Source organism: Lathyrus oleraceus, chromosome 2, assembly GCF_024323335.1.
Source record: "Lathyrus oleraceus cultivar Zhongwan6 chromosome 2, CAAS_Psat_ZW6_1.0, whole genome shotgun sequence".
Classification (NCBI taxonomy): Eukaryota; Viridiplantae; Streptophyta; class Magnoliopsida; order Fabales; family Fabaceae; genus Lathyrus; species Lathyrus oleraceus.
The window spans coordinates 441,577,497-441,649,585 of NC_066580.1; the positions used below are offsets into that span (position 1 = coordinate 441,577,497).

The 72,089-nt window shown below is 39.8% G+C and overlaps 1 protein-coding gene across 1 annotated transcript; it reads right to left on the reverse strand.

The window, feature by feature from the left end:
* Positions 1-22,568: 22,568 nt before the first annotated feature.
* On the reverse strand, positions 22,569-23,898 carry LOC127123621 (uncharacterized). Its single transcript, XM_051053822.1, has 3 exons — positions 23,420-23,898; positions 22,985-23,301; positions 22,569-22,900 (listed from the first exon to the last, which is right to left on the reverse strand). Exons 1-3 carry the CDS (start codon positions 23,896-23,898, stop codon positions 22,569-22,571), a joined length of 1,128 nt encoding a protein of 375 aa, XP_050909779.1.
* Between the last annotated feature and the right edge of the window lie 48,191 nt (positions 23,899-72,089).

A 72,089-nucleotide genomic window follows, 5' to 3' on the forward strand; every position in this document is an offset into this window, starting at 1 on the left:
CTGGCAACGTCGGAAATAACACCAAACCACTCTGAGGGCGACATGTCAGAGGGTATACCTTCACTAAGGAAGGTAACATGTGTATCTCTTCCTCAGAAGACACCTATAACGACATCCATTGGCCTCAGCCAGAGTCTAAGGTGACACATGAACAGAAGATAATCCTGAGGACCTCATCCCGGATAAAATCTTCAACTCCTATCTCTATTTGAACCCCAGAAAAAATGCCTCAGCATTTCCTTTTCTCCGATTGAACCCCGTCTCCAGAAAATGTCGCAACATCTCCTTTTCTCCGTTTGAACCCCGGAATCGCGCTGATCGCGTAACGTCTTCTGATATTATTTCCATCTCTGTCCGACGGAAACATTTCCTCCAATATCGCACTACTGGGGATTATTGCTGATCTGACGTCCTGATGCTAAACTCCTCGGAGTAACATCTGCACCTTCTGGCGAACCCAAACTTCAAGCTGTAACCATGGCTCGAATCGCGCTGATCGCGTAACCTTTCCATCTCTGCCCGACGGAAAAACTCCTCCAGTATCGCACTACTGGGAAATACCTTTGATCAAATCATGAGGCTAAACTCCTCGGAGTAACACCTCTACTTCTGGTAAAACCACCTCTCAAACGGTAACCACGGCTTGAGACTAACTGATGCTTGCAATGATGCATGATTGATTTTTTCTGCGTAATGCTCCATAATTATGGAAATGCTACGCGCTTTATTATTTTTCTATGCAACATGCTATGCTATTTTTTATGATGAATGTATAAAAGGGTATCCCCCTCAAGGGACTCTGCTGAGGAGCACGAGACACTCTGCCGAGGAACTCGTCAATACTCCGATTCCACCCTGCTGGGGAATAATACTGCTGCTGGGAAAAGGTAACCCTTGCTGGGGAAACACCTCCTTTGCACCCAATCCGCTCGGGAAACTGCTGGGGACAAGCACCACCAACGCTCTGTGGGGATACAACAGTCTTTGACTTGCTGAGGATATAAATCTCAACTCTGCTTCGAGAACCCTCACAGATACCTGACGACTTCACTGGGGAAATGCTCACAGATACTCCGCTGGGGAAATAGCAATCTCCAGGCCCATCGACTGGGGAAAGTATCAATTTGACGCCTGCTGGGGATAACCATCATGACCCTGCTAGGGAAGCGAATGCTACTCCACTGGGGATTACCCATGCAATCCACACGTAGGATACACTCAGTTGGGGATGCAAAAGTCCGTCTGCTACGGAAACTTGTCCAATCCACTGGTAGGATGAACACTGCTGGAGATATATTTCATTGAAACCCGCTCCACTCGGGGAATAGCAACCTTCGGGTCTGGCTGCTGAGGAAACACCGTTGTAAACCTGCCGGGGATAACCATCCTGACTCGGCTGGGGAAGCGAATGCTACTCCACAGACCTTGAATCTGCTGGGGAGCTAGTCCCATGACTCTGCTTGGGGACTTAGCTGGGAAATGAGAAAAGTTGGTACAAAACACCCGTCGACTCGTCGAACCCTAGTATCCACCTCCCAATCTCGCATCAGTTTTCCACTTTTGAGAATTCCCAGACTCGTCTGGACCTTTTCTGCTCCATCATCTTATATTCCCAATCGCCCCGCGCTCGACGAAAACGTACTACTGGGATTTATACATACTTTTCAATTTTCCGACTTTGAAGAGTCTTCTTGATTAAAATCAAGGATCGTCGTACGTCCCTCGTCGTCTTCGTCATCCCTTCATACATTCATTCGTCCCTGATTGGACTCTCTGGGGATTTGTTTTCCACCAGCTTCTACATCACAACCTGCAAGTGAGTGAAAAATATCTAACAATTCCTGCAAAACAGATCGTTAGATAAAATCGTGCCCCAGGCGTGTCAAGATTTCAACACTTGGGTCACTCAACCTTCCAAGTAAGATTTCAAGCTTTCAATCTTATAAACATGCATTGGAAGGGACCTGTATGTCTTAAAATGCAAGATTCTTTATCAAAAATATCTGGATGTTTTTGCAATCAAAGCGGTAATGAAAACAAAAAACAAAATTATTTGACTGAATATGCATTTTATTGATTGAAAAAGTGTGTGGCTCAAATGAGCAATACAAAAGGAAGCAATTCCTGAAAAGAGGTAATTGCGCACAAAAGGAAAAATCTATCCTAATGGCAATGTGAAACCCGCAATCTCATCGAGTTCCAACTCGGTTACACCCCATATGTCCTCAGACTCTCCGTGCTTTCTGCCTTCTGAACAAGACGATTCCGACTGATCCCTACCGGGTATTATCCATGTGCCTTAACCAAAGCGCAAACGATCATGCCAGACGCAGTTGTTCGTTTCAATCCCTCTTTTGCCTGGACCGCCCTTTCGGGTTTTCAGTCCACCGGGATACCCATTTTTGCCCAAGTCGCCTTTTCAGGTTTTCGACTTGCCGGGTGTACATTTTTTCATTTTATCCCTAATTTTTGCCCGATCCTTTCTTTCTGTTTTTTGGTTCGCCGGGATGCCCATTTTTGCCTGGACTATTTTATTCTTTTCGTCCAGCGGGTCAATTCATACGAAGTATTTTTTAACTGCGTCCGCATTCACAGGGGATGGAAAATCCACGCCATCCATGGTCGTTAGCAACAAGGCTCCACCAGAGAAAACCTTCTTGACCACGAATGGACCTTCATAATTCGGTGTCCATTTTCCCCTACGATCGTTTTGAGGAGGAAGGATCCTTTTCAGCACCATATCACCTACGTGATATACCCGAGGTCGCACCTTTCTTGTCAAAAACACGCTTCATCCTTTGCTGGTACAACTGCCCATGACAGATGGCTGCTAGCCTCTTTTCCTCTATCAGGCTCAACTCTTCGCACCGGGTCCTTACCCATTCAGCCTCTTGCAATTTCACGTCCATCAGGACTCTCAAAGAGGGAATCTGAACCTCAATCGGTAACATCGCTTCCATTCCATATACCAATGAGAAAGGAGTTGCCCCAGTAGATGTGCGCACCGACATTCAGTACTCAGGATACCAACTTCGTACTCAGTCACCATCGGTAGTGCACTCAAACGTTAGCCGGGAAACAAAAGCTCATTCACCTTAACCTCCCCATCAGACATCAGAATCCGTTCGGATTCAGGGTCAGGCCCCTCCCCCGGGATCGGTTACTCTCAATCTTTCGATTAGAGCACCTCGAGATGTCCTCATCAGGGAACTTAAACTTCATCGGTTGATAATCCTCAATGGGTTGCAGAGAGATGTAATCAGGCAATACACCCCTTGATTGCTTTTTGAGGGTATCACAAATCAGTCAACATTCTTTTGCTCTTCTCGCAACCTGTCCGGTCGATGCTGGATCCTCAAATCCATACTTGATCGGATCCTTTTTGGAAATCCGCAAAGTGGCATGAATCAGCATATACTGTCTCAGTCGGCGAGCAACCTATGCCAAAGTACATCAAGTTCTCCGAGCAGTGAATGTATTGTTTCACAGTCGGTAAACTTTTTGCTTAGGTAAATTGCATGCTCTTTTCGACAAGACTCGTCATGCTGACCCAATACACCTCATAGACCCCTCGAAGACCGTCAAGTACAGAATTGACAGTGGTTCCTTCCATGGGAGGCAACAGAATCGGAGGTTCCTGCAACTTTTTTCTTTTATTCTTCAATGCCCCTTGGCAATCATTATTTCACCTGACCGTTTGATCTTTTTTTTTCAACATCTTGAATATAGGTTCGCACGTGGCTGTTAGATGAGATGTGAACCATGACAGGTAGTTCAATCTATCTATGAAACCACGAACCTCTCCATTTCTTTCTCGGTTCAGGCGTTTCTCTTATTGTTCTTTTTTTTTTTTTTTTTTTTTTTTTTTTTTTTTGCAGGATGAACCTCGATTCCTCCCTTACAATGAACCCCAACAGCTTACCGGACCGCACTCTGATAGTGCACTTATCTGGATTCAACCTCAGTTTGAATTGTCTCAACCTGTCAAATAGCTTGGCCAGATCTGCCAGATGCCCCTCTTCTGTTTGGGACTTTGCTATCATGTCATAGCATAGCATTCAACTTCATGATGAATCATATCATGAAACAAAGTCACCATGGATCTCTGATAAGTGGCAGCGGCATTCTGCTTCTTTAGAGGACAGTCTTCTCTCCATGGTAGCTTGTGCGCAACGACATTGGTATCCGACCCTCGCATATCCTGACATGACCAGGTGAAAGTATTCACATGTTCCTTTAACAAGGCTACCATTCTGCTCTCGATTCGCCTCTGAAGCGGCCCTAATTTTCATTCCCTTCCTGACCTCGGCGGTGCTTGGAATAACAACCTCAATCCGCTCCTCATGCGGCTGAATCACCTTCTCCTCTTGTTTAACATCCTGGCTAATTCCAGCAAATCACAATCTTCTTCGCCTTTTTCTTCGGCATGACAGATTGGATTGTCGAAGTCATATGAGGTGTAACCAAATCGTTATCAAAGAGATCTGGAGAATTATTTTCGAATTCGGACGAAACAAATCAAAAAAGGAAAATGAAAACAAACATTGCCATTTTTATTTGTTTTAAACTGCAAAAATAAATGAAAAACAGGGAGCACTGCTTTTTGACTGAAAAACATCCTTTTATTAATGATGCAGAAATGTTGCAAAATGAAACATGAGGTGGCCCTTACAATGAACCAATACGTGTCGGGCAACACATATGGCTTTCATGCAGATAAAATCAAAACAAAAATCATTACTCTTCCGAATGAGTAACAGTGATGATCTTTTTAAGCCTTCCAGCTTCCTGGTACGCACGGTGTTATCCAACCATCAAACTTGCAGTCACTGTCAGTTTCTTTACCCACTGTATAGGCGTGATCTGAATCTTCAGCAATTGCACTCACCACCGCCTGACCATGTGCCGGCATGGGATTGGCATTAACATTCGGAGATGGTGCGAAATTAATAGCCTTGGAATCCACCAGGTCTTGGACTACGTGCTTAAAAGCTTTGCAGTCCTCTACACTGTGCCCGGGAGCACCCGAATGGAATTCACATTTGACATTTTCATCAAAATTGGCTGGCCTTTGATCAGGTCCCATAGGTGCCAAAGTCCTCAACTGTACCAGCCCCATATCTTTCAACTTTTTCAATAGGAAAGAATATGTCACAGGCGGCCTGTCAAAATGCCGATCACTCATCCTCCTCCTGACTGGATATCCTACCCTCTGAGACCTCTGCTGAAATGGCTGACGCTGCTGTTGCTGTTGTGCAGGCTGATTGTCAGCAGGAATAGTTACCGCAGCGGTGTGCTGGAAGTAACGATCCCTACTGGGTCCTCTCTGAGCGTAGACCGCACTGGTATTACCCTCATTTTTCCTTTGGCCATTTCCGAAGGGCTTCTTCGATCCTGATGACGAAGCATTACCTCCCTGGATCTTCCCCATTCTTAGCCAACTTTCAATTCTCTCCCCGGCCACCACAATGTCAGCAAAGTTGGTAACCGGGCATCCAACCATTCTTTCAGCAAAAACCCCTTGCAGGGTACCCATGAATAGATCCGACATCTCCCAATCCACCAACGGAGGTTGAACTCTGGCAGCCAACTCCCTCCATCTCTGAGCATACTCTTTAAACCCTTCGCTCGACTTCTAAGACATACCCTGCAGCTGGGTACGACTAGGAGCCATATCAGCATTGAATTGGTACTGTTTAAAGAAGGCATCGCCAAGATCTTGCCAACTCTTGATGTCGGAAGACTTAAGCTTGGTGTACCACTCCAAGGATCCTCCGGACAGACTGTCTTGAAAGAAGTACATCCAAAGCTTTTGATCTCTAGTGTATGCAGAGATCTTGCGGACGAAAGCTTGAAGGTGAGTCTCCGGGCAGGAACTCCCATTGTATTTGTCAAATGCGGGCGCCTTGAACTTTTGTGGGATCACAATCCCCTCGACTAGCCCCATGTTGGACATGTTAACAAACCCCGGAGTAGCGTGGCTTTCCAGAGCCCTTACCTTCTCTGCCAGCAACTGAATCTCTTTGCTTTGTGGTTGAGCACCATATTGACCCAAAGGCTCATTATGCATTGAAAACTGGTCTGCTTCCCTGTCTTCCTCTCTGTCGTCATCAAACCCATAGAACGGAGGCAACAAACCATCTTTCATATTCTGACTCGGCCCAGGCTGACTAGCAGCACCACCGAAACCACCGGCGTTGCTCACCATACCTACAGTTGCTCTTTTTTCACCGTCTTTGGATCCCAGCCCCTGGTTGGAGACTCCATCCAGGTTAACCCCGCTGTTAGCAGCTGAAGCTCGCTCGAGCTTCTCGACCTTATCTGCCAGAGCTTTCTGACCAACTGCAAAGCCTTGCATGATGTTGATCAGCTCAGTCATCTTGTCCTTCAACTCAAGAATGTCAGTGTTCGGAAGATCCATCAGTCGAGGAGTATTGCGTCTTGTGAAGTATCTGTGAGGACGATTTGAGTGCAAATGTACAGTTCTACGAGCACGAGCAATGATTCCTGCAAAACAGCAAACAGGTTAATATGCATGAATGCACGTCTATCCATACGAGGAAGATTTTGTCCTTTGATTCTGGTTTCATCGAGACAGATAATATTTCACCAATAATATTTTGACATCCAGATGTATCTCAACCAGATTCTCAATCAATAATACTCCCCATATGGCTAGACGTAGTTTAGGTGCAGATGAATGCAAAATGAGAATGATGCAGATGTATGCAATGCACTGGGCCATCCTCCAAGTCATCTGATCATTTGTTGCTCTGAACTACAGCCCGGATCTCTGGACTGATCACAACCATCTGAAGGAAAAAGTAACCACCAATCCGTCTCAAGGGTTCCGAAATAAACGAAAGACAGATACATCATCATCATCATCTGACAATCTCTGAACAGATACCCACAGTCATCTGAATCGGCCCGGGGAATCCTGAAATAAACGGATCCCCACTGATAAATACCACGGACAGCACTCCGGCGTCACGACAATAAATGGCCATAAATCCGACTTATAAATATGCCTCTGATCCACGAAACAAAAAGTCACCATCTGAGTCACCAACAGAACATGCATCTGTAAGAATCACCCTCCCCTCACAGGTAAATTCTAAACAGGTCATCCTAAGGCGGATAATAGTCTCGACAATCGGGCAGAGATACTCAATGGGTTTGCCCTTTCGGGTGTGCCATTGTAGCTCTCCTGAGATCGTCTAAACCAAAGATCCGAGAAATGATCGGTCACCGAAGTCAACAGCTCAAAAGAGATAAAACTCAACCATAGTGGAAACTCCACAAGGAAGAGCCCTCTCAGAAGAACCTCGTCCGGCTTGTGGTATGTCACGTCACAACAATCATGTCAACCCAACATGTGAAGAACGTGAGACCACACTAATCCTAGGTGTATACTCGGGCCTGGGTTTTAGCCCCACTCAGAACACCCACCCCATAACAGAGGAACCACCTGCACAGAGGACGGCAATAATGATAGTATGATGCATGCAAATATTTATGCAAATATATACACAGGTTAGAATAATAAATGCAATAAATCAAGCAAAACAAGCAACCTAAACTATCCTAAAACGCTAGGAAGGACTCGCTTAGGGAAGATGGACCAGCATAGGTCTACATCCGTGAGTCCCCAGTGGAGTCGCCAGCTGTCGCATCCGCGAAAAAACAACCGGCGGGACTCAAATAAAAATACAACACAGAGCCGCCACTGCGCGTTATTTATCCCAAGATAGGGAAAGGAAACGCTCAGAGAAACCTGGAAAGGAAATGGTCTTGCGACCAAAGAGAAAGGGTAAGGGAGTCGGTTACGCAAGGGGAAGGTATTAGCACCCCTCACGTCCGTCGTACTCGACGGGATCCACGTTCTAAAATAAAGAAAAGGTTGCTAAACATCACACACACACACAGGGAACACAGGTGAGGTTAACAGAAGGGAGCTCGATAGGACGTCGCATCCTATGCCTACATATCTCGTCTGGAACGAGAATCAGAGCCACTGTAGTTCGGCTCACGCACGCCAAACAACACAAAACACACAAACAGATGGCAAACATGGAGCCCAACAGCCAATCATTGGACTTACGTCAGCATCCGAACCAAAACACACGCAAAAGGGCAAACGTGGAGCCCGACCGCCAATCACTGGACTTACGTCGGCATCCGAACCAAACATACACAAGAAGATAACAAGCAAACACACGCAAAAAAGAAAAAAAAGTGCCCGGAGAGGTCTCGCACGACCTCCTGCCTACATACCTCGTCTGGCACGAGGATCAGGGCGATGTAGCTCCCCCTCAAGGGAAAGAAAATCTATCCAGAAACCACGGGAAGACGCACTACCAGGGAGCTGGACTCGAGCCTAGTGTTGTCATGCATCGTTACCCTACGTTGAGGTTTCTACCTACTTGCGCAACTGCAAGCTAATCCTATCCAGGAAGCAAGCATACAAGCATACAAGCAATTCAAGCATTTCAAGCAAATATTCACATAGCACACACTATAACCAATCAAGTGAGGCTCAAACAATGGGTTTGACTGCCGAAGCAAGTCATCTGTACATGTGTAGTATTCACTCTTAACCTTGCCATTACGAGGCTAAGGTGAAGCAGATGAAAGGTGAAGTGAGGATGAGACCTCACAGCTCTTATCCCTGACCAGGGAGAGCTTCAGACAAGGGAGCGTGGGTCCAGAATGGAGGGACCCTTCTACACTCAAAGACTCTGACACAACTGTACAAAGTACAAGATCTTGGGTTTGTGTCCCAATGCATCAACACACAGCCGTGTGAGCAGAGGGACGACTCACAGAATAGTGGGGATAGATTGCATATCCCTTGGCTTCCACCAATTGCCTCATAGAGGACTTCACCTGCTTAGGCACAATATTAAACAATCACAAACATCGCCTCTTAAGGAGGACTTCAGACAGTTTGCCCGGCCAAATAACAGACCGGGTCTCCAGACTACATGAAGAATAGAAGTCCTACCTCAAGTGGTTTAAAAACCAAGCAGCAGCAAGCAAGTTCTTAAAGAACTGTAAGCAACTAAATGTACCTGAAATCAATCAAGCATCATCAGTACTTAGACAGACAAACAGTAAACAGCAAATGTTAATCAGTCAGACTATACAAATTAATGCACACAAAGGCAAGCTATAAGCTCAAGCTCAAGCTTCACAACCTACAAAACAAAGTTATGTTAGTTCAAAATATTCAACAATCTCAATTTTATTGACTTGGATCATTCTCCTTAAGCTTTGTGCATTTTATCCTGAAAAATCAATCCAAATGTGAGAAACTAGACCACTAGGCCAAGCCTAGGGTCCAAAAGGGAGAAAAAATTCTAAACAGCAAGGGATCTCAACCAAAATCAAATTAATGCAAATAGAAAGCAAATGCAATTGATCCCATATCCATATCATTCATCATTTTCATTTCATGCACAATTTGGTACAAACTAAGTCAAATGCAACACCAAATGTCCAAACAGAATAACTTCAATCAAAATCATATCAAAACAATTCCAAAAATCCACAAATAAATCACACCTAAACAGGACATATTCAAGGTATAGCATGTCAATTTTCAGCTCAATTGGACAAAAGGAACTAGGTCAATAAAAATCAAGAAATCCAGACACAATTATTCAAGCCAAACCATAACATCAACACATGCATTCACTTCAAAAATTCATAAATCAGTGAAATCAATTAAGAAATGAATGGGACCAAAACAGGGATGTCCTACAATGTGTCTACAACCAGCATACCAAATTCCACATTCATCCAAAACCACATGAGAATTTCACACAAGATATACAAACATGTGTCATATAAACTTGCATAATTGACCAACAGAGATGAAAAATATCAATCAAATTGAAAATGCCATATAAAAATCCAGAAAAATTCACATAGCAACTCAACATATCCATGAACATCCATGCAAAATTTCAACTCATTCCAACATCTCTAGGTCATGCAAATAAATCCAGAAAGTTGACCTAGTTAGGTGTGACACAAATTGTCACACCTAAGTTCAAAAAATCATATCTCACTCCACAGGTATCCAAAATTCACAAACTTCATATGTAAATCACCAGCAACATGTCTAGAATCACCACAAAAAATTTCAAACATTTCTTTTAAGGCCTGAGAATTTCACATCAAAAATGGCAAAATGTGCACAAATATACCACAAGTCAAACAACCCTAGGCCAAACCAATTTTTCACCAAGCACAATTTCTAAAATTATGTCCATAAAATTCTAGAGAGAAAATGGGAACTATAGAAAAAATCCTCACATTTTTTGACTTTCCAATAATTTCCTATGAATTTTTTAAGATCAAAATGATTTAGATAATATTATTTGAATGTTTTAATTAATTAATTAGAAATAATGGCATTTTTGTAATTATCTCGTCCAGGTCCAAAACACAGTCGTTTAAATAATGCGGTGGAAGCGTGTGAATGGCTGGAAACGGAGGGAAACACCAATTTGAAATGGCAATGCGCGCGCAGGGATCAAACACCAGAAATTTCCAGAAATTCATCCTCAGGTTCATCGTTTTTCCAGAATTGGGGAAGAACATGAAGAACATCAAATCTCCATCAAAATCTACAAATGGATACTCGTTGGAACGGTCTAAGCACGTAGATCCCAAATATGTCCTTCATTTCCACTAATTCTTCCTAAGTTCTTCGAATCGAACGTTTTAGGTTTTGCTCTCAAAACTTCAAATCAAAATATCTCAACCTATGTTTCATCATAATCAAAACTAAACCTAGCATTGGATTCTACATTGAACGAGCTTTCAAATGCATATACCAATTCATCATATCATGAGATTCGATTTTGAAGTACCTTGAGATGGCAGTGATGATTCGTGATGAATTTGGATGAGAAAGTCCAAAACAGATGAAGCTTAGGCTCGTGGAAATTGACTGGAATGCTCAGGTTCGGTTGGATTAGCTTCTAATGCACAAAAATTCCAAATGGCATGAATGACGCTCACATGAACAGCTGCGAATTGGAGCTTGTTTGAGGTTGAATCACCAAAACAGTCCAAGCATGAGAGGAATGGAGATCGAATCCAAAAGAACTTTGCAAAATGATCAAGAATTGGAAGAGTTCTCTTGATTTTGGCTTGATGTGTTCTTGAGAGAATTTGATGAATTTGGAGGGAAAAGAGATTGTGATTTTGGGAATTGTGAAATCTGTTACAAGTTAGTTATGATTAGCAATATATATCTCAGCTTAATCCACACTTAATCACTCTAATTAACCAAATGGAATGTGTTTAACAAAAATGTCATTTTCACACCAAGGGCAAAATAGTACTTTCATATGCCAGCCAATGACAGCTCATTGACAGCTCACACACTCTCAAAATGACATGTGTGAGCTGTTGCAACTTGTCTCATGTTGATTGGATGTGTATTTTGGAATTTCACTATGTGATGGCACTTTGTTCATTTTTCAAGTTCATTTCAAAAGTGAAATCTCAAACCATGAGGCCTTGGCATGTTATGATGATTCCAACCATTTTCAAATGTCATTTGTGAGGTGTTGCAAAAATCCCCATTCAAAAATTCCCATTATTTCTCAAGTTGGACAATTTTGCCCCTGGATCTTTAACTGTACACTTGAAATTTGACTTTTTGCATTGACCATTTTTGATGAAATCCAATTATGCACCATGAAAGTACATGTCAAATGGAGTTTGTGCATAAAAAGATCATCCAATTTGGACACTCCATGTGGAAGTTATGCCCCTCTGATTATGGGTCATTTTTGAAATTGAATGGACCATAACTTGCCAACCATACATGGGATTTTCAAGTTCTTGGACTTTTTGGAAAGGTTAGACCAAGATCTACAACTTTCATGTTGAACAAATTTTCATTTGAAGCTTCCTTGGACATGTAATTTTGAGGTCAAAAACTTTCCATTTTTGGAAACTTCTATTACAAGTCACTTTCTATTTTTGGCAATTTCTTGTCTGACTTGATTTTCTCCATTCTTAAGCTTTGCAATGTCAAATAGCACTTGTTCCAACATGAATGAAGTGTATCCAACTCATTTCCACCTCCAAATCCATAAAATCAAGCACAGTTGACCACAGTTGACTTTTCAGCTGATAGATGAATTTGGCAATGCATTGATCAATCTGAGTCCCAATTCTCTGATGAAATGGCCCAAGGATGAAACCCTAGCCTCAATAAGCTCCATAAAACCATAAGATGATCCTCATAGCCACCATAGACCCCCTCTCCTGATCATGCCCTGATTGGCCCAATGCAACTGATTAGGGTTGACCAGTGGTCAAAACCCTAATCTCAAGGAATCAGCTTCAATACTTGATGATGACAAGCCAGGATGATGATGATGAATCATTTCAAACAAGATGAGACCAATCTCCTTGAGAACCACAAAACCCTAATTTGGACCTCCACATCCTCAGATGATTAATGACCAGTCCAATGAAACCCTAGCTTGCACATGACCTCCCATCTTCTGATCAAGACTTGTGAGGATGACTTGCACAATGTAACCACATGATATGCAATATGCAATGCCTAATGACCTAAAAATGATATGTAATATGTTAAGTTAGTCCCAAGAGAGGAGGGCAAATTTTGAGGTGTTACAGCTGCCCCTATTCAATCCACTGTGAACCTGTCGATATGAATAGCCTCGGCTTTCAGATGATCAGGATGAAGAGTGATTGAATACCAAGAACAAACGAACAATTTGCACTCTGATGGGATATAATTAACAACGCCTGTCAGAATCGGCGAAGAACACAATCTTGAACAAGAAATCCGTCTGGAACGGAAAAAACTCAGCTTGAACCCCAAAACAGAAACGTCGACCTGGATACCAAAATAAATGGTAACGCAGGGATAACTATGGCATGAACGCCACATCCGCTCGGGATTATTATTATTTCTTCTTTTTTTTCTGTTTCTTTTCTTGAACCCCGAAATTTTCTTTTGCGCCAATGATCCTCAGATCACCGCATTTGAACCCCGTTCTCCTGTTTGCCAAATAATGAACCCCATTCTCCAGTTTGAACCCCAGTCGCCTGACGATAACTCACGATCGCCATTGTGAACCCCGTTCTCCAGAAAATGCCTCAACATTTCCCTTTCTCCATTTGATCCCAATCTCCAGAAAATGCCTCAACATTTCCCTTTCTCCGATTGAACCCCGTTCTCCAACTTCTTGTGATAATTCCGCTGGCAACGTCGGAAATAACACCAAACCACTCTGAGGGCGACATGTCAGAGGGTATACCTTCACTAAGGAAGGTAACATGTGTATCTCTTCCTCAGAAGACACCTATAACGACATCCATTGGCCTCAGCCAGAGTCTAAGGTGACACATGAACAGAAGATAATCCTGAGGACCTCATCCCGGATAAAATCTTCAACTCCTATCTCTATTTGAACCCCAGAAAAAATGCCTCAGCATTTCCTTTTCTCCGATTGAACCCCGTCTCCAGAAAATGTCGCAACATCTCCTTTTCTCCGTTTGAACCCCGGAATCGCGCTGATCGCGTAACGTCTTCTGATATTATTTCCATCTCTGTCCGACGGAAACATTTCCTCCAATATCGCACTACTGGGGATTATTGCTGATCTGACGTCCTGATGCTAAACTCCTCGGAGTAACATCTGCACCTTCTGGCGAACCCAAACTTCAAGCTGTAACCACGGCTCGAATCGCGCTGATCGCGTAACCTTTCCATCTCTGCCCGACGGAAAAACTCCTCCAGTATCGCACTACTGGGAAATACCTTTGATCAAATCATGAGGCTAAACTCCTCGGAGTAACACCTCTACTTCTGGTAAAACCACCTCTCAAACGGTAGCCACGGCTTGAGACTAACTGATGCTTGCAATGATGCATGATTGATTTTTTCTGCGTAATGCTCCATAATTATGGAAATGCTACGCGCTTTATTATTTTTCTATGCAACATGCTATGCTATTTTTTATGATGAATGTATAAAAGGGTATCCCCCTCAAGGGACTCTGCTGAGGAGCACGAGACACTCTGCCGAGGAACTCGTCAATACTCCGATTCCACCCTGCTGGGGAATAATACTGCTGCTGGGAAAAGGTAACCCTTGCTGGGGAAACACCTCCTTTGCATCCAATCCGCTCGGGAAACTGCTGGGGACAAGCACCACCAACGCTCTGTGGGGATACAACAGTCTTTGACTTGCTGAGGATATAAATCTCAACTCTGCTTCGAGAACCCTCACAGATACCTGACGACTTCACTGGGGAAATGCTCACAGATACTCCGCTGGGGAAATAGCAATCTCCAGGCCCATCGACTGGGGAAAGTATCAATTTGACGCCTGCTGGGGATAACCATCATGACCCTGCTAGGGAAGCGAATGCTACTCCACTGGGGATTACCCATGCAATCCACACGTAGGATACACTCAGCTGGGGATGCAAAAGTCCGTCTGCTACGGAAACTTGTCCAATCCACTGGTAGGATGAACACTGCTGGAGATATATTTCATTGAAACCCGCTCCACTCGGGGAATAGCAACCTTCGGGCCTGGCTGCTGAGGAAACACCGTTGTAAACCTGCCGGGGATAACCATCCTGACTCGGCTGGGGAAGCGAATGCTACTCCACAGACCTTGAATCTGCTGGGGAGCTAGTCCCATGACTCTGCTTGGGGACTTAGCTGGGAAATGAGAAAAGTTGGTACAAAACACCCGTCGACTCGTCGAACCCTGGTATCCACCTCCCAATCTCGCATCAGTTTTCCACTTTTGAGAATTCCCAGACTCGTCTGGACCTTTTCTGCTCCATCATCTTATATTCCCAATCGCCCCGCGCTCGACGAAAACGTACTACTGGGATTTATACATACTTTTCAATTTTCCGACTTTGAAGAGTCTTCTTGATTAAAATCAAGGATCGTCGTACGTCCCTCGTCGTCTTCGTCATCCCTTCATACATTCATTCGTCCCTGATTGGACTCTCTGGGGATTTGTTTTCCACCAGCTTCTACATCACAACCTGCAAGTGAGTGAAAAATATCTAACAATTCCTGCAAAACAGATCGTTAGATAAAATCGTGCCCCAGGCGTGTCAAGATTTCAACACTTGGGTCACTCAACCTTCCAAGTAAGATTTCAAGCTTTCAATCTTATAAACATGCATTGGAAGGGACCTGTATGTCTTAAAATGCAAGATTCTTTATCAAAAATATCTGGATGTTTTTGCAATCAAAGCGGTAATGAAAACAAAAAACAAAATTATTTGACTGAATATGCATTTTATTGATTGAAAAAGTGTGTGGCTCAAATGAGCAATACAAAAGGAAGCAATTCCTGAAAAGAGGTAATTGCGCACAAAAGGAAAAATCTATCCTAATGGCAATGTGAAACCCGCAATCTCATCGAGTTCCAACTCGGTTACACCCCATATGTCCTCAGACTCTCCGTGCTTTCTGCCTTCTGAACAAGACGATTCCGACTGATCCCTACCGGGTATTATCCATGTGCCTTAACCAAAGCGCAAACGATCATGCCAGACGCAGTTGTTCGTTTCAATCCCTCTTTTGCCTGGACCGCCCTTTCGGGTTTTCAGTCCACCGGGATACCCATTTTTGCCCAAGTCGCCTTTTCAGGTTTTCGACTTGCCGGGTGTACATTTTTTCATTTTATCCCTAATTTTTGCCCGATCCTTTCTTTCTGTTTTTTGGTTCGCCGGGATGCCCATTTTTGCCTGGACTATTTTATTCTTTTCGTCCAGCGGGTCAATTCATACGAAGTATTTTTTAACTGCGTTCGCATTCACAGGGGATGGAAAATCCACGCCATCCATGGTCGTTAGCAACAAGGCTCCACCAGAGAAAACCTTCTTGACCACGAATGGACCTTCATAATTCGGTGTCCATTTTCCCCTACGATCGTTTTGAGGAGGAAGGATCCTTTTCAGCACCATATCACCTACGTGATATACCCGAGGTCGCACCTTTCTTGTCAAAAGCACGCTTCATCCTTTGCTGGTACAACTGCCCATGACAGATGGCTGCTAGCCTCTTTTCCTCTATCAGGCTCAACTCTTCGCACCGGGTCCTTACCCATTCAGCCTCTTGCAATTTCACGTCCATCAGGACTCTCAAAGAGGGAATCTGAACCTCAATCGGTAACATCGCTTCCATTCCATATACCAATGAGAAAGGAGTTGCCCCAGTAGATGTGCGCACCGACATTCAGTACTCAGGATACCAACTTCGTACTCAATCACCATCGGTAGTGCACTCAAACGTTAGCCGGGAAACAAAAGCTCATTCACCTTAACCTCCCCATCAGACATCAGAATCCGTTCGGATTCAGGGTCAGGCCCCTCCCCCGGGATCGGTTACTCTCAATCTTTCGATTAGAGCACCTCGAGATGTCCTCATCAGGGAACTTAAACTTCATCGGTTGATAATCCTCAATGGGTTGCAGAGAGATGTAATCAGGCAATACACCCCTTGATTGCTTTTTGAGGGTATCACAAATCAGTCAACATTCTTTTGCTCTTCTCGCAACCTGTCCGGTCGATGCTGGATCCTCAAACCCATACTTGATCGGATCCTTTTTGGAAATCCGCAAAGTGGCATGAATCAGCATATACTGTCTCAGTCGGCGAGCAACCTATGCCAAAGTACATCAAGTTCTCCGAGCAGTGAATGTATTGTTTCACAGTCGGTAAACTTTTTGCTTAGGTAAATTGCATGCTCTTTTCGACAAGACTCGTCATGCTGACCCAATACACCTCATAGACCCCTCGAAGACCGTCAAGTACAGAATTGACAGTGGTTCCTTCCATGGGAGGCAACAGAATCGGAGGTTCCTGCAACTTTTTTCTTTTATTCTTCAATGCCCCTTGGCAATCATTATTTCACCTGACCGTTTGATCTTTTTTTTTCAACATCTTGAATATAGGTTCGCACGTGGCTGTTAGATGAGATGTGAACCATGACAGGTAGTTCAATCTATCTATGAAACCACGAACCTCTCCATTTCTTTCTCGGTTCAGGCGTTTCTCTTATTGTTCTTTTTTTTTTTTTTTTTTTTTTTTTTTTGCAGGATGAACCTCGATTCCTCCCTTACAATGAACCCCAACAGCTTACCGGACCGCACTCTGATAGTGCACTTATCTGGATTCAACCTCAGTTTGAATTGTCTCAACCTGTCAAATAGCTTGGCCAGATCTGCCAGATGCCCCTCTTCTGTTTGGGACTTTGCTATCATGTCATAGCATAGCATTCAACTTCATGATGAATCATATCATGAAACAAAGTCACCATGGATCTCTGATAAGTGGCAGCGGCATTCTGCTTCTTTAGAGGACAGTCTTCTCTCCATGGTAGCTTGTGCGCAACGACATTGGTATCCGACCCTCGCATATCCTGACATGACCAGGTGAAAGTATTCACATGTTCCTTTAACAAGGCTACCATTCTGCTCTCGATTCGCCTCTGAAGCGGCCCTAATTTTCATTCCCTTCCTGACCTCGGCGGTGCTTGGAATAACAACCTCAATCCGCTCCTCATGCGGCTGAATCACCTTCTCCTCTTGTTTAACATCCTGGCTAATTCCAGCAAATCACAATCTTCTTCGCCTTTTTCTTCGGCATGACAGATTGGATTGTCGAAGTCATATGAGGTGTAACCAAATCGTTATCAAAGAGATCTGGAGAATTATTTTCGAATTCGGACGAAACAAATCAAATAAGGAAAATGAAAACAAACATTGCCATTTTTATTTGTTTTAAACTGCAAAAATAAATGAAAAACAGGGAGCACCGCTTTTTGACTGAAAAACATCCTTTTATTAATGATGCAGAAATGTTGCAAAATGAAACATGAGGTGGCCCTTACAATGAACCAATACGTGTCGGGCAACACATATGGCTTTCATGCAGATAAAATCAAAACAAAAATCATTACTCTTCCGAATGAGTAACAGTGATGATCTTTTTAAGCCTTCCAGCTTCCTGGTACGCACGACGTTATCCAACCATCAAACTTGCAGTCACTGTCAGTTTCTTTACCCACTGTATAGGCGATACCGACTAAAACATACCTTTGTTGTTTCGACGAGGCTGGTTTTATTTCTCCTATAACATCCAGAGCCCATCCTCGAAATGGCTAGGGCTTCACAATTGTATGCAACTCGCTTGCAGGCATGTGCTGTATGCCCCCATGTAATTGGCATTCTTGACAGCTTTTAGCAAATTCAATGCAATCTTTCAACATTGAAGGCCAATAAACTCCTGAGCGCATCAAGAGCCATTTCATCTTCAAACTTGCTTGATGCGCCCCACACGCCCCACTATGTATGCTTGACACAGCCACGTATGCCTCGCTTTCTCCCAGGCATTTTAGTAACACTCCTTCGACCGTCTTTTTGAATAATTCATCATTTACCAAGACGTAGCTAAGGGCCCTATATTTTATATTTCGATCTGTCGACCCTATGGGATTGCGTAAGTAATCGACTAGCAGTTTACGCCAATCACTTTCCCCCCGTCATCGACGGTCAAAATTTCAAAATGATTTCTATCTACAGCTCCCAACTTCACAATCGCCAAATCTGACGGTGACAACAATGCCGCTCATACTTTCTCTCTTACTTGGACCTCTTCATCATGGTCTTTAGATGCTTTGTACCCTGAAGCCTCCTGTGCCAAATCATTTGCTCTTTGGTTCTCTTTTCGTGGTATGTGTTGGAGGTCGACTTGCTCAAACCTCTTGAGTAATATGATGGTGACCATAAAATACATGATTAGATTTTCTTTAACATAACTGTACTCTTTTGATGCTTGTTTAATCACTAACTCCGAGTCTCCCATGATTTCGACATTCCTTGGCCCCAATTCTAGCAGTAGTTCAAGTCCTGTGATCAGTGACTCATATTCTGCTTCATTAATAGTGCATACCCCTTCAATTCTATATTTGAACTCTGCTGGAATTCCATCTGGAGAAATTATGACTCCTCATATCCCAAATTCGTGCTTATGTCTTGAACCGTCGAAGTATAACCTCCATGGCGCTAAGTCTACGTAATTTTGCGCCATTTCGACCATTGAGTGGTCGACAAGGAAATCCGCTACTACTTGCCCTTTCATTGCTTTCAAGGGTACGTACGTCAGTGAGTACTCCGTTAACGCTAAAGCCTATTTCCCAATTCTACTATGCAAAATTGGTTTAGATAACATGTGTTTAATAATATCAAAGTGGGAAGATACATACACATCAACAAGCTTGATATATTGCTTTAGTTTCATACAAGAGAAATACAGGCATAAACATAGTTTTTCTTTATCACTATACCTAGTTTCAGGGTCATTAAGCATTCGACTAAGGTAATACACAGGTCTCTCGACACATTTTTCATCCTCTTGGACTAACATACTTCCTATAATCGATTCTGAGGCTGCAATATACAGTCTTATTGGCCTATTCCTAACATGAGGGGCCAGTACTGGAGGCCTAGTCAAATACTCTTTGATTTTATCAAAAGCCTCTTGGTGCTCATCCTGCCACTTGAAATCCTCGTTCTTTAGTCGAAGTAGTAGGGAGAAAGTTTTGTTTTACCACTTAAATTTGATATAAATCTTCTAAGAAAATTTATTTTTCCCAGAAAAGATTGTAGCTCCTTTTTGGTCGACGGAGGCTTGACGCCCATAATGGCTTTTATTTTGCTTTGGTTTACTTCAATACCCTTTTTATGCACCACAAAGCCAAGGAAGTCACCCGCTTGCACGCAAAAAGCACACTTTAATGGATTCATTTTTAATCCAAATTTCCTCATCCTTAGAAAGGCCTTTCGAAGATGTTCGACGTGAGCATGTCGACCATTTAATTTTATCACAATATCATCAATGTATACTTGCATGAAATCTTCAATAAAATCATGGAACATTGAGTTCATTACCCTCTGGTATGTTGCTCCGACATTTTTCAAGCCAAATGGCATGACAACCCACTCATATGTCCCCAAGGCTCCTGGGCATCGAAACGCCGTCTTCGGCACGTCTTCTTCTGCAATAAAAATTTGGTTATATCCATCATAACCATCTAACATACTTAAATATTCAAAACCAGCAGCCGAATCGACCAACATTTCCGCCACGGGCATGGCATACTCATCTTTTGGGGTGGCAGCATTTAGATCTCTAAAATCAATACATACTCTTAAAGACCCATTTTTCTTGATGACTGGCACAATATTGGCCAACCATTCAACATACCTTGCAGTTTGAATAAACTTGCTTTTCAGGAGTCTTTCTACTTCTGCTTTTATCTTTGCCATGATCTCTGGGGTGAAACGCCTGGGCGTCTGCTTTACTATCTTTCTTCCAGCTTTTATTGGCAGCTTTAACTCGACCGAATCCCTACTTAAACCAGGCATTTCGTTATAATCCCAAGCAAAACAGTCCCTAAATTCTTTAAGTATGGATATTACCTCAGACTTTAGTTCTTTGTCGATGTTGGCGCTTATATATGTTGGCCTTTTCTCGCCATTCTCGCCAAGGTCGACTTCTTCCAAGGGGTCTTTTGGTCGGATTTTCTCTGGTGCCTTTGGGTCTTTTTCAAACCCTAAAGGTTCATTGTCATAAATATAGTCCAAACGCTGCATGTCGATGTTCCTTTTAGCCAAAGTTGGCTTGTCTGGGGGTTCTGACCCAATAGCCATATAACCCTCTCTATTTAACGCATAGGCTTCGACAACCATGTTTTCTTCAGCCTCTAGAGTCGACTTTATTTTGTTCTCGGCAACGTATGCCGAAATATTTCTTAGAGCTTCTAGCTCAGTCATCATCAATGACGTCTCCCCAGCCTGTCGGTCGGATACCTGTATAGGGTGGATCATCCAGGCGTTCCACATCCCAAATGAAGCCATGAGTCTCGTGCAGAGTTAGAGAGACAAAAGCTTCACTCAGATTAGCCTATACATCCTCAGCTGGGAAGCAAGGAGAAATATTGGCCAACTTCCTCTTGAATTCCTTCTTGCCGACATTATTTACGTCGGCCATGAAGTACCCTTGGTCTGCTTCAATATTTTCAACCACTCCATCTTCTCTCCAAATCACCAACCTTTGGTGCGCTGAAGATGGTACAACTCCGACACCATGTAGCCACTCTCTGCCAAATAGCAAGTTGTAAATTGGCTTAGCGTCTATCACCATAAATAATGTCGGTCTGGTTATTGAACCCACCGTGACATTCACTATAATCACTCCCATGGTGCTTTTCGTCTTTCCTCCGTAGTCAGACAAAACCACGTTGTTAGATCTGGTGTCGGTCTCATACTTGCCAATCTTCCTCAGAATATGGTGCAGCATGATGTTGACCGTGGCACCACAATCGACTAAGACTTTGTTGACAGTTACGCCTTCCACTTTTGCCCTTATCAGCAGTGGTTTCAAATGATTCTTCATGGTCATCGTTGGTCTTTCGAACACTGCCTCTTGGCTTTCAGCAGAGCCGTCGTTCAACATAAAATAGCATCTTGGCTGGTGCAAAGCCATTTCTTCAGCGTCAGCATTGTCTACCGACTCCTCCACTTCAGTCACACATTTGTATTCTTGTGGTAGGATTGACACCACGTTGACCAAGATATTCAGACTTGCTTCAGACTCTGAATTGAAGTCATCAGTCACTTCATCAGAACATTTCTCAGTCGGTCGACGGACATACTCTCTGATCCGTTCCTTCGCTGCTGTGTCAACCTTCACAATAATTTTCTTCCCAGTATTCGCCTCGCTGGTCATGCCTCTTGCAGCCTCTCTTTCAGCATGTTTACGCCTCTGAAAGCGTCTCCATTGAGTTCTCGACATGGGGTTCTTCCCCAAATAATTTTCAGAGACATGAGTCCTTTTTTCAGACTTAAACTCACGCCTGTAGTTAATTGCTAGACCTCCTCTAGCAGCAGTAGCAACACCTTGTGGGGTGTCTTGTTTTTCCTAAGGCTTGATCCAAGTACCTCTAGGGGCACTTGCCGATGGTATAAAGCTCTTAGGCCTTACTTGGGTATTTCCCATAGCCTTTTTTGAGCCTCTTTCATTTTGATAACCCCTGGCCGGCCCATTTCTTTTGCTTTTACCCAACTGCAGTTTTTGGAAATTTTCCGCCGCTATTTTGTCGGTGACAGCACCACACCTAGGGCACAGGCACAATTGTGAACCCTTGTTCTTGCAGCGATACAGAAAATCCACCAAGTCTTCATCAGCCCTTGGGTAAACTTCAGCTATATCGACATCTGGGCTTTCACCAGTTTGCTCCAGCACGTTGGCCTCATCGTATTCGGTGATCTCGACCATGTTGATCTCGACTGGCGCCACGAATAGGGCTTCCTCCTGGTGAAGAGGATCAACGTCGATCTTCATTCTACGACCAACAAATTTCAGCCTGCCTTCTTGAATCGCTTTCTGAACCAAATCCTTGAAAAGGTAACAATTAGAGGTATTATGACTAAGATAGTTATGATACTTACAAAACCCTCTTTTCTGTCTCTATTCTAACGGTGGTATTTTAGTACCAAGAGGTACCGCCATTTTACCATCTTTGACCAACAAGTCAAAAATTTCCTCACATTTCGACACATCAAAAGTATAAGTTTTCGAAGGGAATTTTTGGTTGTGTTCGACAGGGTTTTTTCCTTGCGCAGAAAGCAATGATCGACACTCATAGACGGATCCTGGCTTTAGTTCAGCCACGTCGATTTCTAATTCGGTCGATAAAGCATAATTAGCCTCACATATTGGGTCTATTGCATCGTATTCGACAAACGCTACCTTTTCTTTCTTAGACTTATTGTGCCTAACTTTTTCTAACCTTAATCGTTCTAAATGTCGAACTCTATTAGCCAATTGTGACATACTTTTCACAAAAGTTGGATCTATTTTCTTCCTAATGGAATAATCTAAACCTCCCGCGGCCATTTGAACCAGTTCATGTTCTGGCACTTGCGTAAAACACCTAGCCTTTAAGGACCTAAAACGATTCAGATAATCGTCGATGCTCTCAGCAAACCTTCTCTTGATACTAGACAATTCTTCCAAACTAATTTTAGAGTGTCCTTCGTAAAACTGTTCATGGAACTTCTTTTCTAATTTGGCCCACGAATCGATTGAACTTGGGGCCAATGAAGTAAACCATGTGAAGGCAACCTTAGTCAGAGAGGAGGGAAAGTTTTTTACTCTCAAACATTCATTATGAGCTAGATCTTCTGACTCTGTTAAGTATCTGGTAACATGTTCTATTGTCGATTCACCAGACTCCCCTAAATTTAGTGTACTTAGGCACTTTCATCCCCCTGGGCGCCTCGGCTTGGAGAATAAACTCAGCTAACGGGGAGGCGTACAATGGCCTTTGCAATGTAGCACCCATGCCATTTCTAGCCATAATCCTTTCGACAATAGTTGTCAAATTATTTTCCACTACTAAGTCTTCTTGTCGCTGTTGGTCGATAATTTGATCAGCATGCTGTTGTCGATTAACCAGTACCATCTGGTTACGTCTTGCGACTCCTGATTCGACGCCTTGGTTTTGAAGGGGTCTAATGATTTGTCCTTCATGGACTGTCTCATCTTCCGCTGCCCCTATCTCCATTTGCACAGGAACAACTTGCCTAAACACTTGTACCATCTGTCGAGCCAGTGCCCCCAGAAAATTGCACAAGCGTGTCAATTGATTCGCCACATGCCTATTTGTTTCAGCAGATTCTTGTATTACTGGATTAAATATTATGCCCATCTGGTTGGTCAACATGTTAACCAATTCATGGTTACTATCGTCCATTTGTTGTCTCAACACCGCTATTGAAGTGTTCGACAGCGGCATGGTTCTGTTCTGAGTATTATTCCTAATGTTGCCCCCTTGCGTTGATCCTTGCAAGGGTGGATTTATATCTGAAAACAGTGATGCACTTGATGTCGACTGATATCCTGGCATTAAGGAATACGACATTCCATAAAGAGGATCTGTGGTGCCAAAGCGAGGCACATAAGGTCAGAACGTCGTTATCGCTGATCCTGAACCCCCCGGTGGAGGCTGAGGAATTGATGTTCCAACCGCACCCATGGTCGACATGGTTGAGGTTGCACTTGTCATCGGTGGCAAAGTGGCAACCTGTGAGATTATTGTTTCCGTAGTGGATAAAGTTCCTCGTGGTACTTCATCCGTGTTAGTATCTGACATTTTCAAAGTTTCTCGTGGCTTACTATACAGTTTGCCACTTCTAAGTTTCATGCAATTTCGCAACTGCGCTAGCACCGTCCCACTAGGCGTGCCATTTTGTTTACTATGGAAATTGGTAAACAACCGCTGGTCCTCCCTAGGCCTTAAAACAAAGGGTTACTTGCAAGATCGACCAGTTTATCCTAGGACATGTGCTAGTGCAAGTGAGGCTTGTCCAACTCGACGAAATAACTTTGTGAGGAACAACTCCTAACAAAGTGTCAAACAAGCATAGGATTTTCCACACGAACGGTTTAGACGATGCTACAGCCTATAGGTGACTCGTGACCGACAACGCTTATAGCATTCAAAAGATGTACACGACGAACACACTTTTGGTAAACTCTATTATCGTAATAGAATCAGTGTCGACAGTATAAACGACAACGTAAAATGATAACTCAAAAGTAAATGAAATTAAGATAAAATGTTCAACGGGAACAATTAAAAAGTAAGGAAGTTGCATTGAAATAAATGTGGTGATTCACGTACATAGCACTCTCAAAAAACTCTTGCTTCCTCGCGCTAGGAATGGGAAGTTTTCTTACAAGTGATTTTCAGTACAAAGTGAACACCCGGAGCCCCTCGTGGGACATTCTATTTATAATAAACTAAAGGAACTGCTCATAAGCTAAAAATCCTAGAAACTAGCAGATGTTATATCACACGATCTACAAACCGTTACACCCACGTCTTGACAACTGTTCCAGATTCTGGCGGTCTTATTCTTCTTGTAACTGCTGGTTATTTTTGAATTTCACATTTTCTCCCGCCCAGACGTTTAGGGCGACGCTGTCTTCTACGCACTTGGCATAAAAGAAAATTCTTTAAGTCTCAGACTTCACTTCAGTCGACGGAATGACCTGTTGACCAAGCACACTTCTCCTGTCGGCTTCATCCCTTACGTTTTTTCCACCCTTGCTTGCCTCAAACACCTCTTCATCCTTTGATGGGGTATAACCCCCAAATTCACAGGACTCTATCACTAACTATGCTTTCAGCATGCCTTAGAGATTTTTCGTGGTAACATAATCATATTTCTCCTTGGACACATTGTCTATCCTTTTGGGACGATCTAGCGACAATCCACATCATCAATCGAGAGTTGTTTGGGACTATGCCCAAACACTTAATTCAGTCTTTATTTTTTTGCTTTACCCTATAGTGGAGATCTTTCTAGCTCATGTATTGGTAAATGCCTACCTTGCTCTTTGATTCAGAGTCTATATCCTTCTTGGATCCAAAATATTATTCTTATTTGATCTCTAGCTGTTTGTTCCCCATCCAGTGATACATTATTCCTTGTACTATACAATACTGCAATCATTCCTTAAATTGGTGTTTGTCTTGTGAGTCCTCGTCGCTTAGATAAATATCTCTCTCTCCTTGTTTCATGGCAGTTAACCTCTGAAATTGGGTTTGTCTTGTGAGTCCCTGTCGCTTAGACAAATACCTTTTGATACCATTCTGTTGGTACGAGTCATACTCTTCATCAATGTATGTCCCTCTTTCTATTCTCGTGGTTCCGAACTACGATTGCTCTGACTTTCTCATTGCACAGTGAGAATACGTAGGCACGGGGAGGCGAATCCTTGGCGAGCATACTTCTAATTATTCCTCCTTCCGCCTTAGGACATCATCTATATCTTTCATTATTCATTACCTACCTTCGATCATAAAACTTTCACCCGGTGACATATTACTCCTTTGACATCGAAATACACTTTCTTTGGAATTCTATACATACCCTTTTAGGACGCCTAATGAAAAGTCTGCATTTCTACCTAGAGTTATTTGGGCTACACTCTCAAACACTTAATTCCTTATTTTTTGGTTAATCACCCTATAGTTGCGGTCCTACTGTAAGACCCCAATTTTTGCCCTAAGATCCCTCATCATATCATATCATATCATTCATTTGCCTCAAGGATCATTGTGCACCTTTGCTTCCCTCCTAGTGGGTGAGATATCATTGTGAGTGTGGTTCTTGATCACCAAGCATGTATTGCATTTGTATATCATTGCTTTTCATTTGTTTACTAACCCAAAAGTACAAAAATGTTGTCATCTAACCTTGTTACTTGCAGATGAAGCAAACTAGGTCAAAACAGTCAAGTCATTCATTGAGCAATGGATGGTGGCCATTCCTGAATAATTTGGGCACCATGATCATTCATCAAGAGTTCATATGAGTTGTGACATCATTTGGAACCAAGATCTCAAAAGAAAGAGGCTGGAAATTCATTAAAGCATGGCTCAGTCAACCAAAACCCTAGCAAAGTCAACTGTGGTTAACTGTGCATTTAATTAGGGATTGGAAGGTGTGAGATGGTTGGAAAGGTCTCATTCATGTCCATACAAGCCTCATATAACATGTCAAACATCAACATTGAGGAATTGGAGGTCAGACAAAAAGTTTCCCAAAATAGTAATGACCTCTAATTTTCACCTGCCAAAAATGGAAAGTCCTTCTCCTCAAGATTACATGTCCAAGAAAGCTTCAAATCAAACTTTGTCCAACATGAAAGTTGAAGATCTTGCTCTTGCCTTTCCAAAAAGTCCAAGAAGACTCATTTCTCATTTATGGTTGGTAAGTTATGATCAAATCATTTTCGAGAATTTTGGGATTTCAAAGTGGCATAACTTTCAAACCATTTGGCCAATTTGGGTGATTCTTTTTTGAGCAAATCCCATTTGACATGAACTATCATAATGCATCATCACATTTCATCAAAAATCATCACATTAAAAGGTCATTTTTCAAGTGAACCAATTGAATTTTGGTGGGAAAAATAGTGATTTTCAAAAGTACATGGAATTTTCATGCCAAGCCAATTCAAATTGCTTCTAAACATGATTTGTGACTTGCTTAAACTGGTTGTGCACTGTTCCATTGGTTCAAATTGAGAAAGGGCAATTTTGCCAAATTACATAACAAGCTTCATTCACTAATCCATTCCAATTGTGCTAATCATGATTAAGAAGGTGGATTAACAGGACTATAAGAGCTTAATTGTAACAGAAATTCCAAATCCACAATTCATTTTCTCAGATCCAAAGCAAAATTCTCCAAATTCTCTCAATTTTTCTCACACTTTTTTTTACTTGTTCATCAAGAATTCATCATTCTTTTTGCTTTCTCTCGTGTTGATCTTTACTTGTAGGTGTTATTGAACAACTGTTGAAGGAGAATTGTGGAGGAACTTGGCAAAATCGTGGCTGTTGCACATTGAAGGTTCCCATGGCATTTTGAAATTCCTCCATCATCAAGCATTTCTGAGCTGAGTTACCACTTCTATTCATCTTCCTAAGCATCATAGGCCATCTGTTTTGGCAATTGGAGGCTCGAAAAGCGCAAGAACACGAACTGCATCTTCAAGAGGTATGAATCCAAATCCTTCGATTCTTGAAATTAACATGTGGCTTAGGTAGATCTTGCAACATAGAATATACTGCAACTCGAATCATGAATTTTCGTTGAGTATCGAATGAGATATCTTGATTTGAACATTTGAATGTGAAACTTAATTCGATCGATCCCGTTGATATGGTTAGAATTAGAACAAATGCTTGCTGGATTGTTGATATGCATGATGAGATCTTTCCAATGATGTATAGTTTGCCATGTTTCGTGAACAATTGTTCTTGAGTGATTTCTGGCGATGGATATGATGAACATGCTCAAGAACACGTCCAGAAGGTGTTTTGATCCGAATTGCCTGGCCTTGATTTCAAATTGGTGTTTCCCGCACCCTTGGTCCAATCAGGAGTGGCCACGCGCGTTAATGAAACGCGGCGTTTCACTTAGTGAACGCCATATTTACGCTTTTGCCACTGCGTTCAATAATTCCATTTAATTTCATTTTGATTTCTTTTTTTTATTTCATTTTGTATGTCAATCTTAGAAAATTCATAAGTTCTTCAATATTTGTCCAAATTGGCTGGGATTTTCTGTGAAATGCTTTTCATGATCTCTAGTTTTTTATGGTGATTTTTCCAGAATTTATGCACGAGTGGATTTTTAGATTGCCTAGGGTTTGTTCATGTGTATCCAATTTGTACCTTTCATGCCATTTTACTTGTGAAATATTGATGATTAATTGGATGAGGCTTACATTTTTTGTGCTTGTTCTAGACATCTTAAGGAGCATTTTGGTATGTGGTTTGTGATTTTTGAGTTTCTGGAATGAGAGATATGATTTTTTGAATAGAGGTGTGACAATTTGTGTCACACCATTCATGTCCAAATTGATGATTTTTGTTACCATGCCATATGAACATGAAATGCTCTGGATTTTTGCATGAGATTACATCTAGATGTTAATTTTGAATGTGAATTTTTGTGGATTTGTTGAGTGCATTTTCAATTTGATTGAGATTTTCTCCCCTGCTTGACCAATTGTTGACTTCTTGTGAGACATGTTTTTATTTGATTTGTGAAATTCTGGTTATTAATTGGATGGACTTGAAATTTGGCATGTGTATCGTAGACATATTGAAGTTTGCCATGGCTTTGATCTCATTCATTTCTCATGTTTGATCACTGTTTTATGATTGCTTGAACTTGATACATGATTTGTGGTCTTGTATGAGCTTACTTTTGCATACCATGATTTGTTGATTTTAATTGACTGACTTCCCTTTATCCAAATGACATGAAATTTGGTGTTCTGCTCATTCAATGTGTTCTGTTTAAGCATGATTTTTCCTAGAATTTATTGAGCCATTTTGGTATTTGATATGCTTGTGTTCATTCTGTTTACACCATTGAGTTCTCAAAATGCATAGTTTGACATGTTTAGCTTATGAAATGGATTTGGTGCATAGTTTTGATGTGAGACCAATTGGATTCTACTCTTGTTTGATAAATCTTGATTTTGATCAATTTTCACTTGCTGTTTTGAATTTTTCACCTCCTTTTGACCCTAGGCTTGTCCTAGTGGTCTTAATTCTCATGTTTGAGTTTGACTTTTCAGGTTAAGAAGCAAATGCTTTGAAGAGATTAATTCAAGTTGATTGAGTTTGGTTTATTTGATTATCATGAACTAACTTGGTTTGTTTTGTAGGATGCTAACTCATTTGCTTTGAGTTTGTGCTTTGCACGTATGATTGATTGTGTCGACTGTTGGTTCATAACTTGTCTGTTTTGACTTTGTGATTGGGATACTGATTATATTTGATTGATTTCAGGTACCATAGTCGCTTTAGTTCCTTTGAGAACTTGCTATTGCTTTGCTTTGCTTAAGCATTAAGGTAGACTCTCTTGTCTCCATGTAGTCTGGAAGACCTGGCTTGTTATTTAGCCAGACAACTGTCTGAAGTCCTCCTTAAGAGGCGATGTTTGTGATTGTTTAACTTTGTCCCCAAGCAGGTAAAGACCTCATGTGAGGCAATTGATAGACAAAAGAGATATGTAGCCTATCTCCTACTATTCTGTGAGTCTCTCACCTTGCTCACACTACATGTGTTGATGCATAGTGAGTAAAAACCCAAGATCTATCGAGTCTAACTTGTGGAGAGAGTTCCATCTTTCTGAACTCCCACACCTTCTGATATTCAATGCTCTCCCTGACCAGGGATAAGAGTGATGAGGCACACCCCTCATATCCTTTCATCTGCTTCACCTTGGCTCTCAATGTCAAGGTTAAGAGCGCCATTTACCCTATTCCAGTTGACTTTTTAAGTCTAACCCTTCGATTGAGCCTAATTGTTTGGTTATAGTGGGTGCTAAATGACTTTGTTTGATTGATTGCTTGTTGCATTTGTACATGTTTGCTTGCATGCCTTTATGCATTTATCATCATAAATTGTTCATTATTGCATGATCATCATTGCATATCTTGTGGTTTGTTTAGTTTACCCATTGAGGACAACTGTAAGTCCATTCATTGGCCATTGTTCCTATGATTTGGAAGGGATAAAGTGTAAGACCATTTCACTTGGTCACTCATGTCCATTGCTTAGTGCTTATTTGTTTGTTGTATGTGAGGATGCAATTATAAGTCCATGTTGTTGGCATTTGTATTCCTATGATCATCCTTTGGAGGTTGGTATAAGTCCAGATAGATTGGCATCTGACATCCAAGTTTTGCTTTACCTTAGGAGATTGGTGTAAATCCATTTATTGGTATCCGACATCCGCTTTTGCTTTGTGAGATTGGTATAAGACCATTGATGGCATCCGGTATCATTGTTTTGTTTTAGGAGATTGGTGTAAACCCATTCATTGGTATCCGATATCCGCTTTTGTTTGTGAGATTGGTATAAGTCCATTGATGGCATCCAATATCACCTTGCTTTTTTTACTTGCATTGTTGCCTATTCCTAAGGACACACTTGAATCATCTTCTATATGATTTCAAGAGGTGAACCTTTCTAAGAAGTTTTACATTCCATCATTCATACCCTCTTTGTCCTAAACCTTTTCACACTTTGCTTTCAAAAACTTTGACTTGTTGTGCAAACATCTTCATGTCTTTTCAAATTAGAAACCTGGACCATAAGTCCTTGACTTTTCAAACTTCACTTTTCATAACACTTCTTTGAATCAATCTTAATCTTACATTGACCATATTTTGTGAATACTCATAATCAATTAACTTCACCCATTCAATTGTTTTGGCTTTGTCCATTGTTAATATGTTTTCATACATTAGCCATAGGTTTCAATTACCATAGTGGTTGATGTAAATCTTACCTTATCCTTAGTGAGTTGATTGTAAGTCTTCCATACTTATTATAGGGTTAACCCCTCACTAGTATGTTGAAGCCGTCCTCGCATGGTGGATTGTTGAATTCAGGTTGAGTTTTCTCCCATTGGTAATGAAAAGCCTTAGTGCTTGTGTTTTAAAATGAACTCACAAATTTTTGGAAATCTTTTAGCCGAACTACAGCGTTTTGATCCTTACCTTTGATGGAAGGTACGTAGGCAACGGGTTCATCCGTTCAAACACAAAAATAACTAACTTGTACATTCTTTTCTCATCTTCCCATTCATGTTTGCACAATATGTCAAAACAAATAAACATTTTTATACAACAAGTGTGAAAAGGGCTCCCTAGGAGTACCTAGGACGTGATGGGTGCCTAACACCTTCCCATTGCGTAATTTACCCCTTACCCAGACTCTCTGATCTTTTTATTGGTTTTCTACGTGTAAAACTTCTTAGGTTTTTGTTCGCTTTTTAACCAGTCCTTAGGATAAATAAAAGTGCGGTGGCGACTCGATTCATTGTATACTTTGCTTATGGTTTAATCAATAAATCATATAGCGACGAATACACCACTACACCTACTAGTCCACGTATCGGTTAAAGTTATTCCCCTTTATGGTACAAATCTCATTTCTCTTATGGATTCTAATACACTTTCACCTTTCAGTTTCAAACAATACTTCTTCAATCACTTATCACCAGGTACCCAATTCTGTGACTTTGGTTACTTTATTCCGTTCATTTCCATGATACCTTCATATCCTACCTTCCTTCACTCCATGTGATATGTCGGTTATCTTTGAGCCAAATACACTACCTCTTTGCGCTCCTTCTTGCGTCACCTTGTGAACCAAGAGATATATGGGACTATGCCCAAACACCTATTTCTTCGTCTTTTTGGCTTTACCCTATAGTGGTGGTTCTACTAGCCCACGTATTGGTAATAGCCACCTTACTCTTGGGTTCATCTTTTCACCCTTGTTGGAGTTCAAAACATTATTTGGTTCAAACCATACTTTGATCACACTCCTTTTCACCTCCCACTTCTAGTTCCTTGAACTACGAAGCTCTGAATTTCTCATTGCACTATGAGGATACGTAGGCATGAGGGCCCCAATCCTCCATATCCTTTTGCAAGTAATGATTAGATATAACACCTATTCGAGCGAGAACAATCAAAATGGTTCCCATGGAGTACCATGGATGTTTGGGGTGCTAATACCTTCCCCTTGCATAATCGACTTCCTTACCCAGTATATCTCTTTTCCCCGAGTTTTATCGATGTTTTCCATTTCCTTCTGGAATAAATAAAGTTCGATATTGACTCTGTTGTATGTTCGAGCGTGCGATACGTTCGGGTATATTTCCGCTAGCTTCACTTACGATTGCTTGACACAGTGTTAGATTTGCCTCAAGGCACAAATTAACATACTAACTTGACAACTAACATTTAATATTATTGTCATTTACTTTAATGAAATTTAAATTCAGGCACTTTATCATTCCTTATCATTTACATTCATGCAAATTGTTTATGCTTCAGTCATTTGCTCTTTGCCCACTTGGCCCTATGTTTATGCTTCCATTATTTTCATTTTTTGCTCACTTGAGCCATTATATTTTGTGTTTGTGATATATTTATGCTTGTGATCTTATTTTGTTTATGGTCTTAGGACCTTAAAACACCTAATAAAAACAAAAACATTAAAAAACACATTGGTGGATTGTTGGATCTTTTCCTGTGACTTGATTTGGACCCATGGACTTAGAGTATGCAACATTCCTGAGCTATGAAAGGAAAACTTGGACAATGCCATTAATTTGAGACCAAAAACATTGCCAATGCCATTCATCTGATACAAGCTTGAGAGACTTCATTGGGTTTATCTGATACACTATTTCTCTTTGTCTAAATGGTTATTTTGATCCTATTGTTATTATTTGATGTTTTCTTTTTGAGTATGTTTCAAGGGATTTTTCATCTGATACACATAAAGGACATTGAAGATTGCTTGCTTTGGAGTGCTAGCTTGGATGTTTGGTTATCTTTATTTGATACCATTAGGTTTCTTATTAATTTTTTGGGTGGTTATGGCTTTGTTGTTTACTCGACAATCCAAAAGAAATGGGTTTCTATCTGACACTTTTGTCTTGTGGATGCTTCCCATGGGTTAGATCTTTTCAACTCAGAACTCTTAATATTATCTAGGATATCCTCTTCATCTCCTCCTTCTTCTCTAATTTCAAAATCTCCTTCTCATTTTCAAAACTTCTTTGCTTTTTGTTTTTCAACTTAGACTTGTTTTAATGAGTAGAAACTATGGCCTTATGCCATTGATTTTCAAGCTATTTTCTTAATCAAACTTGTAAGAAGACTTAATCATATTGACTTTATTTTCAAAAAAGACAAAAATAACTAATAACCTCATGTAATCATTTTAGCCACTTTGTACCTTTTTCCTTTTAAACTTTTCAGAAAGAAAGCATTTACATTTGAGTTATCCATGGTTGAGATGTAATTCTCCCATTCCATGATATGTTGAGTGTAAGACTTTCCATTTACTAGGGGTTAGAGGCATACTTGTTGATTTAATCCGATTTGGAGTCTTCCCTCTTAAATACTGTAAAACCCTCATTATCGGTGGATGTTTGGTTGAGTATTCTCCCATTAATAATCAAAGATCTTTAAACTTTTGTTAAAATCAATCCACCCATCTTTGAAATTTTTACCATGAACTACGAGGTTTTGATCACTCATTTATATTGGTACGTAGGCATCAGATTATAAGTCTTGTCAAACAAAAAATGTAGATAATTAATTCTTTTCTCATCCCCTCATTCTATTTTTAAAACAAACATCTTTTTCAACCAAAACACTTACACGGAAAAAGGGCTCCCTAGGAGTACCTAGGACACTTTGGGTGCTAATACCTTCCCTCCGTGTAACCAACCCCCTTACCTGCAATCTCTAACATTTTATTAGTTTTGATTTGAAAACTTCTTATCTTTGTGTTTTGTTTGTACTTTTCCCATTTTCCTTTGGAAATAACCAACCCCCTTATTCTGGTTTTATTGACATTGAGTTAACCAATAGCTTAGTGGTCATGAATTTAACGCTACACATGCATTCATACATCCTAAGCATAAACAAAACAAAATAAAGCTCTTAGTATCTTGTGTTCATTGCAGTAACACACAAGAATATTTGTCAAATGATTCATGATGAAGCTTGAAAGGAGAAACACATATCTATTCAAGTACAAAATGCAAAATATTGACATCCTGAAGGAACTGAGCTCCTAGTTGACTCTCCAAAGGAAAGATGATTTCAAAAAAGACCATGGCAAAATCTTGAACCTCCTAATTGAGAAGGTAGTCCCATTTGCTATCATTACCCTGGCTCATTTCTATGATCCTCCTCTACGGTGTTTTACATTCTCGGACTTCCAGTTGGCTCCTACATTGGATGAGATTGAGATAATTGTGGGTCGAAGCTTGAAGAAGAATAACCATTTCCCTAAGCTTAATGAAGAAGTTACCTCTAAGAAGATAGCCTCGACTTTGGGTATATACATTCAAGTATTGATGGATAATTGTGATGTTAGGGGAACCTTTAAAGGGTTTTCAAGAGGATTCTTAGAAGGTTTGACTGTGAAGAGTGAGAAAGCAGAGAAGTGGCAAGCTTTCAATGTCATCCTAGACCTTTTGACTCAAGGGATCGTACTCTTCCCAAAGATAGAGAATTTTATGGATCAAATAGATGTGGAAAATTTTCTCTCAGGTAACCCAATACCTTTCGTATTATCCAACATGTATTATTATTTACATGAACGTTGTGAAAATAAAGGAGGTACTTTGCTTTGTTGTGCTCTGCTCTTACACGTTTGGCCCATGTCGCATCTCAAGGAAGAAGGTCCTATCAAGTATGAAAAGCTTAAATGGTCACAAAAATTAGGGTCAATCGCTACTGGTAACATTAGATGGTATTTGTGAGAGTGGGAAATTATTGATATCATTGCCAGCTATGAGGATTTCCCTAATGTTCCACTATGTGGCACTAGGGGTTGCATCAATTACAATCTTGTTATATCTCTAAGACAACATGGATACCCCATGTATGGTCCCCTGAAAAGCAAGGCTTTGGAACCATCCATCTTGCACGACTTGAGTGTGAATAACCTTGTTATGAGAAAGGTAAGAAAAGCTTAGACTATAATTACAAGGAAAGGTAAGGAGTGGGGAATAAGAAACACTCTTGTTAAGGAACCCTCTACCCAATGGTTAAGGGAAAGGGCGCAAAAAATTAAACTCCCATACCCTTTTTATCCTTCCATATTCCCTCTAGTTCCTGAACAAGAGCCCATCCTACCCGAAGATATTGAGAAACTTGTTTCCCAAATCAAAGAACTTGAAGTAGAAAATTCTCAGTTGTGACTCCAACTCAATAAGGATAAGCAAATGAATGAATATTTGGAAGACGAGGATAAGCAAATCAAGTAGAAGTTTAAGAACAACAAGAAAAGGGTAAGGGGTGAGAAAGGAAAGAAATAGTGGGTTGGTGGTGCTCTGTTAGGAGCTAATTCTGAGCCCAACATCTGAAATAATAAGTTGGATCGAGCTTGGCACACTATCAAAGATCTAGAGAAGGCCGTTAAGTTATTTAACATGATGAAGAAAGAAGCTAGAGAAGACTACGAGGCTCAAATCCTAGAACTAAGGAACATCATTAAGGAATACAAAGATCATCTAACCCATGAGCCGTTGGAGAAAGAGAAGATTTATCGAAGTTATTTGCATGAGCAATTCCAACTAGGAAAGGCTTATAAGCAAATCAAGAATCTGAAGAATAGGATTTATAATAAAGCTCACAAAGAGTTGAAGAACACATGCAAGTATTAGGAATACAAATGCCTAAGGGGAGAGGCTGATATGGCTCAGATGGATGGCATTATCAAGAATCTGCAAACTCTCTACACCTATTAGAAAAACAAATATGCAAATATGGTTGTGTTGACAAACTTTGCCCTCCAAGACTTCCCCGAGAAACTAAAGGAGGAAGATTTGATCATGTGCCCAGAAAATACCCTAATGAAGTCTTTAACTTCGTAAAGTTTTGTAAGAAAACAATGGCAGAGCTCATCACCGATATTTAGGCACTTTGTAGGACTCAAGGGGTCACTTTTAGGGTTGATTTGTAATTTGCAATTATTTCCAATTCAAGAAGCTTATCTTTTCAATTTCTTTGTACTTGTTTGTTTCCTAAAAGAATGAATGAATGAGGCTTTTATATTCCATCTTATGTCTGCTTTGATTTTCTGATTGCAATGACAAAATGTTTAAATGTTCCTCGCAATGAATAACACGACAACTAAAAGCTTTGCATAATAAAGAATATAAAAAAAATGCATTCATGCATCATTTTACATTTTCCAAAGCAAAACCAAAAACTCATCATTGGCCTTTTTAAACAAAATCTGCTACAGCAAAGTTGACTTCTCAGCACTCATACAACACTCACAACAACTAACGAGCGCTAATGGATCAACTAGAACAAAATCAGGATGCTCTAAGAGAGGAAATGTCTATGGTCCAAGTCTAGATGGGGAAACTCATGGAGATGATTCAGGCTGTAGCCAGAGGCCAAGAAGCCATGGCTAGGGTTCAGGAAGAAATTCAACAAAGGGTCGTTGTTGTTGTTGTTGTAGATCCTCCTGTGCCACCACCAGGCAATCCTGCAATTCAGATCCCTACGACGACACCTGACGGTGTTTCCCCACCATTAGTCAATCCTCTTGTCATTGAAGTGGGTGATTATAAGACCCCAATTTTAACCCTAAGATCCCTCATGTAATTCCATCATAAGCATTAGCATTGTGATTGATCAGTGCATTTTGATGCACATTCTTCTACTATTGTACTTAGACAACTCCATAGTTTATTCTATTATTGAAATTCTGGCGTGGTCAGAATTCAGATGTTCTACTCCAAGTCATGACATCTGATCCAACATTGTAACATAGCAAGACAGTTAACACACTAAACCCTGTACTAAAGCACACTTTCACAGATGTCACGACATCTCCTTCTATGTCACCCTAGAATGAAGGAACCCCTAGTCCTGTGCATCAGTTATACAACCTCAGCAGAGATCAATCATCGTTCTCACTTCTGTTGTTTTCCTACACATGTTATCTGCACGATGTCTTAATATTGATCATCTGTTACATTATTCCAGTGTGCTTGCCTTTTTCTTGTATTTCCTGAAATAAAGGTTGAATACATTAATCTAATTACCACTTATTAGATTGCTAACAAATAGGCTATTTGTTAGATTCATTAATTGTAGGGTAGTAGTTGGTTTCCTGGATTTTAGCTCAGCTGTTGGATTCCTAAAGAATGGCCTGAGAAAAATACTGAAACAGAAAAACTAATCATCCTACACTTTAGCACATGCTGTTAGGAATGAATGTCACAACATTCAGTTTGACATTAAGAACATATACATCATGCTGATTCTGTTATGTTCTTGAGAAACAGACTGTGCTAAGTTTGTTGTATTGTAAAAGACCAACCAGTCTCTAGTTCAGTATCAACCTACATGAACAACTGTCTAGACATCCAGTTTGACAACTTCACAATGATCCTTTGGCCAGGTCTGTTTTCACTTGAAAACCAGACTTAAATATATATTGAGCTGAAGCATAAAAGCCAACCTGCCTATTATTCAGTATATGCTGTCAAAGATGAATGTCACGACATTCTGATTGACATACAACCAGAAGGGTATGTATCAGGTCTGTTATTATCTTGGTAGGCAGACTGAAATACAAGCTTAGTTGTGGCATACAGGATTATAACATATGCAGAAGGAAAACAAACACAGGAAATTGTTAACCCAGTTCAGTCCAACATGACCTACGTCTGGGGGCTACCAAGCCAGGAAGAAGATCCACTATCAGCAGTATTAATTCAGAGTTAAACTCCCCCGTTTACAACTCTTCACTTAATCCCTACCCAATGCAATCTATACCTAGGAACTCCTAGATAGAAACCTCCAGTTTCCATTCCTATCACTACAAATACAATGTAATGTTAACCAACTTGAACTTGCTTCACAGCTTCATTCAAGAACATAATCACTCTTGCCTACAGGCTTTGAGTTACAAAAACTCTCAGCTTTGAACATTGAGAAACACATGGTAACCTTCCCACAGGTTGGGAGGTTTACCTCACACACACCCCTAAATTTTCATTCTATGAGGCTTAAAAAAACTAGGTTACAATATGCTATTTATAACCTAATCACCCAACTGGATTTGGGCCTTCAGAAATCGCAGCAAACTTGTTCTTTGCTGTTACAAAACCAGTAGAAAGTTTCTGCTACAATCAAGGTCTTCAATCTCTTAGTTCCTAAAATATCTCCATATTTAGTTCCTAAAATATCTCAAGACCTCCACAAATAATGCCACATAGGATTCTAACTAATTTCCACATATTAGTGTGCTAACAAATAGACTATTTGTTAGGTTCCTTAATTGTAGCTTGGTTGTTGGTTTCCTGGATTTTAGCCTGAGAAAAATGTTGAAACAGAAAAACTAAACAACCTACAATATAGCATATGCTGTCAGGAATGAATGTCACAACATTCAGCTTGACATCAAGGTCCATATGCTAAGTCTGTTTTTCCTGAAAACAGACTGTACAAATTTGCTGAACTGTACAGGACCAATCTGTCCATTCTACAGTAACAACTTACATTAATAAATGTCAAAGCATCCAATTTGACATTTACACATTTAGCCTTAAGTCAGTTCTGTTATCCTCTTGAAGAACAAACTGATAAACATACTGAAGTGTAGCAGAACACCACTCTGTCTATTGTTCAGTATATGCTGTCAATGATGAATGTCATAACATCCAGTTTGACATTTAGACAGTAGGCCTTATGCCAGATCTGGTATTTCCTTGATCACCAGACTGAAAATAAATACTGAGTTCTAACAGAACACCAACTGTTCTATTCCTCAGTATCTGCTGACAGGGATGAATGTCATAACATCCAGTTTGACATTCAATGAATCCTGTATTAGCTAATCCTGCAGTAAACTACTCAAGTGTGTCATGACATCAGTCAAGACATCAGAGTACAGCTAGATATTCTAACCTACAATGCAGTCACACAAACACCTTCACAGCATGTCATGACATCAGTCAAGGCATTAGAATCCAGCTAGTGTTTTACCATACAATGCAGCCAATCAAACATCTACAAACTCCCCCTTTGGCAAATTTTTGGCTAAAACACTTTGGCTTCACAACAGAGTCCATAGCAGCGGAAAACACACATCTAGCAGGAAATTAACCTAGCTAATACACTCAGAGTAACAGCACACTCACACAGATGGAAGTTAAATAAAAACTTCACATAACAGCACACATACAGAAGTTAAATAAAAACTTCTAATTGCAGCACACATAACTCACACTCATAGAAGTGGAACCTCAACTGCAGCACTACCTCTGGCTTGGAGGATCTTCAATATCTGTTTAGCAAAACACTCTGTTGTCCTGGGGCATCACAGGTGTTACTCCCCCTTTTTGTCAAAAATGTTGCCTAAGCAACACTTTAAATTACAGACCAACATAAACAGAATTACACACAAGTGACAGATACACAATCTTGATTTTACTTCACAGTTTCAATCAAGAATACCCCCTATTGATCTTGCTTTACAGCTTTGATCAAGACACTACCCACTTGATCTTGCTTCACAACTTTGATCAAGTAGTCACACACTGTCTTCACAGCAGGTATATCAGGTGTCATACCTTGTTATCTGAGAACACATAGACCACAAGCTTGATGATTACTTGTAGCACAAAGACAGAACTCCCCCTGTCATGAACAACCAACTCTCCTCTTGAAACTTGGAGATCACACATGAACATATCCAACACCCCAAAGTTGGACCTTCACATACTTCCTGATTCAAAGAGAACCCAAACCACTTGATGAATGGAAAACATAAGACTCATCTTCATGTCTTCAAGAGCACACCCTCTGTTCAACCCTCTTGGCTGAACACATCCACACTCTGTGTCAATCTCTCTTCTAACCAGGACAGGAAACCACTTCACAAAATGTTCTAACATTAGTTAGGACATCCTTCACAACATGACAAGGAACACCATCTGATAATCTTCAGATATCACTGAGTCACCAGCTTGATCCAAAAGAACCCAGACATAAATTAGGACATATACATTCTCATCCCATTACGAGAGATAATCTTCCATAGATAGCTCAGAGCTCCTACCACAAGCTCCAAGAGATGAATAGAAAACACCTCCTTTTGTCTTCAACTTACTACTTTTCTGCTCAAAAGTAATTTGTCTCAGACTTTCCTCAAGAATAATCAGCTGCCATATGTGGATTATCTTGATTCTTCGAACTCACTTCTGAGATAGACCAAATGCCACTGGTTGATTACCTCCTTCATGAATCCTCATATGAAAAAGTCAAATGCCATTCTTTGACCTCTCCACGTCTATCAGACCTCTCCCAAAGATATTCTGACCTTCCAAGTGAGACTTGAACTTCAAGCTACATGTTGAACAAAACTTAGATTTTCTAAGACATGAACATGTAACATCCTTTCTATCCAGCAACTCCAAAGAACTGCAACGAGGATGACCTTTTTGAAATATCCAATCTACAACCCTGTAGACCCTTCTATCTCAAGTTGATGTGCCACTTCACCAACTAAGAATCTGATGTTGAACCAAATGTCACAACATTGTGTTTTGACATCTAGCTGTTGAATTCAGCTCCTTCTTCTGCCACTTGAAAGAACTTCCTCCCTTCACAGAACAAGAGTTCAATGTTCTCATAGACTTGATTGTGGAACCAAGTTTGAGTAAACAACCTCCATCCTGCAGGTTTGCAGTTAAGTCATCCAAGCTCACACCTTGATGAATTCCTGCTTCTTTTCCAAAGACATCAAACACTCTGATGCATGAGTCTTCAGAAGGACCAGTTAGAAACTAACCCTTCAGCTATACCAAGGATTCCACTTCCTAAAGCAAGGCTGTTTCCATGATGTTAAGAGTGCTGCCACTTGTTCTTAACTTCACAGTGTGCATTAGCCAATGCACTTCCTTACTTAGATCAGAGATAAACTGATACAAGTAACCACCATCAAGACTATGATGTCTTCTTCTTCTTGTACACACCAAGGCTGAACATGTTTCTTGCCAGGAAACCTTTTCAGAGATCATATGCTTTTGCTGCCACCAAAGAGATAGATCATAAACCAATGTACTATCCTTCCTGTGATTCTGCACAGGGTCTTGAAGAAGAGATGTTCCAACATCTTTAAGAACATCAGTTATCTTGAGCTCCAAGGATAATCAATTAAATACTTGTACTTGGCACAAGTTGACATTGATCTTAAATCCTTTCCCAATATTCCTTTCAGATACTTCCACCATAAGACTACTTTGAAAATACTCTTCTAGTGTCACATCTTCTGCTTGCAAGCACTTCAACAGTTTTGAAAATCTTCTCAAATTAAATTCACCCTTAGGAATGAGAGAGATGAATTCTTCCTTGCAAATGTGTCACACAACAACCAGAACCCATGTGACACAGGTCAACAGCCAACCAGACCCTAGGCTGACCAAACGTGAGGAGGTTAGCCAAACTCCCCCTCAAATTAACAATCATGGACACTCCATACCAATATTCATGCATTGTACAGACATGTATCAACATGACATACACCATCCCTACCAGTGGCACCTAACTCTATGGGTTATACCTATACATACTCCAATCACACCAATCAGACTTCAGCTGACCATACGTACTAGTGAACAAAAATAACACCAGTCAATAGTAGATATGCATTGCCAGAGCATACTACCTCAACCAACTTCTGAATCTTCATATTCTCACTCCTTGAAAGAACTGCCACTTCTGATCGTGGTGTTTGAATAAAAAGATTCATGGTCCCAATCCTCTTAAATGGAATAACAGTCAGGTTACCCCATTATTGACTTCTATCATCCAGGGGACTTGTCTTCTAGTACACCATAGTACTTCAGGGAACAACTATCCAACTCTGATCAGTCTACAGGAATAAGGCACACAGCAGGGATTGCACAATGTCACATCTCAACCAGTTCCACTTCTAGAGATCAAACTTCTAAAAGTGACCTTCTTGAGCATACACACAGTTGACCCTACCTTTGTCAACTTAGCTCACACAGATGTCTCCTCTTCCAGGTCAGGAGTAGTTTCCAAACAAAAGTATCCCTTTGTTTGACACCTAAACAACATCTGCTCTTCAACTAGTAGCTGCATACTTGTTGAACAACATGTTCTAACATCCCATAGAACATTAGTTCCACCTCCTTGGAACAAACCCTCCTTGAAGGACTTCAAGGTCTTCATATACACTACCCAAGAGAGTAAAAGAATCAGTGATTAGGTGATTCTTATCATCCTGAAGTGAGAAAGTCATGATGAGTGGACTTGAGGATACTCAAGTATCTTTGACATCTTCAGTAGATTATGATGAAATCTTGAATGCAACAGCCTTTCATCCATATGAGGGGAAACTACATCTGAGTTTGAGTTTTGCCAGGTATTATGCAGCGGAAATCATAATACCACTCAACCTATGAACACACACTTCACCAGATCAGCCTCCAAGACCATACCAAGTTTGAATGTGATTCAATACTGGCACAACTGTCCCACACAAAGGCCAATTGCCAACCTCCAGAGACAGGTACACACCATTCCAGTCATGAACAGTCCATCCACCTACTTCAAGGGACCATTCAGGGGAATCACAGAACCTTCCAACAGTTCCACCATCAGTACTAACGTAACTCCTTGCAAGATACCAAAAAGTATCACCCATGGATCTCATCCAGAAACAGAACAGGATGCCAGCTCTGATACCATTTGAAATTCTGGCGTAGTCAGAATTCAGATGTTCTACTCCAAGTCATGACATCTGATCCAACATTGTAACATAGCAAGACAATTAACACATTAAACCCTGTACTAAAGCACGCTTTCACAGATGTCACGACATCTCCTTCTATGTCACCCTAGAATGAAGGAACCCCTAGTCCTGTGCATCAGTTATACAACCTCAGCAGAGATCAATCATCGTTCTCACTTCTGTTGTTTTCCTACACATGTTATCTGCACGATGTCTTAATATTGATCATTTGTTACATTATTCCAGTGTGCTTGCCTTTTTCTTGTATTTCCTAAAATAAAGGTTGAATACATTAATCTAATTATCACTTATTAGATTGCTAACAAATAGGCTATTTGTTAGATTCATTAATTGTAGGGTAGTAGTTGGTTTCCTGGATTTTAGCTCAGCTGTTGGATTCCTAAAGAATGGCCTAAGAAAAATACTGAAACAGAAAAACTAATCATCCTACACTTTAGCACATGCTGTTAGGAATGAATGTCACAACATTCAGTTTGACATTAAGAACATATACATCATGCTGATTCTGTTATGTTCTTGAGAAACAGACTGTGCTAAATTTGCTGTACTGTAAAAGACCAACCAATCTCTAGTTTAGTATCAGCCTACATGAACAACTGTCTAGACATCCAGTTTGACAGCTTCACAATGATCCTTTGGCCAGGTCTGTTTTCACTTGAAAACCAGACTTAAATTTATATTGAGCTGAAGCATAAAAGCCAACCTGCCTATTATTCAGTATATGCTGTCAAAGATGAATGTCACGACATTCTGATTGACATACAACCAGAAGGGTATGTATCAGGTCTGTTATTATCTTGGTAGGCAGACTGAAATACAAGCTTAGTTGTGGCATACAGGATTATAACATATGCAGAAGGAAAACAAACACAGGAAATTGTTAACCCAGTTCAGTCCAACATGACCTACGTCTGGGGGCTACCAAGCCAGGAAGAAGATCCACTATCAGCAGTATTAATTCAGAGTTAAACTCCCCCGTTTACAACTCTTCACTTAATCCCTACCCAATGCAATCTATACCTAGGAACTCCTAGATAGAAACCTCCAGTTTCCATTCCTATCACTACAAATACAATGTAATGTTAACCAACTTGAACTTGCTTCACAGCTTCATTCAAGAACATAATCACTCTTGCCTACAGGCTTTGAGTTACAAAAACTCTCAGCTTTGAACACTGAGAAACACATGGTAACCTTCCCACAGGTTGGGAGGTTTACCTCTCACACACCCCTAAATTTTCATTCTATGAGGCTTAAAAAAACTAGGTTACAATATGCTATTTATAACCTAATCACCCAACTGGATTTGGGCCTTCAGAAATCGCAGCAAACTTGTTCTTTGCTGTTACAAAACCAGTAGAAAGTTTCTGCTACAATCAAGGTCTTCAATCTCTTAGTTCCTAAAATATCTCCATATTTAGTTCCTAAAATATCTCAAGACCTCCACAAATAATGCCACATAGGATTCTAACTAATTTCCACATATTAGTGTGCTAACAAATAGACTATTTGTTAGGTTCCTTAATTGTAGCTTGGTTGTTGGTTTCCTGGATTTTAGCCTGAGAAAAATGTTGAAACAGAAAAACTAAACAACCTACAATATAGCATATGCTGTCAGGAATGAATGTCACAACATTCAGCTTGACATCAAGGTCCATATGCTAAGTCTGTTTTTCCTGAAAACAGACTGTACAAATTTGCTGAACTGTACAGGACCAATCTGTCCATTCTACAGTAACAACTTACATTAATAAATGTCAAAGCATCCAATTTGACATTTACACATTTAGCCTTAAGTCAGTTCTGTTATCCTCTTGAAGAACAAACTGATAAACATACTGAAGTGTAGCAGAACACCACTCTGTCTATTATTCAGTATATGCTGTCAATGATGAATGTCAAAACATCCAGTTTGACATTCAGACAGTAGGCCTTATGCCCGATCTGGTATTTCCTTGATCACCAGACTGAAAATAAATACTGAGTTCTAACAGAACACCAACTGTTCTATTCCTCAGTATCTGCTGACAGGGATGAATGTCATAACATCCAGTTTGACATTCAATGAATCCTGTATTAGCTAATCCTGCAGTAAACTACTCAAGTGTGTCATGACATCAGTCAAGACATCAGAGTACAACTAGATATTCTAACCTACAATGCAGTCACACAAACACCTTCACAGCATGTCATGACATCAGTCAAGGCATTAGAATCCAGCTAGTGTTTTACCATACAATGCAGCCAATCAAACATCTACAATTATTTTTACAATTTTAGTGTATTTTTATATTTAAGTTTATTTTTGATTTTATTTTATTTTCGTACTTTATTTTCAGAAAAAATAGTTATTTCATATCTTGTTACTATGCAGATCATAACTTGAGCTACGAGGATTGGATTGATGTGTTCTAATACGCGTTAGAAAGCTGAGAGGATAAGCTAAAAGTTTCATGTTGAAGTCAAAAGCTGATTCTAAGTGAAGGAGGGTCTAATAATTCTTTGAAGTTCCAGACTTAATTAAAATAGTTAGTTTGGGTCAGTTTTTGTAATTTTCGGGTCGGATCCTATAAGGGCCCGAATTTACCTTTTATTATATTAGGTCTTTCACTACTATAGAAATCCTAATTCTGAATTTTGATGATACAATATTGCTTAGAAGATTCCATGGAGAGCTAATTCCCAAAGAGCTGATTTGTTGTATTCGAATTCCATTTTGAGGTTTTTATTAATTTCAGTTTAATTTCAATCTCTTTTCAATTCTTCCTATAAACTCGTTTGCTTAATTCGATTACTTTCGTTTGATTAACTCGATTGTTTCTTATAGGATATAGTTGATTAAATTTGATTGTTTGTATGATCCTTAACTATAATCACGTTAGCGTAGCTTTTTCGTTATCGTGTTTGATTAAATCGTGTTTGCTTAATTCGCGTCTGCTTAAATCCGTTTGCTTAATTCGGAAATTAGGAACATACATCATATAATACCAATTTGCGCTTGTTAGTGGATATTGTAATCGAATGGGATTGAATCTGCTAGGGAATTGAAATTATAAGAATCAATGATAAGTCAGAAATCGATACAATAAATTAGCTTATTTATCAATTTTGTCTTTACCTTTAATCATCTTCGATTTAAGTTTTGAACCTTAAAAACCCCTTCTTTCTATTCGTTTGGTTATAACATTCAAGAATCTTTGTGATACGATATTCGAGTGTCGCTTCCGTTTTACTACACTTTTAAACTCGTTTTTGACCCGTGTGGGACAACGAATCAAATTGGCGCCGTTGCCGGGGACTCTTGTAGATCTTAACCATTAGTATAGTCTAATCATTATTATAGTTTTATGTGTTATATTTTAGCATTTTTGTTTGCCCTAACTTTCTTGCGTTTTGGTCTTTTTGTGTTTTAGGATAAAAAAAACCGTTTTAAAAAAAAACCATCTCAGATTATTCCAATTTTTTGTCGATTCACTAAGAAAAAAAATCAAGAATAAAAAAGGGAGCCTCCCTAAAAAACCGAAATTCCTTATTTTTCTATCTTTTATGATTTATGTTTTGTTTTTATAGTTTCCGAAAATTCCGCAAAAATTCTCAAAATTCTTAATTGACGTTATTAGATTAATTTTTGTGTTTTTTTTTTATTTTATTTTATTTTAATCGTTTTTTTCATATTTTAATTGTTTTTACTTATTAGGGACATTGTCGATATTTTCCTATTTGTTGTTGCATTGCTGAATTAGTTGTGTTTTCTCATTGTTTGTTGATTTTTTTCTTTTCTATTGAGTTTAACATGGCTGACCAAAGAACCCTCAGAGAACTTGTTGCCCCTCATGTTGATTATAATGCTTTGTGTATTAAGTATCCTGTTGCTGCCAAATCTTTGATTGGAAACATGTCACTTAACTCCCGACAGTTCACAACAAGGGATAATTTTATGGTCCAAGCAAAAGGTGTGAATAAGATTCAGGTTTCTTCTTCCAACAAAGCTCTAGAAATCAGAATTGATGAACTTACCTCTTTAGTGAAACAATTGATGCTACTCATTCCACCACCACCATCATATAACCCTCCACAGGTAACCACCTCTTCACCTTTTGAACCTTCACTAGAGGAACTTGTCAAGTAAATGGTTGTAAACAGTCTCCAATTTCAGCAGCGAACATATTATAGTATTCAGACTTTGCAAACACAAATTGGATAACTTGCCACTTCAATGAATGTCATGCAACAAGCTCAAGGATCAAACTAACTATATGACCAAACAGTAGCTAATCCAAAAGGCTCTAATGTGAGTGCAATTTCCTTGAGATCCGAAAAAGTATGTATCACCAATCCCTTTCCCACAAGGAGTACTGAAAAATAAGAAGATTGACGAGGAAGAGCATTCTATTTTTCAAATAGAGCCACTTTCTGAAGTTGTAGATGAAGCTTATTCTGATTTGTTTTCAGCTGATTTTCCAACTTTATCTAGTTTTGATGATATTTACTCATGTGATGATTGTACTAATATTAACTTTTATGATGTTTGTGCTGAGATTGATGCTGCCTTGCAGGGTGATATTATAAATGAAGTTGTTTATGTAGCTGATGCTTTTGACATTCCGGCTTCCCCAAACATACCATCCATTGAGAAACCACCTTCTTTAGAGCCTAAACCACTTCCCGAGGATTCATATTATTCATCAAAGCTTCAACTTAAGCAGAAACATAAGAAGGGAATTAGATGGACCTTGGCTGACACTGGTGATATTAGCCATTCCATATGTATTCATAGGATCTCACTTAAAGATGAAATAAAAATAGTGAGGCAGCCCCATAATCCTTTGATTCTTGATATTGTGAAAAAGGAGATCACTTTCAAGCGTTCATTCAACACTTTTACTTATCATAGAATCTTCTTTGATCCTGGAATACAAGGCGAATGCACTAATCAAAATTTCAAGGTCAATGGATATTACCCAAAGTTACTACATGAGAACCCGACTTTGGAAGAAGAGACTGTAGAAGAACTCTTTTTGGGAAAGACTGCTTATGCAATCACTTATCCGCCTTGACTCCTCGGGTGTGTCCTTTCCTTTTTCCCACTCTTATTTTATATTTATGGTATTTCATTGAAGATAATGTATGTTTTAAGTGTGGGAGAGGGAACCATTTATTTGTTTTGTTTTGTTTATTTTGTTTTTCAGTTTTTCTCTGTTTTTGGTTTTTAGTTGCTAAATAAAAAAAATTGCATGTTTTTTCCTTTGGTTTTTGAGTTACAATTATGAGTATTTTTCTTAGTTCTCTTGACTAAAGTCTTGTGGTGTGATGTGAAAAATTTGTTGTGCATTTTTAGTATGATATGAATGACTAAACTCTAAATTGTACATCATTTATGGTAGATCAACTAACCTTGTGAGATTTTGAGCCTTATATGGATAACATACAAAAATCCATCTCTTTATTTCTTGTGTGGTTCACTCATGTCTGTTAGTCTCTAGAACTTGAATTGACTCTTGTTGATGTTGTTGTTTACTTGTGCACACTGATATGATAAAGACAACTTTTTTTTTTGTTTTTTAGCCAGTTAGCCAAAAAGTCAACCCTGAAATAATATCATCCCTTGTTTGAAACCCCCTTTAGCCTATTATCCTTTTTTTTTGTTTAAAACTCATTACAAACCGAGAAGTGAAAAACAATGTTATATCACCGTATTCAAAGGGTTGAAAGAGTCTTGTTTGGAGTTATGTGGGATTGAATAATTATGTTTGCAATATTTCAGAAGTTGGTAGAAAAAGAAAAGAAAAATAGAAAAGAAAAAAAATAGAAGGATGTATACATGTCAATACATACTCCTTATGAAAAAAAAAGAAAAAAAAAGAAAAAAAAAGAAGAAGAAAAAAGAGAAAAGAGAAAAAAAAATATGAACGAAAACAGTTAATATAGAGTTGTTGAGATGAATGAAATATTTTGTAAATTCAACTCCCGCAGTTTCTTTTAAGTCTCTTTTGTCTCTTTGAATTTTAGTCTAGTACCCCTTAAGATTTATCTCACCCTTACCTTGGCCACATTACAACCAAATAAAATTCCTTTTGATCTTTGTGTACATGTATTTCAATTGTGGATGTTAGAGTCTTTTCAAGCTTATGGTAGTACTACCTTTCATGTTGTGCTTTGAGTGTAAACAGTTAACCTAAACACTTGAGAGTTGAGTGAAATTTATCCTGTGAGAATCTTATTACTTTTGGATGTACTATTTGGTAATCTGTTTTTCTATCTTCTTTGAATGTCACAAGAAGTTGCTCACTAACACCATATTCTTGAAGCTTAGACTTAGAATTCTGCTTGTACCTTGTATCTTGATAAACTTTGGAATTGCATGTTTTGTTTGTTTTGGTTTTTTTCTTTCTGTTTTAAGTTTTGAATTTATAATTTTGCTCGGAGTGCAAAAGTTCAAGTGTGGGGGAATTTGATCAGTGCATTTTGATGCACCTTCTTCTACTATTATACTTAGACAACTCTATAGTTTATTCTATTATTTTTACTATTTTAGTGTATTTTTATATTTAAGTTTATTTTTGGTTTTATTTTATTTTCGTACTTTATTTTCAACAAAATTAGTTATTTCATATCTTGTTACTATGCAGGTCATAACTTGAGCTACGAGGATCAGATTGATGTGTTCTAATATGCGTTGGAAAGATGAGAGGATAAGATAAAAGTTTCATGTTGAAGTCAAAAGCTGATTCTAAGTGAATGAGGCTCTAATAATTCATTGAAGTTCCAGACTTAATTAAAATAGTTAGTTTGGGCCAGTTTTTGTAATTTTCGGGTCGGATCCTATAAGGGCCCGAATTTACCTTTTATTATATTAGGTCTTTCACTACTATAGAAATCCTAATTCTGAATTTTGATGATACAATATTGCTTAGAAGTATCCATGGAGAGCTAATTCCCAAAGAGCTGATTTGTTGTATTCGAATTCCACTTTGAGGTTTTTATTAATTTCAGTTTAATTTCAATCTCTTTTCAATTCTTCCTATAAACTCGTTTGCTTAATTCGATTAATTTCGTTTGCTTAATTCGATTGTTTCTTATAGGATAAAGTTGATTAAATTTGATTGTTTGTATGATCCTTAACTATAATCACGTTAGCGTAGCTTTTTCGTTATCGTGTTTGATTAAGTCGTGTTTGCTTAAGTCGCGTCTGCTTAATTCGGAAATTAGGAACATACATCATATAATACCAATTTGTGCTTGTTAGTGGATATTGTAATCGAATGGGATTGAATCTGCTAGGGAATTGAAATGATAAGAATCAATGATAAGTCGGAAATCGATACAATAAATTAGCCTACTTATCAATTTTGTCTTTACCTTTAATCATCTTCGATTTAAGTTTTGAACCTTAAAAACCCCTTCTTTCTATTCATTTGGTTATAACATTCAAGAGTCCTTGTGATACGATATTCGAGTGTCGCTTCCGTTTTACTACACTTTTAAACTCATTTTTGACCCGTGTGCGACAGCGGATCAGGGATCATACCTTGACATCCTACTTACCCCTCCTTCATTGGGTTTGTTTTGGGAGAGATCACCAAGCACTTTTTGATTGTATCATACTTGTATTTTATCATTTCACTAACCATAATATCAAAAATATGTCTTTGCATTTGTCTAACTCTTTTGTGGGAAGGGCATGATTTCATTGATTCATCAAGTTCACATCTAGGGTTTGAGACCCTCATGAACAAAAAGCACAACCAAGAATTGATTCAAGAATGGTTATAAGCATTATAAGAGTCCCAATGTTCTCTACATGTTATATTGATCAAGTTTTCTTCAAGAGTTTGAGGGTGATTTGCCTTGGAAACCCTAGTTTGACTGGGTATCTTGAGTAACTTCTCCAACAAGCTATCTCACCAATTGATCAAAATGATCAAGGGACACTTCAAAATTCATCATATTATGCATATATGATATACTATGAGCCTAGAAAGTCAAGAGAATTGGAAGTTAGCAAGTTGGTTGATGGTGGTTAGCCAGATGGATTCATCTGATCAAAACTGTGTCTCCCTAGACCCTATATCCTACAATTTTCACCATATGAAAATGATTCCAAGATAAAACTTACTCTAAATGACATTCCAAACAACTTTCATGTTGATACCTAGATCTAGTTTTTCTTGGAAAATCATTTTCTATGTTGAAACATTATAGGTCATTTTGTCTAAACCCTAATTTGAAAGTCAACTTCCCAAGGCCATAACTTGCTCATTTTTTATGAGATGAAATATTTCCAAGTTTAAAAATCAAATTAAATGGGTCTAATTCAACTTTGATGTTTAGAATGGAAGCTAATTCAACTTTTTTGAGCATGTGATATGAGGTTACATTATAGGTCACTTTTGACCTATACCATTGATCAAGTGATTTTTCCAAACTTCAAAAATGCATAACTCTATCATTTCAAATCCAAATGACATGAAAATTGTGACCATTTTGAAGGTCTTTAAAATATATACAACTTTGATGAAGACACTTTTCTCATTTGAAGCTCATATAAAAAGTTAAGCAAGGTGGAATGTTGAGACATATGGCTTGACACTTAGAAAATTTTTGATATGTCAAAAATTTCCAAAATTCCACCTCAAATTTCTTCAAGTTCCAAGATCCAAATGAAAAAGTGTTGAACACGAACTTTGTTCCTCTTGATCTCACCTTTCTAAAGAGCTCAAATTCATTCATTTTGGCCAAGGAATGCATAGGCTGCACATGGCATGAATATGGTGTCATCACTTGGCAAAGATCAAACTTCAAATCCAAATGTACACTTGCCTTGCAATCCATGCTGAATCCAGACTACCTAACATTCATTTCTGGACTTATTGCAATGATTTTATGGGCCTATGCGCGCCCATGCACCCATGCATCATCAATGACCAAATTTGGAAAGTGATTTCAAGTGTGCAAATATCAATGATTTCAGCTATAAATAGAGCCTCATATGCTCAGCAATAAACAGACATTCGTGCCAGCTTTGATCCCCCATTTCTAACCCTCACTTTGTAAAGGATAAACCTGAGAAATTCATTTGAATTTGAGGTTGAATTTCCACTGTTTTGAAATTCAAATCTCCAGGAATCCACAGCCTTGTAAGCATTCAATCCTTCTTCTGCAAGCATTTGGAGTGAGAACAAGCACAAGCAAGATCAAGATCAGTTGAATCCAGACCTCAATTGAAGGTATTTTCCATAAATTTTGATCTATTCGATTCTCTCAAATTATTCCTCAATTCTATTGATTCTTTGGTTGTCTGAAGTCCTACCAATGTAGGCAAGAAGATTGAGTTGCTTTGAGGCCAAATCGAAGCAACTCAGTTCATGTACCTCAAATTTCAACTCCATGTATCTCTCAATATACTTGGAGTTAGAGTGAATTGAGGCCAAATTCGAACTCAGTGCCATTTTTATTTTGAAATCATGTCCTTGTTTTTAATTTCAGTGATGGTTGATGGTGGACCAGTCCGATGAGGTCCACCGGAGAAGAAGACCGGAGCTACAGCTCCGGCCATGCGCTGACATGTCTCACAGCCACATGATCCATGTAATTTGTTTTAATCATGATCGTTCCTTTTAAATACCAAAGTTATGGTGCGTTGACTCATGTGCACGGTGGAACGCGTGTTTCTGGCCACTTGATCTGCCACCTCAATTAATGAGGGAGATCAAGTGGTCCACGTTTTTTCTGATATTTTAATTTTCATTTTTATTGCATTATTTTCAATAATTCATATTAAATTCAATATTTATCCAAAAAATATGGGACTTTCACCCAAAAAAATCAAATATTTTTCTCTTTCATATTCTGAATTAAAATTATTTTTTGGATCATTATTAATATTTTTCATGAATTAATTGATTTTGAATTTGTTTTTAATTGTTTAAAAATATTTTTAAATGTCCAAAAATTATGAAAAATTTTCTCCAAGGTCCATTGACCTTGTTTAACCTATGATAAATCTCATGGCCATTTCTTTGGTGTTTTGATGAGATTTTAGGAATTGGACAAATCATATTTAATTTAAATGCACTATTTTAGTATTTTTTAATTTGAATAAATGCCAAATAAATTTGTTGACCAATTGTGATGACGTGTTTATGTTTAACTCTTATTGTTGGGCCTTGGTCAAGGTTGATTTGATTTTGTCAAATTAATATCATTGGATTTAGGGGATCGATGGAATGTACATTCCATCTCCCAAAATGAATGAATGATATTAATTTGGTAAAAGTCCTCCTTTGACCAATTTGTGTTTTGATCCATTCCCCTCCCACTTCATCTTATTCCCTTTCTTCATTCATTCATTCCATTTGGCCTATGACATCTCAAAGTCCTAATGCTAGTTGATTGAAAAATTGATATGCGTATGGATGAGATTAGGTCACACCTTTTGCATATTCTTTTTGTGTGTGGTATGTTTCATGAGCATAGTCCATTATACTATGTCTCTAACATGCATTAACACCAAAATTCTATTGCTCGGCCTCAAATAGTTGTGACTTCTACATAAGTCCAATTACGATTGCTTAACATAGCGCTAAATTTGTGACATAAAAGGCATAAGCATTCTAGTTAGTGAGATTGTAAGTCTTCCCTCTTTCATGGTATTGTATGGAAACTTGGCCTTCTTTCCTTCCTTTGGAAGATGTTTTGGTTCAAGGATTCATGCTTGTGACAAGTGGGTTGAGTGTTCTCTAAATAATGTCTTGAAATGAAAAGAAAAAGCAAAACAATACTAACTTCTAACCAATTAACTACTAACATTTAATTTCAAGCTTTTACTTTAATGCAATTCACTTTTAGCACTCTATTTCATTTGCCATTGTTCATATCATTCTAATTGTTTATTTTAATGCAATTTTCACTTTGTCCATTTGGACCATATTGTGTGATATATTTTGCTCGTGTATACTTTGCTTGTTTGTGTGGTCTTTGACCATTAATGTACATAATAATAACAAAAAACTCTAAAAAACTTTTGAGTGGACTGTTGGCTTGATCTTGGACTAATGAACTTAGAATCTAGGCAACCTTCCTATGCTAAAGGACTTGGCTAATGCCAACTTGTTGAAGAACCATGTGTTTGCAATTTGAGATTCATCTGATACATCTTTGAAGATATCCCTAAGTACATCTGCAACATGATCATTGTAAAGCTGTTATTTTGAACCTGTGACTTGTGGAATTCATCTGTTACATGGGTTATTTTGGAGAAGATCGTGGAATGGATAAGCTTGGATATGGCCATCTTTATTTGATGCCTTGCTCTTCAAGATAATATAATTGTGCATTTGTGTGTTGCTTGATTCTAAAAGTCCAAGGGAATTTTGGGTTTCTATTGACATTCTTATCTATTGGATTGCTACCCATTTGATCAGATCTTTTCAACTCTAAACTTTTAATTTTGTACATAGGATAGTGTTAGATGCCCAAAAGTGCTTATTTGAGCTATCAAATGTGGGCATCTTTCACTCCTTTTTGTTGCTAAAGCGTTCGAAACCGCCTTTGTTTTAGATGAATCGCAATACAATTATAAACGATCTTGGTATCTTTGATTTGTGCGTTATTGTGCAGGAATTAGGCATGAAATAATAGAAAATGAAGGCACAAGAAAATGGCAAGGGACCAAGAAAAAGAATGCATTCATCAGCTTACTCGCTAGGCGAGTGCTGTGGCGAAGTTCTCGCTAGGCGAGCACCCAACGAGCATCCAACGAACATCTCCAGTATTTTACAGTAGTAAACATCAACAAACTCGCTAGGCGAGCAGCCAGCGAAGGTGGTAGCGAACACGCCCAGACTTGGTCAAAAGCGCAGCCAGCACTCACTTGCTTGGCGAGCCATTAGCGAGCTCCCAACGAGCAATTCCAGTAGCAAAACCTCCTAAGCTTGCTGGAGCGAAGGTTGAAGCGTGGGCTTCGCCTAGCGAAGGTTTTGTTCGCATAGCGAACATGCAAATCTGGCAAAGGATATTTCTCTGGGCGCAGGTGCCTCTGATGCCTATTTTAGGGGCTCGCTAGGCGAACCATTCTGCTCGCCTAGCGAGCATGACAGCTCAGTAGCAGCACTATAAGTAGCAGGGGCTACTTTTTGGAGCCATACTTTACACTTCCATACTTTGTACTTTTTTTAGATATTTTCAGCATTGCTCTAGAGATATTTTGTAACCTAGAAACCCATTTTTCTTCATCTCTTAACATTATTCTACAAAAAGAAGGTGGATTCCCATCCAATCTCGATTCTTCGACTTGGATGTTGATCAACCTTTAACCGAGACTTGTTGTGCAAGCCACCATGAAAATGAGTGGCTAAGTTCTTCATTTTGTCAAGGTTAGATGTAGATGATCATTAGCTTTGTGTGTAAATGGGATGATCTTCATTTGTAAACTCTTTAATGATGAATATATGGTGAAAACTTTATTTTATTGAAAACTCTTTGTGTTGGTTTATGATCGAGAGATGTTTACCAACTCTTTACCTAGGTTTTCATCCAATCTTGTTTGTTAGCTAGAGATAGTAATGAATGATTTTGTTCACCATAAGGCTGAACCAAAAAGTTGTCATTTTGATAGATTGTGTTAGAGATAAACAATGGATCAAAATGGGAAAACCCACAATGTGTGTTAGAGATAAACACATTGGGAGGACTTTGTGAAATAGTTTGTCATCTAAAGGAGTTTATAAGTTTTGTTGATCGAACATATACATGCAAAGTGATCGTCGAACCCTAACTTTGACAATATTTCTCAAATAGAAAAACCAAAACTTTTACCGCATTTCATTACACTTTTATGCAAGATACTGTGACTAAAACCAAAACCCCCTTGTTACTACGAGTTAAGAATTGAAACAACTGTCGAACGACAGCGATATCTCACAATCCCTGTGGAGACGATAACAAAAACCCGACACTTAAAACTACACTCAACAAAATGGCGCCGTTGCGGGGGATTGTGAATTGATATTGCGAGCATCGCAATAGTTGCTTAATTTTTAGCTTTCGAATTTTTGACTTGTGCTTGTAATTTGTTTGGTTTAGTGTGCAGCTTTCGTTTTATGCGAAGGCAAATTCCTGTGGACGAACTTCTTTTTGATCCTGAGATCGAAAGAACCGCCAGGAGACTGAATAGCAAAACAAGACGAAGGAGGCAACAAGCTAGACAACGACAAGAACAAGGAGAAAGTTCTTCTACCACACATCCACCACCGTTCATACCTATCATGGATCAACCACCACAACCACCACCCATTTCCACTCCATGTCTAAACAGTCCAAGGAATACTGCTCAGTTTGCCAACCACACGGGAAGGCAAGCCGAGATGAAGACGGGAACTCTTAATTTACTATATGGAAGTCCATTCACCGGAATGGACCATGAAGATCCCTTTGCTTTTCTCACCAAATTTTACGAGATAGCATTGGCGGCCGGAGTTGATCAAGCTCAAGAGCTACCGTTGTTCAAAAGATTATTTCCCCACGCTTTGCTCGGCAAAGCAAAAGATTGGTACTTAGATCAAACACCTGCCGTCATGACAGATTGGAACGTGTTGGAAGAGAAGTTCATCAAAAGATTTTTCTCCCACAACCGGTTCATGGAATCCAAGACGGACATCTCCGTGTTTTCACAAGGGACCAACGAATCGTTGAATGAGGCATGGGAAAGATTCAAATCCATGCTTCGGAAGTGCAAAGGGCACAGTTTCGATGAATTGACTCAAATCCACATTTTCAAAAATGGCCTTCAACCGAATTGCAATACTTTGTTGGATGCTACCTCGGGTGGTTCTTTATTGTCTAAAAGCACCGAAGAAGCTACAAATATTATTAACCGAATGACTCTAAATGACCTCCAAAGTCAAAGTAGAGGCAACTCTTTGAAGAAGCCGGGAGTGCTTGAACTTGGGACGAACGATGCTATTCTTGCCCAAAACAAACTCATTTCACAACAAGTGGAACTCTTAACTCAACAAATAAAAGAGTTGAGAGAACCTTCAAAAGCTAAGCAAATAGCTTGTTGTGAGCTTTGCAAAGGTGAGCATGACACCGAATTTTGTCCACCTCCCGGGTTCGAAGAAGTAAACTACATGGCGAACCAACGAGACTACCAACCGAGACAACAACAACAACAACAACCTTATCAACCACATCCTCAAAATCAACAACAACACTTCCAAGGGAATCAAGGGTTCCAACCTAGGAGTAACTATTACCATAACCAAGGTTATGGGGGTGGTTCTTCTAGCCGTCAAAACCCTCCCCAAAATCCTTACCAACCTCAACAACCGCCGATTGTGACTTCAAAGCTAGAAGAGACATTGACACAATTTATGCAAATGTCAATGGCTAATCAAAAAAGTAACGATGCGGCAATCAAAAACCTCGAGACTCAAGTCGGACAACTTGCTAAGCAACTAGCGGAACAACAACCCGGTCCATCTTTTTCGGCGAACACGCAAACTAATCCTAAAGAGCATTGTAAAGCGATAACGACGAGAAGTGGAAGGGAGTTGATTAGTGAGAATAAAAAAAGAGATGAGAGTGAAAAAAGAGAGGAAGAAAAAAATGATGAGGAGAAAATAATAGAGGATAGAATTGATGGTGAAGTGGGGGAGTGGAGTGAGGAAGAAGTTGAAAAGAACGAAAAGAATGGTGAAGTTGAAAAGAAAGAAAGTGTGGAAATTGAGAAAAATAAGAGTGATGAAGTAATGGTGGAGGAAGTGAAAAAGAAAAGAGCGAGAAGTTCTAGAGTTGATAAAGGAAAGGAGGTAGTGAGCGCTACTCAAATCCAAAACCTTCCTTATCCATATGCTCCATCTAAAGGGGAGAATGAACGGCATTACGCCCGATTCATGGATATTTTCAAACAACTGGAAGTCAACATTCCGTTTGCCGAAGCACTGGAGCAAATGCCCAAGTATGCCAAATTCATGAAAGACATACTTACAAAAAAGCGGAGGTATACGGAACCGGAGACTATTGTCCTCGATGCTAGTTGTAGTGCGATCATCCAACGGACGCTTCCGAAAAAAGAGGTTGATCCGGGACGAGTTACTTTGCCGGTTAAAATTGGTGATGTCTATGTCGAAAAGGGACTAATTGATTTGGGGTCAAGCATTAATCTTATACCATTGTCTATTGTGAAGAGGCTTGGCAACATTGAAATTTAGTCCATCCGGATGACATTGCAATTGGCCGATAAGTCGACTACCCATCCTCATGGCGTAGCCCAAGATGTTTTGGTTAAAATCGACAAATTCTTTTTCCCGATCGATTTCATTGTGATTGATATGGAAGAAGATGATGATGCTCCGCTCATTCTTGGCCGACCGTTCATGCAAACCGCGCGCATGATGATAGACGTTGACGACGGTTTGATGAAGGTAAGGGTCCAAAATGAAGAAGTTACATTTGACCTATTTGAAGCAATGAAGCATTCAAATGATAGACGTGATAGTTTTTGCATTGATGCGATTGAAGAGGAAACCTTTGAAGTTTCTAAGCATATTCATGAGATATCTCCTATGGAGTTAGCTCTTGATGATTCCTTTGAAGTTTTCACAGTTGAAGAAGAGCAAGCTCTTGATGAATATGAAGGGAACTTGATAGTTTAAACGAACTACAACCGTGGGAAGTTGAGGAGGAAGACTTGAAGAAGGAGGTTAATGAGGAAAAATCGCCTATTGAATTGAAAATGTTACCTTCTACTTTGAAGTATGCATTCCTCGACGAGACCGAGGCAAAGCCGGTTATCATAAGCAATCTTTTGACAAAAGATGAAGAAGCCCGTTTGATCAAAGTGTTGAAAAAGAATCAAGAAGCCATGGGTTGGACTCTTTCCGATCTCAAGGGAATTAGTCCTTCCTATTGCATGCACAAGATCTTAATGGAAGAGGATTTTAAGCCGGTAGCTCAACCACAACGCCGCTTAAATCCTACTATGAAGGAAGTTGTTAGGAAGAAAGTTGTTAAGTTGTTGGATACGGGAATGATCTACCCGATTTCGGATAGCCCATGGGTTAGTCCTGTGCATGTGGTTCCGAAGAAAGGTGGCATTACCGTGATTCGAAATGATAAGGATGAGTTGATCCCGACCAAAGTTGCAACGGGGTGGCGTATGTGCATTGATTATAGGCGGTTGAATACCGCAACTCGAAAAGACCATTTTCCACTCCCGTTCATGGATCAAATGTTATAAAGACTCTCGGGGAAACAATACTATTGTTTCTTAGATGGCTATTCCGGGTATAACCAAATTGCGGTTGACCCGACCGATCATGAAAAGACGGCTTTCACATGTCCCTTTGGAATTTTCGCATACCGTAAAATGCCCTTTGGGTTATGCAATGCACCGACGACTTTCCAAAGATGTGTGCAAGCTATTTTTGCCGACCTTATCGAGAAAACAATGGAAGTCTTTATGGATGACTTCTCAGTATTTGGTGGTTCCTTTAGTCTATGCTTGGCAAACTTGGAAACGGTTCTTGAAAGATGTGTGAAGACCAATCTTGTGCTTAATTGGGAGAAGTGCCACTTCATGGTGACCGAGGGGATAGTGCTTGGCCATAAAGTCTCTTCAAGAGGGCTTGAAGTTGATCGTGCTAAAGTTGAAGTGATTGAAAAGTTACCTCCTCCGGTGAATATGAAGGGAATCCGAAGCTTTTTGGGGCATGCCGGTTTCTATCAGCGCTTTATCAAAGACTTCTCAAAGGTATCTAAGCCTTTGAGTAATTTGCTAGCCAAGGACCAGGTATTTCTTTTAACTGATGAATGTTTGCAAGCTTTTGAGATTTTAAAGGAAAAATTGGTTACCGCTCCAATTATAGTCGCTCCAAATTGGAATTTAAATTTTGAGCTCATGTGTGATGCGAGCGACTATGCAATCGGAGCGGTATTAGGCCAAAGAAAAGAGAAAAAATTTCATGCGATACATTACGCAAGTAAAGTTCTTAATGAGGCTCAAATTAACTATGCCACCACTGAAAAAGAATTACTTGCGATAGTGTATGCGCTTGAAAAGTTTAGGTCTTATCTTATAGGGTCCAAAGTCGTAGTGTATACTGACCACTCGGCGATTAAATATTTGCTCACCAAACCGGATTCAAAGCAAAGGCTTATCCGTTGGATCCTCTTGTTGCAAGAATTTGATGTTAAAATCAAAGATAAGAAAGGATCGGAAAATTTGGTGGCGGATCATTTATCTCGCTTAGTTAATGTGGAGGTTACAGCTTTAGAGAAAGAAATCCGAGAAGAGTTTCCTGATGAAAAACTTTTTAAAGTTCAAGTTAGGCCGTGGTTTGCGGACTTTGCGAACCACAAGGCTAGTGGTTTGGTGCCTCCCGACCTAACTTCGAACCAAAAAAGGAAATTTCTCTCGGATGCCAAGTACTACGTATGGGATGACCCATATTTGTTTAAGTTGGGTGGTGACAACCTTTTGAGAAGGTGTGTTACCGGCGATGAGGCGCAGAGCATCCTTTGGCATTGTCACAACTCGCCTTACGGCGGACACTATAATGGGGTAAGAACGGCCACTAAAGTCCTTCAGTCGGGATTTTATTGACCCACTATTTTCAAAGACGCACATGCCCATGCACAAGGTTGTGATAGTTGCCAAAGAAGCGGTGGGATTGGTAAGAGAGACGAGATGCCTCTCCAAAACATCCAAGAGGTTGAAGTATTTGATTGTTGGGGTATCGATTTTGTAGGACCATTCCCACCCTCTTATGGTAACGAGTATATGCTTGTGGCTGTTGATTACATATCAAAGTGGGTTGAGGCGATTGCCTCACCTCGGGCGGATGCGAAAACGGTAATAATTTTTTTGAAGAAAAACATATTTTCCCGTTTCGGAACCCCCCGAGTGTTGATTAGTGACGGAGGGTCACACTTTTGTAATGCACCGTTAGAAAACGTCTTAAAACATTACGGTGTATCGCATAGAGTGACAACTCCGTATCACCCACAGGCTAATGGTCAAGCCGAAGTCTCTAATCGTGAGATTAAGAGAATTCTTGAGAAAACTGTGTCAAATTCGAAAAAGGAATGGTCACAAAAATTGGATGAAGCGTTATGGGCATACCGTACCGCTTTCAAAGCTCCAATTGGGCTAACTCCTTTTCAATTGGTGTTTAGTAAAACTTGCCATATGCCGGTTGAATTGGAGCACAAAGCATTGTGGGCCCTGAAATTATTAAAATTTGATAAGGATTTGGCCGGTGAGAAAAGGAAAGTGCAACTGCTTGAGTTGGAAGAGATGCGCAATGCCGCATATCACTCGAGTTGGTTGTATAAAGAAAAGGTAAAAAAATATCATGACAAAAAGCTTCGAAAGAAGGATTTTGTACCCGGACAGTTGGTCCTATTGTTCAATTCCAGGTTGAAGCTATTCCCCGGAAAATTGAAATCAAAATGGTCCGGGCCATTTCGGGTCAAAGAAGTCAAGAAATATGGAGCTATTGTCATTGAGGACATGGAAAAGAAGGAGAGTTGGACGGTAAATGGCCAACGTTTGAAGATTTATCTCGGCGGTCATGTGGATCGCGGGAGCTATGCTATTTCCTTGGATGCTCCTCTGTGAACATCGAACCGTCGAGCTTATCCGATGTTAAACAAGCGCTTGTTGGGAGGCACCCCAACATTGTAAGTATTTACAGTTATCTGTTATGTTGTATTGGTGTCCATTTTGAAAAACCTTGCTGAATGTGCTTTACCTGCTGTTATGAAAAAACAAATTGCTGTCATGCTCGCTAGGCGAAGGCAGTAGCGAGATGATTCGCTATCTGCTCGCTAGGCGAAGCAGCAGCGAGCGCTGCGTGGCAGCACTTTATTTCTGTTTCACAGGGCCACTCATTTGGGCCCAAACACTTGTTATTTCGTTTTTTTTAGTCTGATAAAGGATCAAACTCACTCCAGAACTCACAATCACACTCTTATTTTTCATCTCACACAAAACCCTATTGTTACATTGCAAACCTCATTGTGCATTTCTACTTCTATCGATCTCTTTCACCAGGTTTGTCCTATCTCATTTACATTTTGTTGTCAAGATTAAATTTCTGAATATGAGACATTTAGGGTGAATTTGAGGGAATGGGTACATTAGGTTTTGCATGTGGATGTAGATTTGCATGTACCTTAAAACGATGCCTTTCATGATAAATCATTTTGTTCTGAAATAGATACCATGAGACCTTGGGTTTTTCTGAAATTTCAGTGTTAACAAGGCAGAACCCAAAACCCGCAAGATTCGCTAGCACCTCGCTAGGCGAATCAGTGGCGAACATGACAGTAATTGGATATTCTGTTTTGCTTTCTAATCTGTTTTGTGTTTGTGTTGTTTCCTCTCTATGTCTTTGCAGATGGCATCCAGATCAAGCGCGCCTAAAAAGAGAAAGGTCGGGAGCACTTCCCGTACCGTGCCCTTACAATTCGACACCGACAAATTTCTCGGGCCAAAGCAAGCGGCTAGATATATCGCTTTGGAGAAGAGAAAGATTCTGCCGGAGAAAAGATTCATAATTAACCCCGAGGGCGAATACCGTACATTTGCCGGGTTGATTCACAGTAAGCGGTGTGACCGGTTGATATCTCCGCTTGAACACTATGACATCGAAACAGTGCGTGAGTTCTACGCGAACGCACTGCCTAACGATGACGAGCCACTCACATGGACAACACGAGTGTCTGGCCGTCAGGTTGCATTCGATCGGGATACAATTAACCGTGTCTTGGGTGAACCGCTCCATCTGGGAGCAAATGAGAGAGACACTTACCATAGGGATTTGAGGCTTCACCAGAATACCGATTCAATTTTTGCTGCCCTGCTTTTTGAAGGGAAATCAGTTGAGCTGAACCTATTTGGGGTTCCGTTGAGATACCATAGGGAAGACATGATTCCCATGGCTCAGCTGATACTCATGTTGGTTCTCACAAATATAAAACCCAAGTCTCACACCTCTACCGTGCCGATCCCAGTGGCACATCTGGTTCACTGCATCTTCACGAATATTCAAATTGATGTGGCAAGGGTAATTGCTTTGGAGATAAAGTCCGTGGTCGAGAGCGGGCTAAAGTCGGGGGCACGAGTTAACTGCCCCCTTGCTTTCCCGTGTCTAATCATGGCTTTGTGCCAACATGCGAAGGTGAAGCTACCCTCCCGGAGTCAAGTAAGGATCCCGCCGGCCATCAATGATAGATATGTGGCCAAGTTTTGCAAGCCTAAGAACTTAAGAAGTGGTACAGCTGCTGGTAATACCGGGACTTCTGATGGTCCTGGTACTTTTGCTCATGGATCCGATCCTTTCCAGTAGGCTGTCTGCAACTACAATTGGGATTGGATGGCGGCAACTCAGCGCGCCATGGTTGACATGCACGACTCTATGCAGTTGTTGCAGTTGCAGGCACGTGACCCCTCCGGTGATCACTCGATGATGACGCGTGAGCAGTTTCTGCAGAACGCTAGCTGGCCTGTGGACAGGCCTATGTTTGGAGAGGGGGCGGGTGCCGATGCATCTGGTGCTGGTGCTTCAGGTGGTGTTGAGGATGATGGTGATGATGACAATGATGATGATGATGATGCTACCGGTTCTGAAGCCGGTAGTGATGAGGGTTTTGAGTCCTTTGAGGGCTAAGTTTGTTTTATTTTATTGTATTTTTCAGATTTGTTGTATTTTGATTTTGGTTATGTACTTTTGGGGTGTTTTGTCCCCCATGCACATTTTTAAAACTTTTAAGTAATGAGTATTGTTTATGTTTTTAATTTGTGTGTTTGGTTTAAATTTCTTTTTGTTTAAGAAATTTTTGGTTGTTGAGTGTCAAACCTTCTAGATTGGTTGCTCCTCAAAGAAGTATCCAATGAAGGTGCATCCGAGCTTGGATGGCAATGATAAAAATAAACAAGTGAATAATGCTAAGGTACATGGTTACCTCCGGTTAGAATTTTAGAATGCATTAAGAACTTTACTCTTTTTTGTAATTGAATATTGTTCTTTTTGCTACATAATTGAATGAATGTTTCATCTAGGACTTAGAACCACAAATTGTGAGGAAACCTCCATTGTACACTTAAATGCTGGATTCTAATAAACTTTGTTGATTCATTTGATTCATGCTTGGTCTTTTATTATTGTGAATTTGTGGAAGCAATTAGAAATGATCAAGGCGCTTGCTTTCTTATGAGCACAACCAGTTCCAAATACAACTTACCCGTGAGCAGAGAGAGTATTCGTTAACCCCTTTGAGCTTAAACAGTTGAATCTCAGCTTGAAATAAAGCGAGATGTCAAAAATCTTTTTTCTTGAAACCCGGAAAATTTTGATAATTGTTCTTTTGCCGTAAAAAGTCAAGAGCATTCACTTAGGGTGAGTAAGAAATAAGTTGGGGAGAACGAAAAAGAGAATCGGTAAGTGCCACAACTCTTGAAAAACCGAGCAAGCATTGAAAATAAAAAAAAATATATAAAAATATAGAAAAGAGAAACATCTGTTTTGTAAATATGATGTGAAAGAAAAGAAAAAATAGAAAAAATGAAAATGAATGCTTGCTTGGAAGAAAAATAGTGAAAAACAAAAATTGAGTTGTCAAATAAGAGTTGTGAAGGTTTCAAATGAGAAACAAATGGAACGAAGTTGAGATGTGTGAATAATGTACAATGAATGTCTCTTTTGCATCGACAATTTCGTTTTCAATGGCCTTAGAAATGACCCTTGTTTGTAAACCTAACCAAGCTACAACTGGAAAAGTCCTTAGTGATCTTCTCGCTTTTCCATTTATAATTGTTAGACATTGTATGAATTAAATTGATTTCTTCATTGTTTGTTGGAGAGAGAGATTGTCCCCGCGGTTGCAAACGCGTAATTTCTTCAATCCTTATTCGAAGAGGAGAGATAGGGTGATTCATTCAAGATAACATTGTTGTGGATAGATACATATTTCGCATTGCTATTAAGTTTTAGTTCTTGTGCATTATATTATTCTAACCATTGGGAACTTATGCCTGGTTGATTTTCTTGTGTTTGAGCCGTTTTATCCGACTTCGGAGAAACCTTTTTCTTAAAGCAAATCCTCTTGTCCTTCAAGAGGCATACTTTGCTTGAGGACAAGCAAGAATCTAGTTGGGGAGAGTTGTTAGATGCCCAAAAGTGCTTATTTGAGCTATCAAATATGGGCATCTTTCACTCCTTTTTGTTGCTAAAGCGTTCGAAACCGCCTTTGTTTTAGATGAATCGCAATACAATGTTAAACGATCTTGGTACCTTTGATTTGTGCGTTATTATGCAGGAATTAGGCATGAAATAATAGAAAATGAAGGCACAAGAAAATGGCAAGGGACCAAGAAAAAGAATGCATTCATCAGCTTACTCGCTAGGCGAGTGCTGTGGCGAAGTTCTCGCTAGGCGAGCACCCAGCGAGCATCCAGCGAACATCTCCAGTATTTTACAGTAGCAAACATCAACAAACTCGCTAGGCGAGCAACCAGCGAAGGTGGTAGCGAACACGCCCAGACTTGGTCAAAAGCGCAGCCAACACTCACTCGCTTGGCGAGCTCCCAGCGAGCAATTCCAGTAGCAAAACCTCCTAAGCTCGCTGGAGCGAAGGTTGAAGCGTGGGCTTCGCCTAGCGAAGGTTTTGTTCGCCTAGCGAACATGCAAATCTGGCAAAGGATATTTCTCTGGGCGCAGGTGCCTCTGGTGCCTATTTTAGGGGCTCGCTAGGCGAACCATTCTGCTCGCCTAGCGAGCATGACAGCTCAGTAGCAGCACTATAAGTAGCAGGGGCTACGTTTTGGAGCCATACTTTACACTTCCATACTTTGTACTTTTTTTAGATATTTTCAGCATTGCTCTAGAGATATTTTGTAACCTATAAACCCATTTACAAGTCTCTTCATCTTCTCCCCATTTCTTTAATTTCAAAATCTCTCCCTCCATTTTTTAAAATCTTCTTTGTGTGAACTACTTTTGTACTAAACTTTGACCATTTTTTTTCAAAAAAATAGAAACTTCTTTTCAAACTTCTTTTCAAAAAAATAGAAACTTCAAAAAAATAAAATCTCTCCCTGCATTTTCAAACTTCTTTTCTTAAATAAAACTTGTAAATAGACTTAACTATACTTGACTTAAACTTTCAAAAAGCCAAAAAGAACTAACTCATTCAAGCCATTTTAGGACTTTGTGCCTTTCAAACTTAATTTTTGTTAAAAGTAATGCATTCACTTTGAAATTTGTATCACGAACTACGAGGTTTTGATCCCTCATTTTTATGTTGGTACGTAGGCATAAAACTGAAGGTCTTGTCAAACCCAAAAATATAATTAATGAATTCTTTTCTCATCCCCCACTCTATTTGTTTGTAAACATCACTTTATACCAAGTACATATGCATACAAAAAGGGCTCCTTAGGAGTACGTAGGATACTTTGGGTGCTAACACCTTCCCTCTGTGTAACCAACCCCCTTACCTGTGATCTCTGACTTTTTATTAGTTTTGATTTGAAAAATTCTTACTTTTGGGTTTTGTTCGTACTTTTTCCCTTTTCCCTTAGAAACAATAAAAGCGCGGTGGCGACTCTTGTTATTTGATCTCTAGCTTGTCAATAACTTGATGATCATGAATTTCCCGCTAGAGAAATTAAGTGGCGACTTTGCTGGGGAGTAGTATCCAATGGGTTTAACCTACTTTTTGTGTGTATATATTTGTGTATATGTGATGTTTGTATATATGTATATGTGATATAATCTGCTTGTTGTGCTTGGTGATCTCTGAGTGGTGAGATAAGTTCTAACCCGAACTTGAGTGCAATTAAGATAGGAGGATGGTATAGTCATGTTCGACTTGTGTGGAGTAGTCCTTAACAAGTTGGCTTGAGATCCATCCGCTCAGTGGAGACTCATTTTGATTTGGAAATGTCACACAAGTATTTATGGTTAGGCATTACTATTTCTAATTGGGTCTGAGAAGCTGAGGACCGTAGGACATTTAACCCATCTTGGATTATTTAGGATGTAGTGTGGAGACTGTTCAAGTGTAGACTTGATAACAGTTGTTACACGATACTACACTCAGACGAGTTTCTCTTAAGAATATTATGGATCGATGAGTCATTCATCTTAACCTGTAATATCCGATAGATGGAATTAAGACTCTGGGAACTTTTTAGAACATGATCTACAGGTTTTTATCCTTAGTTCAGTCCTTTGGGATGGTTCTTACCCAGACTCCATGCTCGTGACTCACAACAAACCCTTGATTCTTGGTTGATCCGATCAAGTCTTGTCAATATCAATGGAACTTGGGTGTTGATAAGGCGAAAGCCATAATCCACCAAAATGTATGATTGATCTTGAAAATGACTTGATTCATCCCTTGACCTTTGTTTGCCTTGTGTGTGATCCCTTATTTGTGATTGTTGCATTCATGCATTCATGCGCATCATAACATTCATCAGACGAAAATTTAAAGGAACTAAGGTATCATTTGCAAATATTTTCAGACCATGGATTGTGGACGAAGGAACAGTAAGAAGTATAGTTTCAGATGTCCCGACTTGAAAGACTTAAGGAAGCTAGCATCTTTTGTATTAGATCCCTTGGACTTCAAACAACGTCATGGGAAGCTTCTGTCCATTTTGTCTGCTGATGCGGTTGAAGGACTTTTGAGTGTGCTAGTGCAGTTCTATGATCCTCTCTACCGTTGTTTCACTTTCCCAAATTTTCAGCTTGTGCCTACATTTGAGGACTATTCTCATCTTTTGGGGATACCTATTTCTAATAGAGTGCCTTTTAGTGGATTAGAGGAGATTCCGGATCTAGTATTATTGCTGAAGCTCTTCACTTGAAGAAGTCTGAGATAGAGGCTTATTGGGTGAAGAAAGGAGGGTTATTTGGGTTTCCATCTGTTTTCCTCATCAAGGAAGCTACTACTTTTGCTCAAGCTGGTAGTATGGACGCTTTTGAAGCTATCATTGTGTTGCTCATCTATGGATTAACTTTGTTCCCTAACATTGACAGTTTTGTTGATGTTAATGCCATTAGACTTTTCTTGATTGGGAATCATGTGCCTACTCTGTTGGGTGATATGTATTTCTCTTTGCATCTAAGGAATTCTAAAGGTGGTGGAACGATTGTCTATTGTATTCCTCTTCTGTACAAGTGGTTTATTTCGCACTTGCCTCAGACACCTGCTTTTGTGAAGAACAAACAATGTCTAAGATGGTCTCAGAGACTTATGTCTCTCACTAATGATGATATAGTTTAGTATGATCTGTCCTTAAGCAGTTTGGAGATTATTGATAGTTATGGTGAATTCTCTAATGTGCCTCTCATTGGTACACAAGGGGGAATTAACTACAACCCTGCTTTGGCTCGTCGTCAACTTGGGTTCCCCTTGAGAGACAAACCTAATAACATGTTGTTAGAAGGTCTTTTCTATCAAGAGGGTAAAGATCCCCAACATTTGAAGCAAAAGATTGTGCATGCTTGGCATAATGTGCATAGGAAAGGAAGATCCGAGCTTGGTCCACATAATTGTGTAGATTTGGAAGCTTACACTCTTTGGATGAAGAAGAGAGCTATGGAGTTGAAGATGCCTTATCCTTGTGAAAGACCTATGTCTATGGTTGTGGTTGAGCCATTAACTCTCCCTAACTAATATATAGAGGAGTTGGAAGACGCGCTCGCCAAGATGAAGCAAGAGAAGGATATGTGGGAAGAGCGTTTCTATGCTTTGAGCAAGAAGCATTAAGAGTTGCAGTTGAAGTCTAAGGACAAAGATGCACTGATTGAGCTACTTGAAAACCAAGTGACGAAGAGATAGAGAGAGCCATAGGTTTCATCTTCTAGCATTCCTCTGCCTTCCGTTGCTTGGAAGAAGATGTTGATCAGTTTGTCCTCGAGAAGACTCAGATGAAGGCTTCTTTTAAGACCGAGATCCGTTGCATTCGAAGGAAGTACACGCCTACAGCCAGATCTTCTGACATTGTTGTTAGGGATCCTTAGGATGACTAGTCTCTATTTCTCTTGTATATTTTTATTTTGGTTTCTAAAATTATACTCAGTGTAATCCTTCCAATTTATATAAATAAAAAGGGATTTTTGGTCATATCAAATTGTTGCAATTTCCATTTAAATATTATATATTTGTAAATGATATACTAAGTTCCTTGAAAAATAAAAATAATCAAGCATTGCATTTCATGCATCATTTTCATAAACAGGTTTTTGCCAGATGTCTGATTGGTGTTTCTTTCGTGCTTTAGCCAAGCTGACTCACCGGTACAATACCCGAGCCAATCATCTGAAAATCATGGAACATTTGGAGCAAGAGAACAAAGAGCTGAAGGACGAGATCGCCCGCCTGGCTGTCATGATGGAGTCAGTTCTTGCTACTCAGAATCAAGCTTCTCCAACATCTGCAACTCCTCCCGCGAGGACTATTACTTCAGAGGTGACTACCTCTACTATGCCTGCTGCTGCCGCCCACTTCGCGCCGAATATGCCTGCCGGATTCCCATGGGGAATGCCGCCTAACTTTGTGCCCGAAGGCTTTGCGCCTACATTTGCTTCCATGCCAGCATCTAGCCCGGTCATGTCCGTGCCACCTCCCGTTGTGCACACTTTGCCTCGCGTAGAGGATACCATCTATCATTCTGAGCCGTCTGAGGGTCCGAATGTTTATGAGAAGATGGACGAAATGAAAGATCAGTTTCTTGAGTTGCATAAGGAATTGAAGACGCTGAGAGGTAAAGATTTGTTTGGGAAGAGTGCTGCCGAGTTGTGTTTGGTGCCCAATGTCAAGATCTCGGTGAAGTTCAAAGTGCCTGACTTTGAAAAGTATAAGGGGAATTCTTGTTCGCTCAGTCATCTTGTGATGTATGCTTACAAGATGTCTACCCATACCGACAATGATTAATTGCTTATTCACTACTTCCAAGATAGTTTAACTGGTGCTGCACTCCGTTGGTACATAGGGTTGGATAGTGCAAGCATTCACACTTTTAATGACTTGGGAGAGGCTTTTGTGAAGCAATACAAGTATAATGTGGACATGACGCTAGATAGAGACCAACTGAGGTCTATGTCTCAGAAGGACAAAGAGACATTTAAAGAATACGCGCAAAGATGGAGGAAGTTGGCTGCCCAGATCACTCCTCCTTTGGAGGAGAAAGAAATGACAAAGATCTTCTTGAAAACTCTGAGTTCATTTTATTATGAACGCATGATCGCTAGTGCCCCCAATGATTTTACCAAAATGGTAAACATGGGGATGAGACTTGAGGAAGGAGTCCGTGAAGGACGGTTGTCAAGAGATGAGGCGTCAACAAGCAAGAGATGTGGTAATAACTTTGGTAAGAAGGAGGATAGTGAGACCAATGCAGTAATCAGTGGGAGGCAGAGGAGGCCTCAGATCAGAAGAAATCCACCACCCTGTCAACATCATCATCATCAAGTGTCATCAATAATCCCGATATTTTCTAATCAATAAGTAACACCAAGTCAACAACAACATCAACGTCTACAACAACAACCGCAACAAAGAACAAACACCTACAACAACAACAATACTAACAACAATCATCATCAGCAGAACTTTGAAAGGAAGAAGGTCTCTTTTGACCCGATTCCTATGTCGTATGCAGAGTTGTATCCCTCGCTAGTTCTCAAGAACTTAATTCAACCGAGGAACCCACCGCAGATCCCACAACCATTTCCCCGGTGGTATAAACCTGAGCTTCATTGTGCTTTTCATCAAGGAGAACCCGGACACGATATTGAAAACTGTTATCCATTAAAGTATGAGGTTCAAAGCTTATGAAGAGTGGTATGGTGTCCTTTGAGGATCGCGCGCCAAATGTGAAAGCAAACCCTTTGCCCGCTCATGGGAACTCTTCAGTGAATATGGAAGATGGTTGTCCTGGAGAATTCAAGGTTTATGATGTCCGGTTTATCCTAAGATCCTTGGTGCAGATGCACAAGGATATCTGTTTGATGAGTGACTGTGAACATGACCATGATGGTTGTGTTATTTGTCGTGTGAACCCAAGAGGGTGTGTTATAGTGAAAAGGGACATCCAACATCTGATGGATGAAGGAATTATTCAAAATTTTCAATCTCGTTATGCAGATGACGACGTCAATGTCATAGTTCCCGTTTTCAAGCAACAAGAGCGGTTGGTAATTCAATACGACATCAACAACAGTAAGAATGTCAGTCAAAGATCAGTATCGTCGTTCGTAATATGGTTAGCGGGCCCAGTACCGTATTCATCTGATAAGGTTGTACCATACCAGTACAATGCTACAATGATAAAGAATGGTCAATAGGTCCCGTTACCTACGACTAGTTCAGTAGTGAGCATTGCCGATGTAACGAAGGTGACCCGCAGTGATCGAGTGTTTGGGCCAGTGTTCCCAGAAAACAAAGGAGAAACGATTGTTGGTAAGAAGGTGGAGATGCCTAATGTAGATCCGGTTGGTTGTTCAAAAGATAAGTCTGGTGAATCCAGCAACTTGAAAGCCAATGATGATGATGAGGTACTCCGATTGATAAAAAGGAGCGAGTTTAATGTGGTTGAGTAGCTGCTTCAGACTCCCTCAAAAATCTTAGTGTTGTCTCTGCTGATGAATTCCGAAGCGCACAGAGAAGCACTATAGAGAGTTCTTGAACAAGCATACGTACAACATGATGTTACTGTGGATCAGTTTGATCACATCGTGACTAACATCACTTCATGCAATAATCTGAGCTTCTGCGATGAAGAACTTCCTGAAGAGGGAAGAAATCATAACCTGGCTTTGAATATTTCAATGAACTGTAAGGAAGATGCTTTGTCAAATGTGCTTGTTGACACTGGTTCATCACTAAATGTGCTTCCGAAGTCAACTTTGTCAAAGCTATCTTATCAAGGAGCACCCATGAGGTATAGCGGTGTAATTGTCAAAGCCTTTGATGGCTCCCGCAAGACAGTAATTGGTGAAGTGGACCTTCCAATCAAGATAGGTCCG

Bases quoted from the DNA above. Each gene is read 5' to 3' on its own strand.
- LOC127123621 (XM_051053822.1), bottom strand. From the start codon at position 23,898: ATGCCGCTGTCGAACACTTCAATAGCGGTGTTGAGACAACAAATGGAC. The intron at 23,302-23,419 runs GTACGCCTCCCC...ACATGTTACCAG, and splicing joins GCTACATTGCAAAGGCCATT to ATACTTAACAGAGTCAGAAG. The intron at 22,901-22,984 runs GTTTAGATTATT...TTCGACATTTAG, and splicing joins GGTTCAAATGGCCGCGGGAG to AACGATTAAGGTTAGAAAAA.